Here is a 72,089-nt window from a genome sequence, read left to right on the forward strand (position 1 = left end):
GTGACACGGCTATTACCTTTAACGCCAGAGATGAACCTAAATTCCGAACAACCCGAGCACCAGCCGCATTGGTCCTCAGTCCAATAGTGAACGGCTTTCGTCTTACCAAGGTACTCATGGACGACGGCAGCGGATTGAACCTCATTTATGAGGAAACCCTTCAAAAAATGGAAATAGACTGGAACCGCATTGAGCGAAGCAGCACAACCTTTAGAGGAATAATCCCCAGTCGGGAAGCGCGCTCCACAGGAAAAATCACACTAGATGTGGTGTTTGGCACGCCGGATAATTACAGGTCCGAAGGGGTCACGTTCCATGTGGCTCCGTTCAGCAGCAGTTATCACACTCTGCTAGGGCGGGAAGCGTTTACAATCTTCCAAGCAATACCCCATTACGGGTACATGAAGCTCAAGATGCCCGGGCCTAACGGGATCATCACTCTCGCTAGTGATCCAGACATAGCACTCCGCACCGAAAACAAGACAGCCGCAATGGCCCTCGAGGCACTATCCGAAGCCCTAGCGGCTGAGGAACTGACTGCGCTGCGCTCTACGATGAATAGGGACGATGTGGTACTCGACAAAAGATCCAAGTCCACCTCCTTTAAACCGGCAGACGAAATAGTCAAATTCCAAGTCCATCCAACGGACCCCAATAAAACAGCTTCCATCGGGGCACAGTTAAACCCTGATGTAGACCCCGCACTGCGAGAGTTCCTACGAGAGAACTGGGACATTTTCGCCTGGCACCCTTCAGACATGCCAGGAATCCCACGCAGGCTGGCCGAGCACAGCTTAAATATCCAAACAGGATTCAAACCTGTCAAACAGGCTCTTCGGCATTTTTCTGAACCTAAGAGACAGGCCATGGGAGAGGAGCTAGCAAAGCTATTGGAGGCCGGATTCATCAGAGATATAAAACATCCGGACTGGCTAGCAAACCTGGTGATGGTACCAAAGAAGGACAAATCCTGGCGTCTGTGTGTTGATTTTAAAGACCTTAACAAGGCTTGCCCAAAGGATCCCTTCCCCCTCCCCCGCATCTATCAAATTATCGATGCTACCGCAGGACACGATTCATTGTGTTTCCTCGACGCATATTCCGGCTACCATCAAATCAAGATGGCAGAACCAGACCAAGCCGCAACGACATTTATCACACCATACGGCCCATTCTGCTTCAACACGATGCCCTTCGGGCTCAAAAACGCCAGCGCAACATATCAGCGCATGATTCAGACATGTCTGGCAAACCAGATCGGCAAAACAGTGGAGGCATATGTAGATGATGTGGTCGTCAAAACAAGACATGTCGAATCTCTAGTAAGCGACTTGAGGCTCACATTTGATAACCTCCGAACATACGACATCAAGCTCAACCCGGAAAAATGCGTTTTCGGCGTTCCAGCCGGAAAGCTCTTGGGCTTCATTGTATCCCGTAGAGGAATTGAAGCAAATCCAGCCAAGATCCGAGCTCTGTCGCAACTGGATATCCCAAAGGACCTCAAACAAATACAAAATTTAACCGGATGCGTGGCGGCTCTAAGCCGCTTTATATCCCGCTTGGGAGAAAAGGCCCTACCCCACTACCGCCTACTTCGGCGCACCGAACACTTCGAATGGACGGATGCAGCCACGGCCGGACTCGACGAAATAAAAGCCATATTGGCAATAAACCCAGTCCTGGCCGCGGCAAACATTGGCGAACCAATGCTATTATACATTGCAGCAACACATCAGGTTGTAAGCGCAGTGCTCGTCATCAAACGAGAAGCGGACGGACACAAATTCCCCCTTCAAAAGCCGGTCTATTATGTGTCCACTGTCCTCACTCCCTGCAAATCACGGTACCCGCATTATCAAAAGATTGCGTACGCGGTATTCATGGCATCCCGGAAGCTACGACACTACTTTCAAGAGTGTTCAATAACAGTAGCCTCGGAAGTACCACTTAACGATATTATAAACAACCGTGACGCAACGGGCTGGATTGCAAAATGGGCCATTGAGCTCCTCCCATTCGGCATAACTTATAAGCCACGGCGAGCCATCAAGTCGCAAGTCTTGGCCGACTTCGTCGCAGAATGGACGGAGGCCGAACTCCCTAAAGAGTACGGCACATATTCAAATTGGATCATGCATTTCGACGGCTCCAAGATGTTGGCCGGACTGGGGGCTGGCATCGTTTTGACGTCCCCCACAGGAGACACATTTCAATACGTACTCCAGATTATGTACACGGACTCCAAAAATGCAGCCGAATATGAGGGCCTTTTACATGGTCTCCGGATGGCAGTATCCATGGGCATTCAACGCCTAGAGGTGGCAGGGACTCGAACCTCGTAATATCCCAAATAAATGGAGACTTCGATGCCAAGGATCCAAAAATGGTAGCTTACCGCAACGCCGTCCTAAAAATGTTAGCTTAGTTCGAAGGGCTTGAATTCCACCATGTAGCCCGGGAAAATAATCAGGCGGCAGATGTCCTGGCACGCAACGGCGCAAAACGCGATGTAGTCCCCCCCGCCCCCCAACATCTTCTTGGAAAGGCTGTTCAAGCCATCCGTAGTATGGGAAGGGGAGCCAAACAATAACAGCCCGGACCCAACCGCACTGCCCGACACCGAACATTCCGACACAATCGGAGGCTCTGCCAATGAAATAACACCTTCAGCCCACGTAATAATGGCCGTTATCGCCCCGTGGACGGAACCATTCCTCGCCTACCTTACTAGGCAGGAACTCCCCGAGGACCAAAATGAGGCACGCTGCATAGTGCGGCGATCCAAAGCTTACAAAGTCCACGAGGGAGAGCTTTATAAGAAAAGCACTACCGGAGTCCTTCAAAGGTGCATCTCCGAAGAGGAAGGGCGGAACCTCCTGGCTGAAATTCATGCCGGACTCGGCGGTCATCACGTGGCAGCTCGGTCCCTTGTAAGCAAGGCCTTCCGTACAGGCTTTTATTGGCCGACGGCCCGGGCAGACGCCCAGGACTTAGTCCAACGATGCACCGGTTGCCAGCTCTTTGCAAACCAAAGCCATATGCCACCCACCGCCCTCCAAACTATCCCCATCACTTGGCCCTTCGCGGTCTGGGGCTTGACATGGTTGGACCCCTTAAAGGCGGAACCCACAAGCAAAAATACTTACTGGTCATGGTGGATAAGTTCACCAAATGGATAGAAGCCAAGCCTGTTAAGACGGCCGAATCCGGACCGGTGATAGACTTTATATCCGGGGTTGTACACCGTTACGGCGTCCCCCACAGCATCATCACGGATAACGGCACAAACTTTACGGCCGACGAGGTAAAACTCTGGTGCAAAAACATGGGCATCAAGCTCGATTATGCTTCTGTCTATCACCCACAAACTAACAGCCAGGTCGAATGTGCAAATGGTCTTATCATGAGCGGCATCAAACCCAGATTAGAGCGGTCCCTCAAGGAATCTAACACGCACTGGGTAGAGGAGCTCGACTCCATACTCTGGGGGCTGCGGACCACGCCGAATCGCACCACCGGATACACACCATTCTTTATGGTGTACGGCGCAGAGGCAGTTTTGCCTTGCGACATAATTCATGACTCACCTCGAGTGCGCATGTACGAAGAAAGAGAAGCCGAGCTCGATCGGCAGGACAACTTGTACGCATTGGAGGAGGAGCATGACGTGGCAAAAGCCCGTTCCGCATTCTATCAACAGCAGGCTCGAAGATACCAAAGCAGAGAAGTACGGGCCAAAAATTATAACGTTGGCGAATTAGTTCTACGACTACCGGACAAGAAAAAGGACAAACTCAAGCCCAAGTGGGAAGATCCCTTCATAATTGACCAAGTCCTGACTGGTGAAGCGTACCGCCTGCGGGATGCATCGGATAACCGACTCGAGCCGAACCCATGGAACGCAGCCCGTCTCCGAAGATTCTATGCCTAGCGCCGGACTCTGCGTTCGTCTCCTTCCTCTGTCCATTTTTTATATACTTTCTGTCTTACATTCCTCTTCTTATCTCTATCTCTCTTATAGCCTTTAAAGGCTCATAAAGTGACGCGCTATCTACGCTCATTAAACCTGGGGGCTTCTTTAAACAGAAGCTTATTTATACGGGCTTCATGCCCAACACATGTGTCACACTTCCGCATGTACCTTTTATTCACCATTATATGCATCGATATGACTTAAGTTTTGGCCAAGCTGGGTTGCCTGGCTCCTGTGCTTACCCCTACATTCCCGATTGTTCGACTAGGTGGTAAAGGGAGCACCTCTGCGATTGTTACTGCCAGGTCAACCGGACGTGTACCTCAGGCTGGGTGAAGACGAAAGCTAGCGTTCTTAAGGGAATATTCGGTCGGTGAACTAAAGATGATCTTTTTTATTTTATTTATCTATATGCCCCAGATGTTTTTCCTGCGTTTCTTTTCGCAGCATGGACATGCACTTTAGGGCATGCCTCCCAGGGAAAGGAACCCCTCACGGAACTATTCTCCCTGGAAGATGTTTCTTACTAACCATGTAATATAACATAACTAGTCGGGCACTTGTCTGTTCACGCACTAATGACCCCTACGCCTGGACTCCATGCATTCCCCCGTTCTTATATAACCGCATGGGAATTCGGACACACTCCGGACCGTCAGGTCCTGAGGCTGAAGCGAAAAGGTCGGCCATGACAAACGATCTACAATCCAGCTAGAAGGCATTATAAATGTCAATTACATTACATAGTCATTTTGACTGATTGTATTCCTCTTCGATACCATCTAACAGGCTGTCTAATTTACAGTCCTGCTGGGAATACTTTGCGGCCAATTCTACTTGGCCGTACACTAAGCTTACAGGGATCTCCTTCCCATCGGGCCCCACAGGACCGACCTCGGCCATGTGGTTGGGGTCAGCCTTTGTGTACCGTGTCTTCACCATGGCCCAGGCCTCCCTAGCGCCTTGACGGCATGCCGATATCTTCCACAATCGGAAGCGCTGCCATGCTCCCCTTAGCTTCTCCGCAAGCTCTCCAAGACCTTCAGGCATGGAGATGGATGGCCACAGGGCCTGGACGACGCCTTGCATCGCATGCCGAACTCGATCGAGCAGTTGCGAGAGCTCGGGAAGAAGATCACCCGTAGAACCGGGCATCTCCTCTGCAGGATGACCTGTTAGCACACCTACAGACATTGCTCTGTTAGTCGACTTCCCTGCCGAACTTTCTTTCAAAGGTTCGTTCAAGCACTAACTAAAAATGACGCGCCGAAGCCGCTGATTCTCCTTAACGGAGTCTGACAGCTGGGCACGAACATCTTTCAGCTCGACGCCCAGCTTGGTGTTGGCATCTTGGAGATCGTTCTTCTCCCGCCTCACCTTTGTCAGGACCTTCTCACCAGCCCTTAGCCGGCGTAGGAGGTGTTGCCTTTACGGATTCAATCCGGCGCCATCTGCAATTTAATTTGTCAGATTCGCACCCATGCCGTGCTTCGCAAAATACTTATCTTTCGAAGTGTACGTATATTACCAGAGGGGGTCTCCTTGGGCTCCCTGCCACGGCTAGTGCGGCCTCAACTTGGGCTTTGCACTCTTCCAGCTCCTTGGACAGTAGGGAATTCTTTTTTGTAAGAACCTGCATAAAAAATGATCCTTAAATCAGTTTTTCTAACTGTTTCAAGTCTCGGGGGCTACTGGTATATATATATAATTACCAAAATTTTCTTACCCGTATGTCTTTTACATATTGCTCCGTGGCTCTAGCTAGACCATTTTGAGCGGCACAGAGGTACGCATCTCCCGACTTGAAGGCATCTAACGCCTCTTGGGAGAAACAAGCGTCGCGAAGAATTGTCCGGTGACGCCTGTGGTTCATGGCACTCTCCACCTCAGAGTTGGTTGCAGACAACCTGTCCACATCCTCCATCTGAGGAGCGTCCGGTGCGTGCCTTGTGTTCGGCTCCGCTTCCGGACCAGGCTTTGGAGCCTGGCTGGTGGAGGCGCGATTGGCAGTCTCTCCGAATATAGTTCGGTGAGGTCTCTTTGTCCTGAAAAGAGCACAAGTGTTAATATACCTCGAAGGTATAACACCTGGGATAAGGGGGCGCTCCATACCTTTGCGCTGGCGCCTCGGACCGGACTGCACCTCTTTTCTGCCCACGGGGCCCTGCGGCCCCTCGTTGGCTTGTCGCCGCAAGTTCGGCCTCCCGTTTCTGGAAGGCCGGGATTAGCCCTGGGTAATCAGCTGTAATGGCCACCAAGGCGTTGTCCTTGCTCAATTGATGGAACACTCCATCAATCAGCTCCACAGATAAGTCCGGATCCTCTTGAGAGGCCAGGTCGAGGCACCGTCCTGGGTCGTCGGGTTGTGGAGGAGGGCTGTTTATTTCTTTAACAGCCTGGCGCAGTTCCTGCGTTGAAATCACTAGATTGAATATTTAACAATAGGGATATGAATCGGATGGGCAAGATGTGACCACTCACCCAGCTTGGAGGATTGTACATGGAAAATCCACCCTTTGGGTCGACGCGGAGAAAATCCTCCTCTTCTCCCTTGTACAAAGCGGACAAGGTCTTCATTAGAGCCGTAGCCGAATCCGGCCCCTTACGGCCATAGCGGGTGGTGTCGTCCTCCCCGTTGAAGTCCCACATGGGGTGGCCTCTATACTGTAGCGGCTGCACCCCTCGCATGATGCATGAGGCCATGACCCCGATCATGGTCAGTCCGGAATGAGCTAACAATCTTATCCGGCCCATCAGGTAAATAATGTCCCTGTCACTTTCCCTTTGAGGGCTCCATGGACGCCAGCTTAGGCGCTTCTTTAAGGGAGCACTGTCGAATTCAGGGAGGCTGATCCGGACAGGATCCGGCAGCGGGACGTCTTCTATATCAAACCATTCCGAGGGCCAGTCTTCGGACGCCTTCTTTGGGGTTCCGGACAGATATCCGGTCCCGGTGATGCGCCACACTTCGGCTCCGCCCACTTGATACATTGACCCCTTCTTAGAACGGGGCACGAGGCAGAATAGCTCTTTCCACAGCCCAAAATGAGCCTCAACACCCAAGAACAGCTCGCAGAGGGCTACGAAGCCCGCGATATGCAATACGGAGGCAGGCGTGAGATTATGTAGTTGGAGGCCGTAGAACTCCAGCAGTCCCCGGAGAAATGGATGGACTGGAAATCCGAGCCCCCTTATTAAATAAGGGACAAGGCACACCCTCTCTCCTTTGGAGGGATTAGGTGCACTCTCCGCTTGCTCTCCGCCGTTATAGACGGCAAGACCGGCTCGAACCGGGATCATATAGGCCGGGGGGAGAAATCCCTTGGTCTGGAGCGTCACTAGCTCGCTATGCGGGACGAAGCATCTCTCCCAATATCCAGGCTGAGGGCTAGAAGGGCGAAAGGAGGAGTTGCGATGGCTGGCCATGGTGGAATGGACCTTTGTCGAATGCGCTCTGATGAACACTCGCGAAGAGGGGAAGATGTGGTTTGGATCTAAATCCTCGTCCCCTTAAATAGGGCATCTCATTTACGCGGCTAGGGGAGTGAATGTAAAAACACTCAGACTTTTCATATTCTTTTGACACGTGGAAAGCGACCATTATTGGGCATAGAATCCAAGGAGTGCAACATCTACAAGAAACCGGACTTTATTCAACAGGTACACGGAATTTGGGGGAGAACCCGCCTTGCAATGCCGAAGACAATCTGCGCACCGGACTCATCATCATTGAAGCCTGGTTCGGGGGCTACTGAGGGAGTCCTGGATAAGGGGGTGTTCGGATAGCCGGACTATACCTTCAGCCGGACTCCTGGACTATGAAGATACAAGATTGAAGACTCTGTCCCGTGTCTGGAAGGGACTTTCCTTCGCGTGGAAGGCAAGCTTGGCGATACGGATATGTAGATCTCCTACCATTGTAACCGACTTTGTGTAACCCTAACCCTCTCCGGTGTCTATATAAACCAGAGGGTTTTAGTCCGTAGGACAACATACAGAACAACAATCATACCATAGGCTAGCTTCTAGGGTTTAGCCTCTCCGATCTCGTGGTAGATCTACTCTTGTACTACCCATATCATCAATATTAATCAAGCAGGACGTAGGGTTTTACCTCCATCGAGAGGGCCCGAACCTGGGTAAAACTTCGTGTCCCTTGCCTCCTGTTACCATCCAGTCTAGACGCATAGTTCGGGACCCCCTACCCGAGATCCTCCGGTTTTGACACCGACAGAGACCATCCACTTGCCTCCCACTCCGGACATGGATGGAGAAGCTTGAGGTGGGGAGTGGCGGACTTGGGCGCTGGAGCTCGAATGCGCGAAAATGGATATGCAAAGGAGGAAGAAGGCGTAGGTGAAAAGGTGGATCCTTATCCCCTTATATGGGTGGACGCAACTACGTGTCCCCACCAGCCTGGTAAAACTCGCTTATCTCCAAGCGCCGTAATCAATGGCGCGGTTGGGTTACCCATGCCCGTATTGATGAGAATCCCGGGATAAGGGGACACGATCTCTGCTTTAACAAGACGTGACAAGGAAACCACCTCGCATGACACGCTGAGGTGGGATAATAAAACGATTCGAATAAAGGCTTGGCCGTGGTGCGTCACACTTCGGAATACGTCAGCAGATTAGATTTGTGTAAATATTATTCTCTCTATGGAAATATGTGGAAACTTATTTTGTAGAGCCGGACACTATCTTTGTGTTCAAAATCTTCTATGAAGTACTTGGAGGAGGAACCCCCCTTGCAATGCCGAAGACAATCTACGCGCCGGACTCGTCGTCATTGAAGGCTGGTTCAGGGGCTACTGAGGGAGTCCTGGATTAGGGGGTGTCCGGATGGCCGGACTATACCTTCAGCCGGACTCCTGGACTATGAAGATACAAGATTTAAGACTTCGTCCCGTGTCTGGAAGGGACTTTCCTTGGCGTGGAAGGCAAGCTTGTTGATACGGATATGTAGATCTCCTACCATTGTAACCGACTTTGTGTAACCCTAACCCTCTCCGGTGTCTATATAAACCGGAGGGTTTTTAGTCCGTAGGACAACATACAGAACAACAATCATACCATAGGCTAGCTTCTAGGGTTTAGCCTCTCCGATCTCGTGGTAGATCTACTCTTGTACTACCCATATCATCAATATTAATCAAGCAGGACGTAGGGTTTTACCTCCATCAAGAGGGCCCGAACCTGGGTAAAACTTCGTGTCCCTTGCCTCCTGTTACCATCCGGCCTAGACGCATTGTTCGGGACCCCCTACCCGAGATCCGCCGGTTTTGACACCGATAGTGGGCAAAGCACCGACACAAGTAAAGAAATCTTGAATAAATCCCTTCCCAATAATATTACCGCTACCAATACAAAACTTTTTAGTGTGCAAAATAATAGGATTTTCAAGAGGATCATCAATAGCATCAAAGTTTTCCATATTATTATCCTTATCAATGATAACCTCCCCAGTTTCAGACATGATGGCAACAAATTGCAAAAAGAACGAGCACATAGAAGGCAGGAAGGAAAAAGAGGCGAACGGAAAAGAGGGCAAATGGCAAATAATGTAATGCGAAGGGTAAGAGTTGTGATGGGTACTTGGTATGTCTTGACTTGGCGTAGATCTCCCCAGCAACGGCGCCAGACATGGCTCGTTGACAGGAGATAAATTTTTGACTTGACTTGGTGTGAGCCTCCCCGACAACGGCGCCAGAAATCCTTCTTGCTACCTCTTGAGCACTGCATTGGTTTTCCCTTGAAGAGGAAAGGGTGATGCAGCAAAGCAGCGTAAGTATTTCCCTCGGTTTTTGAGAACCAAGGTATCAATCCAGTAGGAGACCACGCGCGAGTCACCTCGTACCTACACAAACAAATAAGAACCTTGCAACCAACACGATAAAGGGGTTGTCAATCCCTTCACGGGCACTACAAGAGTGAGATCTGATAGAGATAATAATAATAATAATAAGATAAATATTTTTGGTATTTTTATGATATAGATTGAAAGTAAAGATTGCAAAATAAAATAGATTGGAAACTTGTATGATGGAGAATAGACCCCGGGGGCCATAGGTTTCACTAGTGGCTTCTCTCAAGATAGCATAAGTATTACGGTGGGTGAACAAATTACCGTCGAGCAATTGATTGAAAAGAGAATAATTATGAGAATATCTAGGTATGATCATGTATATAGGCATCACGTCCATGACAAGTAGACCGACTCCTGCCTGCATCTACTACTATTACTCCACACGTCGACCGCTATCCAGCATGCATCTAGAGTATTAAGTTCATAAGAACATAGTAACCTTTAAGCAAGATGACATGATGTAGAGGGATAAACTCATGCAATATGATATAAACCCCATCTTTTTATCCTCGATGGAAACAATACAATATGTGTCGTTTCCCTTTCTGTCACTGGGATTGAGCATCGCAAGATTGAACCCAAAGCTAAGCAGTTCTCCTATTGCAAGAAAGATCAATCTAGTAGGCCAAACCAAACTGATAATTCGAAGAGACTTGCAAAGATAACCAATCATACATAAAAGAACTCAGAGAAGATTCAAATATTGTTCATAGATAATCTTGATCATAAACCCACAATTCATCGGATCTCGACAAACATACCGCTAAACGAGTTACATCGAATATATCTTCAAGAGAATCGAGGAGAACTTTGTATTGAGATCCAAAGATAGAGAAGAAGCCATCTAGCTAATAACTATGGACCCGAAGGTTTGAGGTAAACTACTCACACATCACCGGAGAGGCCATGGAGTTGATGTAGAGGCCCTCCGTGATCAATGCCCCCTCTGGCGGAGCTCCGGAAAAGACCCCAAGATGGGATCTCTTGGGTACAGAAGGTTGCGGCGGTGGAAATAGGGTTTCGTGGTGCTCCCGGATGTTTTCGGGGTACGTAGGTATATATAAGAGGAAGAAGTAGGTCGGTGGAGCAATGAGGGGACCACGATTGGGGAGGGCGCGCCCAGGGGGGTAGGCGCGCCCCCTGCCTCGTGGCCTCCTTGGTTGTTTCTTGACGTCCATTCCAAGTCCTCTGGATCACGTTTGTTCCAAAAATCACGTTACCGAAGGTTTCATTCCGTTTGGACTCCGTTTGATATTCCTTTTCTGCGAAACACTGAAATAGGCAAAAAAACATCAATTTGCACTGGGCCTAGGGTTAATAGGTTAGTCTCAAAACTAATTTAAAAATGTAAAATAAAGCCCATTAACATCCAAAACAGATAATATAATAGCATGGAACAATCAAAAATTATAGATACGTTGGAGACGTATCAAGCCCCGTCCGGGTTGAGGCCCGTCCAGGTTGAGCCCATCCGGCTGGAATCTAGCCAAGTCAACTAAGACGTCCCGTCGGACTTGCGCAGACGTGACGGCCATACTCTACAGTGGAGCACTGTTCCTGCATCATGTGACACTTCACTGCGCTCCAATAATGGTGCACTGTAGACCACATCATCATATGACATCTCAATAGTGTAGTGGGTGTGTGGGCCACCCCTTGTCCTTGGGCACTAATATATAAAGTGACCCAGGGGAGGCCTCACACACCCAGCCTCATTTCACCACGCTCACACATCCATCCATCCATGCACACACACTTGTGCTCACACACACACACATGAAGCTAGTAGCCCATGGCTCTCTTCTCAGATAGAGCTCTAGGAGCAACTCTGTATTGCTACGTATACACTGCATATATCATCAGACATGCAGGAGTAGGGGTATTATTTCTCCGGAGAGCCCCGAACCTGGGTAAATCACCACGTGCTGTTTTCCCAATCCCGTCCCTTGATCTCTAGAGCAGTCTTACCCTCACCTCAAGCCACCCCGTGGCATATGTCGTCTAACAAACCCGCACGCGAGATAAGCACGGCAGTTGGCGCCCACCGTGGCAAGCTACCGTGGAACCGTAGTCCGATCGAGACTCTTTTCATCATCATCACCACAACGTCGCGCCATCTCTCCGGTCGTGCTCGGGAGCTCGGCATCGACACGCCCCCGAGGCGACCGCGCAGGACGGCACATCCTCATCGTCGGCCTCGACACCATCTGCCTCGCTCTCTTCTTCGCGAACGCTCCGCATCACGCGCTTCACCAACTCCCCGCGAGCTTTCGCGGCCTCGCGCCCTGTCGTTCAAGCGGCTGCAGCGCCGCTCGACCTCGCCATCAGGCTCACGGGGCGCTCGTCCTCACACTCTCAGATTCAGCGGTGTGCGCTCCTCTGTCATACAAAGCATATACACTAGCCAGATACGCCCGAATAATGGCCATATATGCCTTGTACAAGCCTCGTACAAGGCCCGAATATTCCACGTATAATGCTCAGATATTGGCCACACAATGCTCGTACAAAAAACCAGCCACGCTCCCGTACGCCGGGTGCTCCGTCCGCGGCCGTGCGCTGCTCCACCGCGCCGCTTCGCCCGGGCGGCTACACCGCCTCCGCGCGCCACTCCGGCTTCGCTCCGGCCCACCCTCCTCCAACGTCCACGTTCTCCAACCACCAGCTTCTCCAACATCTAGACGCGTCCACGCATATGTGGCTCCCATGCGGCCGTGCACGCAGGAGCCCGAGCCCAGCTGCCGACCACCCCGAGCCTCTCCTCGCCGTCTTGCCTGCTAAAGCCCAAGCTACACCGCGCCGCACCCAAGGGCCTCCCCTGCAGTGCTCCCCCTCTGCGCACCGCCTCGTCCTCGACTCTAGTGGCGGCGGGTCGGCCCTGTCCGCTGGCCGACTCGCCGCCCCGCCCGCGTCAACCCGGCCTCCGGCGCGCCGTCTCCTCCTGCCTGCCGCCCGCGCCACCTCGCGCGCCTTCGGGCCAATCCGGCTCGCCGTCCCGCCTCGGCCCTCTCTCGCACGTCGGCTGCACCCTGCGAAGGCCGGCTCCGCCCCAGCCCAGCAACTCGGCCGCTTGCCGGCTCTGCGGCCCCTTCCCACGCTGCCTCCGGCTCCTACTGCCCCCGGCCGGCCCCGCAACTCGACTCTGCCTCGCCTTTCCACCGTCGGGTCCCCCGCGGCCTCCCCCAACGCAACCCGACCTGCCGTCTCTGCTCCAGCCCGCGGCCGACTTCCCCGCGCCGGTCGAAGGCCGGCCTCACCTCCTTCGACCTCCGGGCCGGGTCGCCACTCCGGCCAGCTCCCGCTCCGCACTTCGCCTCACGCCACCTGCACCGGCTGCCAGCTCCCGCCAGGTCCGCGCGCCCTCGCCCGAACTGCGTTGGGCCGGCGCCGCTAAGCCGCGCCGGCCTCCCGCGCCAGGTTCGGCCTCCGCACACACTAGCTTGCCGCCCTAGCCGGCTGCCGGGTCCGCCTCCTCCCACGCCAACCGTGGCTTCGCCTCCGGCCGGGCCCGGCTCCCCGATCGGCCCCTGCTGCTCCTTGTTGGAGTCCCCTGACCGCTTGGGCAGAAACAAAAGAGAAAGCAAGAAAATAAAGTGGTCGGGTCCAGTCCAAAAAAATTACCACCGGACAGAAAAAGACCACGAGCTACGCCCGCTTGGCCCGCTGGCCTGCCCGCCTACTTTGACACCAGGCCGGTTGAAGAGCCCGCCCGACTGGTCGTCCGCCTCGATGCCTGCTCGGTCCTGGGCCCCCCTTCGGGCACCCGGAGGCTCGAAGGTTACCCCCAGTGGGTCTGCCGGCGCGTTTCATGAGTGCCAAGCCACGCCGGCTGTCTTCAGCAACCTCTGCCTTGTCTGCACGAAAATCAATGTGAGCTCTCACCTGTATAATTTCGCACCATGCACGGATAACCTCGAGCGACGCTCGGGGGCCACCTCCGCCTTTATTACAGTTGCATCACTGTTTGCCCTGGTACCGGCTAGTCTCGGCCCAGAGGCTAGCCACTTGGCCCGATACGTTTGTTCCCGCAGAGGCTTAGTAGCGTATACGGTACCGAAGGTCCACCTCTCAGCCACAGACCGCAGCGCGGTTGTCCGGCAAGCGAGAGCAAAAACTGGAGGTCACCCCACGCGAAAAACGTCCAGGAGAGACGACTTGGGCAACCCAGCCATTTCCTTTATGAGTATCTACTCGGACGAATCTGCTCCTGTAGTCCCGAGTACTGTGCACTCCACTCCGCGACCACTCTTCGTAACAGCAACAGACTAGCTCCGGACTGTCTAGCTAATAAGAGGCAAATCAAAGGGCGGATGGGACATGAAAAAGACTGAAGGGGCATCGGACGAAACCGAGTCGGCACCCTCTGCATACAACTTACAATGCTAAAAGCAAACATTTGATATATCTGTGCAGACTAACCTTGTGTTTTGCACGATCATCTCTGTGGGGAACCCCCTCCTCGCCCGGAGGCTCGAAGGCTACATGCGAGTTGCAGGCCTGTGATAACCCACAAGTATAGGGGATCGCAACAGTTTTCGATAAGTAAGAGTGTCGAACCCAACGAGGAGCTAAATGCAGAACAAATATTCCCTCAAGTTCTATCGACCATCGATACAACTCTACGCACGCTTGACGTTCGCTTTACCTAGAACAAGTATGAAACTAGAAGTACTTTGTAGGTGTTGTTGGATAGGTTTGCAAGGTAAAAAAGATTACATAAATAAAAAGTATGGGTTGTTTAGATAAGGCCACAACTTAGTTAGTTTTAGTAAGGAGCTTTTTGTTAAGAGAAAGTTATTTGTCCTTAGGCAATCGATAACAAGACCGGTAATCATTATTGCAATTTTATTTGAGGGAGAGGCATAAGCTAACATACTTTCTCTACTTGGATCATATGCACTTATGATTGGAACTCTAGCAAGCATCCGCAACTACTAAAGATCATTAAGGTAAAACCCAACCATAGCATTAAAGTATCAAGTCCTCTTTATCCCATACGCAACAACCCCCTTACTCGGGTTTGTGTTTCAGTCACTCACGCAACCCACTATAAGCGAATCATGAACGTATTGCAACACCCTACAGCGGGGATCCCTCACGCTTGCGCGACACGGAGAGCACCATAGGACAGCACCAATAATAAAACATGCAACTCAAAGCAATCTTGATCATCAAATAGCCCGTAGGACAAAACGGATCTACTCAAACATCATAGAATAGCCATACATCATTGGGAAATAATATATAGCGTTGAGCACCATGTTTAAGTAGACATTACAGTGGGTAAGAGAGAGGTTACACTGCTGCATAGAGGGGGAAGAGTTGGTGATGATGGCGGTGAAGTTGTTGGTGAAGATTGCGGTGATGATGATGGCCACGACAGCGTTCCGGCGCCACCGGAGGAGATGGGGAGAGGGGCCCCTTCTTCCTCTTCTTCCTTGACCTCCTCCCTAGATGGGAGAAGGGTTTCCCCTCTGGTCCTAGGCCTCCATGGCATGGGAGGGGCGAGTGCCCCTCCGAGATTGGATCTGTCTCTCTGTCTCTCTCTATTTCTGCGTTCCCAGATTCTACCCTTTCACCATTTCTTATATTCCCAGAGATCCGTAATTCCGATTGGGCTGAAATTTTAACACGATCTCTATCCGGATATTAGCTTTCTTGCGGCGAAAGAAGGGCATCAATCGCCTTACGGGGTAGCCACGAGGGTCAGGGGCGCGCCCCTGCCTCGTGGCCCCCTCGGGCATCGTCTCACGTGGATTTTTCTTCCCAAAAATCATATATATTCCAAAAGAAAAATCTCCGTCAGTTTTTATACCGTTTGATATGGATATTCTGCGAAACAAATAACATGCAACAAACAGGAACTGGCACTGGGCACTGGATCAATATGTTAGTCCCAAAAATAGTATAAAAAGTTGCCAAAAGTATATGAAAATTGTAGAATATTGGCATGGAACAATCATAAATTATAGATACGACGGAGACGTATCAGCATCCCCAAGCTTAATTCCTGCTTGTCCTCGAGTAGGTAAATGATAAAAAAGATAATTTTTGATGTGGAATGCTACCTAGCATAATCTTGATCATGTAATCTAATTATGGCATGACTATTAAGACACAAGTGATTCAAAGCAATAGTCTATCATTTGACATAAAAACAATAATACTTCAAGCCCACTAATAAAGCAATGATGATTTTACGCGTGGAAAATCCCCATTGGTCGGGGCTGTTAACGGGTTATCGGATCCAAAACCTGACCCGATAGCTTAACGACATTCCGTTACGGTGGATGCCACGTGTCGGTCACCCTTGACGAAAGCACTTCTGTGACGCGTGATTTATCGTCATGGAAGTGGACACTTCCGTGATGATAATTTTGGTAATGTCATGGAACACTTCTACAACAGCACAGGTATGACTATCTTGATTCTGTCATAAATTTGTCATGGATGTACATGCATGACAGAAAACGTGACCTACTGTGACAAACACGTATCATCACGGTAGTGTATTTTTTTGTAGTGTACATAACGGTTCACCCTACGTGCATGCTATGAGAATCACAAACCTCAACACAAGAATTTCTACTAATCCACAACTACCCACTAGCATGACTCTAATATCACCATCTCTATATCGCAAAACTATTGCAAGGAATCAAACATATCATATTCAGTGATCTACAAGTTTTATGTAGGATTTTATGACTAACCATGTGAATGACCAATTCCTGTCATTTCTCTAAATAGATATAAGTGAAGCAAGAGAGTTTAATTCTTTCTACAAAATATATGCCCACGCTCTAACAAATATAAGTGAAGCAAAAGAGCATTCTACAAATGACGGTTTTCTATGTGAAGAGAAACAGGCAATCCAAACTTCAAATGATATGAGTGAAGCACATAAAGCATTCTATAAAGCCATACTCAAAAGATATAAGTGAAGTGCATAGAGAATTCTATAAATAAACCAAGGACTATCTCATACCAGCATGGTGCATAAAAGAAAAATGAAAACTAAATGCAAAAGACGCTCCAAGATTGCACATATCACATGAACGAAACGAATCCGAAAACATACCAATACTTGTTGAAGAAAGAGGGGATGCCTTCCGGGGCATCCCCAAGCTTAGACGCTTGCTCCTTGAATATTTACTTGGGGTGCCTCGGGCATCCCCAAGCTTGGGCTCTTGCCTCTCTTCCTTCTTCTCACATCGAGACCTTCTCGATCATCGAACACTTCATCCACACAAAACTTCAACAGAAAACTCGGTAAGATCCGTTAGTGTAATAAAGCAAATCACTACTCTAAGTACTGTTGAAAACCATTTCATATTTTGTTTTTGCATTGTGTTTACTGTAGTATAACTTTTTCGTGGCTTAATCCACTAATATAATTTGATAGTTTCATCAAAACAAGCAAACGATGCATCAAAAACAGAATCTGTCTAAAACAGAACAGTCTGTTATAATCTGAACATTCACCATACTTTTGATACTTGAAAAATTCTGCCAAAATTAGGAAAACTAAACCATTTGTATAGAAATACAGTGAAAAAAGAATCAGAACCATTTGACATTCCAGCTAAAAATGTAAAATCACGCACTATAGCCAAAGTTTCTGCCCTGCACCATACAAACCAACAAGCAAAGTAAACATCCTAAAGGCAAACCTTGGCACATTATTTTTATAATACAATGGAATTGTACAAGGGGAAAATTATTTTTTTTGAAAAGTTTCTGTAATCAAGATTCACAAAGTTGCCGTGAGCACGAACAAAGTTCAAGCAGCTCTCCCACTTCAACAATGCTTGTCTTTCTCACTTTCACTTTCCGTTTTGAAAAAGTTTTGGGCTCCCCTCTTTATTTTTGTTGTTTTTAAACTATATGAAAGCACTCAACAGAAATAAAGACTCCCTAAAACTTCCGGGTTGTCTCCCTGGCAGGGCTTTCTTTAAAGCCATTAAGCTAGGCATATAGTGCTCAAGTAGTGAATCCACCCGGATCCCAAGGTATATCAAAGCCAATTTTAATTAACAATGATTTATAATTTAGTAGTGAGAACAAAGTAACATATATCATGCAACAACGAAGTCTAAATATCTTCCTATGCATCGGCATGTCATAATAGAACAATTCATGCACACAAAGTAAAGGCCAGTGCATAGTATAAATAGTTTCTTGCAATTTTATCGTGTGGGAAACATAGAGAGGTGGAGATATAGTTCCTCTCTCATAATAATTTCAAGTAGGAGCAACAAGCACATGCATATTATATCTATCAAAATCATCATGTGTAACGGTAAAAGGCAACCCATCAATATAATCCTTAATAAGTGCAAACTTCTCCGATATAGTGTAGTCGGGAGAATTCAAAAAGATAATAGGACTATCATGCGTGGGTGCAATAGCAACAATTTCATGTTTAACATAAGGAACTATAGCAAGTTCATCTCCATAAGCATAATTCATATTGGCATCTCGGCCACAAGCATAGCAAGTATCATCAAAAAGGGATATTTCAAGAGAATCAACGGGATCATAACAATCATCATAGCAATCATCCTTCGGTAAGCACGAAGGGAAATTAAACAATGTATGAGTTGAAGAGTTACTCTCATTAGAAGGTGGGCACGAGTAGCTTATCCACTCTTCATCCTTTTGTTCTTCGCTCTCCTCCTCATCTTTTTCATCCAATGAGCTCACAGTTTCATCAATTTCTTTTTCCATAGACTCCTGCAAAATATTAGTATCTTCTTGGATAGCAGGGTAGTCCTCGATATATGGTTCAACATAGGCATTAGAAGCATAATTATCATAGCAATATTTAAGTATGGCAAAAAATTTCAGATTTGTAAAGAGTAGCATCATACATTTCAATCAAAGAAGCAATTTCATAAGCACCCTTAAAAGCAACAAATTCTTCAATTTGTTGAACATCATAGTAACTATAAACACCCTTAGCATACGAAGATACGATTCCATTATCACTAAACTCCTATTGATAGGGAAGGTGTTTCTTAGGGTTTTTCAGAACAACAAGTAATATCATATATTTCACATAAATTCCAAGCATAGCATTGCAAACGATGAATTTGACCCAGTAAAATTTTCCCTTTTTCAGATATTCGGGGTCGCACATAACAAACATGCTCATCTAAGGATTTGCCCTCAACTAAGCTAGTTGGGGTTTCAGCACGAACACATAGGGATCGAAGATGATCCAAGTAATAAGCTTCAGCAGTGTGATAGATTTTCAGTGGTTCTTCAACCATTGGTTTAGTAGGTACAACTAATTTTTTTGGTATTTTGCGTTTCCTACCCATAACTAAAGATAGAAAACAACTAAGAACAGCAAATAAAAATTACTTAGTGATAAAGCAAACAAGCACACACGAGAATATTTACCCCACGCTATTGCTCCCCGGCAACGGCGCCAGAAAAAGGGCTTGATAACACACAAGTATAGGGGATCGCAATAGTTTTCGATAAGTAAGAGTGTCGAACCCAACGAGGAGCTAAAGGCAGAACAAATATTCCCTCAAGTTCTATCGACCACAGATATAACTCTACGCACGCTTGACGTTCGCTTTACCTAGAACAAGTATGAAACTAAAAGTACTTTGTAGGTGTTGTTGGATAGGTTTGCAAGGTAATAAAGATTACGTAAATAAAAAGTAGGGGCTTTTTAGATAAGGCCACAACTTAGTTAGTTTTAGTAAAGAGCTTTTTGTTAAGAGAAAGTTATTTGTCCCTAGGCAATCGATAACTAGACCGGTAATCATTATTGCAATTTTATTTGAGGGAGAGGCATAAGCTAACATACTTTCTCTACTTGGATCATATGCACTTATGATTGGAACTCTAGCAAGCATCCGCAACTACTAAAGATCATTAAGGTAAAACCCAACCATAGCATTAAAGTATCAAGTCCTCTTTATCCCATACGCAACAACCCCCTTACTCGGGTTTGTGTTTCAGTCACTCACGCAACCCACTATAAGCGAATCATGAACGTAATGCAACACCCTACAGCGCGGATCCCTCACGCTTGCGCGACACGGAGAGCACCATAGGACAGCACCAATAATAAAACATGCAACTCAAAGCAATCTTGATCATCAAATAGCCCGTAGGACAAAACGGATCTACTCAAACATCATAGGATAGCCATACATCATTGGGAAATAATATATAGCGTTGAGCACCATGTTTAAGTAGAGATTACAGCGGGTAAGAGAGAGGTTACACTGCTGCATAGAGGGGGGAGAGTTGGTGATGATGGTGGTGAAGTTGTTGGTGAAGATTACGGTGATGATGATGGCCACAGCAGCGTTCCGGCGCCACCGGAGGAGAGGGGGAGAGGGGCCCCCTTCTTCCTCTTCTTCCTTGACCTCCTCCCTAGATGGTAGAAGGGTTTCCCCTCTGGTCCTTGGCCTCCATGGCATGGGAGGGGCGAGAGCCCCTCCAAGATTGGATCGGTTTCCCTGTCTCTCTCTGTTTCTGCGTTCCCAGATTCTACCCTTTAACCGTTTCTTATATTCCCGGAGATCCATAATTCCGATTTGGCTGAAATTTTAACACGATTTCTATCCGGATATTAGCTTTCTTGCGGCGAAAAAAGGGCACCAACCGCCTTACGAAATGGCCAAGAGGGTCAAGGGCACGCCCCCCTGCCTCGTGGCCCCCTCGGGCATCGTCTCGCGTGGATTTTTCTTCCCAAAAATCATATATATTCCAAAAAAATTCTCCATCGGTTTTTATCCCGTTTGGACACCGTTTGATATGGATATTCTGCGAAGCAAAAAACATGCAACAAACAGGAACTATCACTGGGCACTGGATCAATATGTTAGTCCCAAAAATAGTATAAAAAGTTGCCAAAAGTATATGAAAGTTGTAGAATATTGGCATGGAACAATCAAAAATTATAGATACGAGGGAGACATATCAGCCTGACGCCCGGCCGCAACCGGCGTTTCCGCCACCACCGTCGGCTTCATCATCAACAGCAAGACCCTCCGTCCAACTTTTCTAAGTTGCGCGGAGGCTCGGAGGCTACACCCAGTGGGTGCGCTCGCGCGCTCCCACTCAGCCGGCGGACTCTGCGTCCGCGTCCGGCAGGGCCCCGCGCCCTCCAGCCGACGGACTCTGTGTCCGCGCCCGGCACCCTCGACATCGCCATTGGCTTCATCATCAACAACAAGACCCTCCGCCCAACATTTCTATGTTGCGCGGAGGCTACTCCTAGTGGGTGCGCTCGCGCACCCCCACTTGGCCGGCGGACTCCGCGTCCGCGTCCGGCAGGGCCCCGCGCCCTCCAGCCGGTGGACCTTGTGTCCACGCCCGGCAACCTCGACATCGCCGTCGGCTTCATCATGAAAAGCAAGACCCTCAGCGCAACTTTTCCAAAGTTGCCCGGAGGCTCGGAGGCTACACCCAGTGGGTGTGCTCACGCGCCCCCACTCAGCCGGCAGACTCCATGTCCGCGCCCGGCACCCTCGACGTCACCGTCGGATTCTTCATCAAAAGCAAGACCCTCCGCCCAACTTTTCCAAGTTGCGCGGAGGCTCTTAGGCTACACCCAGTGGGTGCGCTCGCGCGACCCCACTCAACCGGCGGACTCCGCATCCGCGTCCGGCAAGGTCCCGCGCCCTCCAGCCGGCGGACTCCATGTCCACGCCCGGCACCCTCGACGTCACGTCGGCTTCTTCAACAACAGCGAAGACCCTCCACCAAACTTTTCCAAGTTGCACGGAGGCTCGGAGGCTACACCAAGTGGGTGCACTCGCGGCCCCCACCCAGTCGGCGGACTCCACGTCCGTGTTCGACAGGGCTCCGCGCCCTCCAGCCGGCGGACTACGTGTCCGCGCCCGGCACCCTCGACGTCACCGTCGGCTTCTACATCGACACCCGCTAAAACCCTCCGCGCAACTTTTCCAAGTTGCCCGGAGGCTCAGAGGCTACTGATGGGGGGATGACCCCCGGATATGCCCAAGACGGCGAAACAATGCTTCAAAACATTTCCAGGGGAGTGCCCCCTGGCTGGCTGAATCTGGCCGGGTTGACTCTAGCCGGGTTGACTTTGGCCAGGTTGAGCTTGTCCGGGTTGACCTGTCCGGGTTGAATTTAGCCGGGTTGGCCCTGGCCGGATTGACCATGGCCGGGTTGACCTGTCCAGGTTGACCGTGGCCGGGTTGACCTGTTTGGGTTGACCCTGGCCGGGTTGAGCTGTCCGGGTTGACCCTGTCCGGGTTCTGCCTGTCCGAGTTGAGCCCCGTCCGGGTTGAGGCCCGTCTGGGTTGAGCCCATCCGGCTGGAATCTAGCCAAGTCAACTAAGACATCCCGTCGAACCTGCGCAGACGTGACGGCCATACTCCACAGTGGAGCACTGTTCCTGCATCATGTGACACTTCAATGCGCTCCAATAGTGGTGCACTGTAGCCCACATCATCATATGACATCTCAATAGTGTAGTGGGTGTGTGGGCCACCCATTGTCCCTGGGCACTAGTATATAAAGTGAACCAGGGGAGGCCTCACACACCCAGCCTCATTTCACCATGCTCACACATCCATCCATCCATGCACATACTCCACAGGGTAAATCACCGCGTGCTGTTTGCCCAATCCCGTCCTTAGATCTCCAGAGCAGTCTTGCCCTCACCTCAAGCCACCCCGTGGCATCTGTCGTCTCATGAACCCGCCCGCGAGATAACCACGACACTACCTATTATGGAATTTTCATAGCCATTCCGAGATATATTGTCATGCAACTTTCTACCGTTCTGTTTATTATGCACGCTCCATCATTGTCATATTGCCTTGCATGATCATTTAGTTGACATCGTATTTGTGGCAAATCCACCTTCATAATTCTTCCATACATGTCACTCTTGATTCATTGCATATCCCGGTACACCGCCGGAGGCATTCATATAGAGTCATATTTTGTTCTAACTATCGAGTTCTAATTCTTAAGTTGTAAAGTAAATAAAAGTTTGATGATTTTCATTATTAAAGCATTGTCCCATGTGAGGAAAGTTCTTCGAAAAAAAGAGAAAGTCCATAAAAAGGCCCAAAAATGAGAGAAAAAGAGAGAAGGGGCAATGTTACTATCCTTTTTCCACACATGTCCTTCAAAGTAGCACCATGATCTTCATGATAGAGAGTCTCTTATGTTGTCACTTCCATATACTAGTGGGAATTTTTCATTATAGAAGTTTGTTTGTATATTCCAACAATGGGCTTCCTCAAATTCCCTAGGTCTTCATGAGCAAGCAAGTTGGATGCACACCCACTTAGTTTCTTTTATTGAGCTTTCATATATTTATAGCACTAGTGCATCCGTTGCATGGCAATCCCTACTCCTTGCATTGCCATCAATTGATGGGCATATCCATAGCCTGTTGATTAGCCACTTCAACGTGAGACTTTCTCCCTTTTGTCTTCTCACACAACCTCCATCATCATATTCTATTCTACCCATAGTAATATATCCATGGCTCGCGCTCATATTTTGCGTGAAAGTTGAAAGAGTTTGAAAAGGCTAAAGTATGAAACAACTGCTTGGCTTGTCATCGGGGTTGTGCATGATGGGAGCATTTTGTGTGACGAAAATGAAGCATGGCCAAACTATATGATTTTGTAGGGATAAGCTTTCTTTGGCTATGTTATTTTGATAAGACATGATTGCTTGGTTAGCATTGCTTGAAGTATTATTATTTTTATGTCAATATTAAACTTCTATCTAGAATCTTTCTGATCTAAACATTCATGCCGCAATAAAGAGAAATACATTGAAAATTATGTTAGGTAGCATTCGTTTTTATCATTACCTACTCGAGGACGAGCAGAAATTAAGCTTGAGGATGCTTGATACGTCTCCAATGTATCTATAAATTTTGATTGTTCCATGCTATCATGCTATCTGTTTTGGATGTTTATGGGCTTTATTATGCACTTTTATATTATTTTTGGGACTATACTATTAACCGAAGGCCCAGTGCAAATTGCTGTTTTTTGCCTATTTCAGTGTTTCACAGAAAAGGAATATCAAACGGAATCCAAACGGCATGAAACATTCGCGAGGATATTTTTTGGAACAAACATGATCTAGGAGACTTGGAGTGGACGTCAAGGAAGTAGCGAGGCGGCCACGAGGTAGGGCGGCGCGCCCAGGGGGGCCAGGTGCGCCCCCACCCTCGTGGGTCCCTCGTAGCTCCACCGACCTACTTCTTTCACCTATATATACTCTTATACCCTGAAAACATCCAGGGGAGCCACGAAACCACTTTTCCACCGCCGCAACCTTCTGTACCCGTGAGATCCCATCTGGGGACCTTTTTCGGTGATCTGCCGGTGGGGGATTCGATCATGAAGGGCTTCTACATCAACAGCATAGCCTCTTCGACGATGTGTGAGTAGTTTACCACAGACCTTCGGGTCCATAGTTATTAGCTACATGGCTTCTTCTCTCACTTTGGATCTCAATACAAAGGTCTCCTCGATGTTCTTGGAGATCTATTCGATGTAATTCTTTTTGCGGTGTGTTTGCCGAGATCCGATGAATTGTGGGTTTATGATTAAGATTATCTATGAACAATATTTGATTCTTCTTTGAATTCTTATATGCATGATTTGATATCTTTGCAAGTCTCTTCGAATTATTAGTTTCATTTGGCCTACTAGATTGATCTTTCTTGCAATGGGAGAAGTGCTTAGCTTTGGGTTCAATCTTGCAGTGTCCTTTCCCGGTGACAGTAGGGGCAGCAAGGCACGTATTGTATTGTTGCCATCGAGGATAAAAAGATGGGGTTTATATCATATTTCTTGAGTTTATCCCTCTACATTAGGTCATCTTGCCTAATGCGTTACTCTGTTCTTTTGAACTTAATACTCTAGATGCATGCTGGATAGCAGTCGATGTGTGGAGTAATAGTAGTAGATACAGGATTGTTTCGGTCTACTTGACACGGACGTGATGCCTATGTTCATGATCAGCCTAGATATCATCATAACTGTGCGCTTTTCTATCAATTGCTGGTAGTAATTTGTTCACCCACCGTAATATATGCTATCTTGAGAGAAGCCACTAGTGAAACCTATGGCCCCCGGGTCTACTTTACATCATATAAGTTTCCGATCTACAATTCTAGTTTACTATTTGTTTTGCAATCTTTACTTTTCAATCCATACAACAAAAATACCAAAAATATTTATCTTATTATCTCTATCAGATCTCACTTTCGTATGTGACCGTGAAGGGATTGACAACCCCTTTATCGCGTTGGTTGCGAGGTTCTTGTTTGTTTGTGCAGGTACTAGGTGACTTGCGTGTAGTCTCCTACTGGATTGATACCTTGGTTCTCAAAAACTGAGGGAAATACTTACGCTACTTTGCTGCATCACCCTTTCCTCTTTAAGGGAAAACCAACGCATGCTCAAGAGGTAGCAGAGTGGCGGCCCATGTGGCGTCGCGTGGTTCAGTGACATAGAACCACTCCTGTTTTCATCCCTTCATGGTCTCCACGAAGGCCCCCTAGGGCCAAGTGACGTTGGGGAGCTTGCTCACCATGACACCATGGCGCCGCCGCACTCCGCGTGTTGACCATCCACCACTTTCGGCTTCACATTGAAGACCTTGAGACATAATCCGAAGTGGGAGGGTGCGGAGGAACACCTCACACACGACGATGAATGCCGAGATGTGGAGGAAGGAATTTGGGGCTAGATTGTGAAAGTCTAGCCCATAATAGAACATGAGCCAGCGGACAAAAGGGTATGGAGGAAACCCTAATCCGCAGAGAAAGTGGGGGATAAGTACTACCCTCTCATTGGATTCCGGAGTGGGGATGATCTGCTTTTTGGCAGGAAGCCCGTGCACGATTTCCGCGGCCAGGTACCCCGCTTCCCGGAGTTCCTTGATGTTCTCTGCTGTGACGGAGGAGGCCATCCACTTACCCTGAGCGCCAGATCACGGACATGGCTAGAGTGTTTGCTGGGGACAGAAAGAATTGGACTCGGGCGCTGGTGCTCGAGGGCGGATGGGCTGAGGAGGAAGAAGGCGTGGGGTAAAAAGATGGGTCCTTGTCTTCTTATAAAGGCAGTGAATATCAAACGTCCTCCCACGAGTCTTAAAGCTCGCCTATTCCCAAGGGGTCATGCAAATGACATGGTTGGATTACCCAAACCCGTATTGATGAGAATCCCGTAATAAGGGGACACGATATCTGTTTTAACAAGACATGCCAATGAGGACCGCACCTCAAAATGCAAAGCAGGAGGCTGAAAAACGGTCTGAAATAAAAATAAGGTGATACGTCTCCATCGTATCTACTTTTACAAACACTTTTGACCTTGTTTTGGACTCTAACTTGCATGATTTGAATGGAACTAACCCGGACTGTCGCTGTTTTCAGCAGAATTGCCATGGTGTTATTTTTGTGCAGAAATAGAAGTTCCAGGAATGACGTGAAACTTCACGGAGAATATTTTTGGAATATATAAAAATACAGGCGAAAGAATCAGGGCCAGGGGGGCCACACCCTGTCCACGAGGTTGGGGGGCGCGCCCCCTGCCTCGTGGGCCCATGGAGCTCCACCGACCTCAACTCCAACTCTATATATTCATGTTCGGGGAGAAAAAAATCAGAGAGAAGGATTCATCGTGTTTTACGATACGGAGCCACCGCCAAGCCCTAATCTCTTTTGGGAGGGCTGATCTGGAGTTTGTTCGGGGCTCCGGAGAGGTGAATCCGTCGCCATCGTCATCATCAACCTTCCTCCATCACCAATTTCATGATGCTCACCGCCGTGCATGAGTAATTCCATCGTAGGATTGCTGGACGGTGATGGGTTGGATGAGATTTATCATGTAATCGAGTTAGTTTTTTTAGGGTTTGATCACTAGTATCCATTATGTTCTGAGATTGATGTAGCTATGACTTTGCTATGCTTAATGCTTGTCACTAGGGCCCGAGTGACATGATTTCAGATCTGAACCTATTATGTTTTCATGAATATATGTGAGTTCTTGATTGAGGGAGTCCTGGATTAGGGGGTGTCCGGATAGCCGGACTATAACCTTTGGCCGGACTCTCGGACTATGAAGATACAAGATTGAAGACTTCGTCCCATGTCTGGATGGGACTTTCCTTGGCGTGGAAGGCAAGCTTGGCAATACGGATGTGTAGATCTCCTCCCATTGTAACCGACTCTGTGTAACCCTAACCCTCTTCGATGTCTATATAAACTGGAGGGTTTTAGTCCATAGGACGAACAACAATCATACCATAGGCTAGCTTCTAGGGTTTAGCCTCTCTGATCTCGTGGTAGATCTACTCTTGTACTACCCATATCATCAATATTAATCAAGCAGGACATAGGGTTTTACCTTCATCAAGAGGGCCCGAACCTGGGTAAAACATTGTGTCCCCTGCCTCCTGTTACCATCCGGCCTAGACGGACAGTTCGGGACCCCCTACCCGAGATCCGCCGGTTTTGACACCGACATTGGTGCTTTCATTGAGAGTTCCTCTGTGTCTCCACCTTTAGGCCCGATGGCTCCTCCGATCATCAACAACGATGCGGTCCAGGGTGAGACCTTTCTCCCCAGACAGATCTTCGTGTTCGGCGGCTTTGCACTGCAGGCTAATTCACTTGGCCATCTGGAGCAGATTGAAAGCTACGCCCCTGGCCGTCAGGTCAGATTTGGAAGTTTGAACTACACGGCTGACATCCGCGGAGACTTGATCTTCGACGGATGGGCATGACTTAGCTCTATCGCTGAACAGTGCCCTAGAGGCCACGCCCGCAACAGCTCCGACCCTTAGCTCGGAGCCAACTGCGCCGATCGAGGGCGGGTGGCCAGACACCGCCTCGGGGGCTGCAGTCTCAACGGCGATCGAGCCAAACACTAGCTTTATCCTCTGCGAAGCCCGTGACTCCAAGGTGTCGGACTCTTTTCCGGACTCCGAACCTTCCGCGCCCCTGCCAATCGAATCCGATTGGGCGACAATCATGGAATTCACCGCCGCGGATATCTTTCTGCACTCGCCCTTCGGCGACATCCTGAATTCACCAAGGTCTCTCTCTTTGTTAGGAGAGCCCTAGCCGGACTATGGCCAACAGGATTGGGATGCAGACGACGAAGAAATTCGACACCCACCCACCACCCACTTCGTAGCCACTGTCGATGATTTAACCGACATGCTCGACTTCGACTCCGAAGACATCGACGGTATGGACGACGATGTAGGAGACGAACATGAACCAGCGCCTATAGGGCACTGGAAAGCCACCTCGTCATATGAAATATATATGGTGGATACACCCAAAGAAGGCAATGGCGACGGAACAACAGGGGATGACCCCTCCAAGAAGCAACCCAAGCACCGGCGTCAGCGGCGCCGCTCTAAGTCCCGCCAAAGCAAAAAACGGTGATGCCGGCATGGGAGATAATAACACCCCGGACAGTGCCGAAGACAATTCCCTCCAGCAAGATTCAGTGCAGGAGGATGGAGAAGCCAGCCCCCCTGAGAGAGCGGCAGACAGAGAAGAAGAGGATGATAATTACATGCCTCCCTCCAAAGACGAGGCAAGCCTCGGTGACGACGAATTTGTCATGCCTGAGGATCCCGTCGAACAAGAGCACTTTAAGCACAGGCTTATGGCCACGACGAGTAGCCTTAAGAAAAAACAGCAATAGCTTAGAGCTGATCAAGACTTGCTAGCCGACAGATGGACGGAAGTCCTTGCGGCCGAGGAATACGAACTCGAACGCCCCTCCAAGAGCTACCCAAAGCGCAGGTTGCTACCCCGTTTAGAGGAGGAAGCATTTAAACCTACATCACCAGCGCATGATGCGGCTGACCAGCCACCTCACGGCCGCGACAGAGAGTCCTCCCGGCCCTCCACTCAAGCCGCACCCCGGCATCGCTCAAAAAATACCAAGGCACGGGGAAATGCGCTAGACCTGCGAGATATGTTGGAAGACAGGGCAAGGCAAACAAGATCGATCTACGGATCGCGCGGGCGCCCCACGACACGAGACGATAATCGTCACGCCGGATACAGTAAATCCGGCCGGGCCGAACACAACAGACAAAGCTCATTTGAGCTACGTCGTGATATAGCGCAGTATAGAGGCGCCGCACACCCCCTATGCTTCACAGATGAAGTAATGGATCATCAAATCCCAAAGGGTTTCAAACCCGTAAACATTGAATCATACGATGGCACAACAGATCCTGCGGTATGGATCGAGGACTATCTCCTTCATATCCACATGGCCCGTGGCGATGATCTACACGCCATCAAATACCTCCCACTCAAGCTTAAAGGACCAGCTCGGCATTGGCTTAACAGCCTACCAGCAGAATCAATTGGTTGTTGGGAGGACCTGGAAGCCGCATTCCTCGACAATTTCCAGGGCACTTATGTTCGACCACCAGACGCCGATGACCTGAGCCACATAATTCAGCAGCCAGAAGAATCTGCCAGACAATTTTGGACATGGTTCCTAACCAAGACAAATCAAATCGTCGACTGTCCGGACGCAGAGGCCCTAGCAGCCTTCAAGCATAACATCCATGATGAGTGGCTTGCCCGGCACCTTGGACAGGAAAAGCCAAAATCTATGGCAGCCCTCACGACACTCATGACCCGCTTTTGCGCGGGAGAAGACAGCTGGCTAGCTCGTAGCAATAACATGACCAAGAGCCCTGGTAATTCGGATACCAAGGACAGCAATGGCAGGTCGCGTCGCAAAAAGCACAAGCGCCGCATTAACAGCGACAACGCTGAAGATACGGTAGTTAATGCTGGATAAAGAGGCTCTAAGCCCGGTCAGCGGAAAAAGCCATTTAAGAGGAACACTCCGGGCCCGTCCAGTTTGGACCGTATACTCGATCGCTCGTGCCAGATACATGGCACCCCCGAAAAACCAGCCAATCACACCAACAGGGATTGTTGGGTGTTCAAGCAGGCCGGCAAGTTAAATGCCGAAAACAGAGACAAGGGGTTGCACAACGACGAGGATGAAGAGCCCCGGCCGCCAAACAATAGTGGACAGAAGGGCTTCCCCCCACAAGTGCGGACGGTGAACATGATATACGCAACCCATATCCCCAAAAGGGAGCGGAAGCATGAACTCAGGGACGTATACGCATTGGAGCCAGTCGCCCCAAAGTTCAACCCATGGTCCTCCTGCCCGATCACTTTTGATCGAAGGGACCACCCCACTAGCATCCGCCATGGCGGATTCGCCGCATTGGTTCTAGACCCAATCATTGACGGATTTCACCTCACTAGAGTCCTTATGGACGGCGGCAGCAGCCTGAACCTGCTTTATCAGGATACAGTGCGGAAAATGGGCATAGATCCCTCAAGGATTAAACCCACAAAAATGACCTTTAAAGGCGTCATACCAGGTGTAGAGGCCAACTGTACAGGCTCAGTTACACTTGAAGTGGTCTTCGGATCTCCGGATAATTTCCGAAGTGAGGAGTTAATCTTCGACATAGTCCCGTTCCGCAGTGGCTATCACGCACTGCTTGGACGAACCACATTTGCAAAGTTCAATGCGGTGCCGCACTATGCATATCTCAAGCTCAAGATGCCAGGCCCTCAAGGAGTTATTACGGTCAATGGAAACACCGAACGCTCTATCCGAACGGAGGAGCACACGGCGGCCCTCGCAGCGGAAGTACAAAGCAGCCTCTCAAGGCAATTCTCCAGTCCGGCTGTTAAACGTCCGGACACCGTCAAGCGCGCCCGGAGTAACCTACAACAAGACCGCCTGGCATGTTCCGAGCAAGCATAGCAATACGGCCCCAACCCCAGCCCTCGCGAAACTGCGAAATCAGTACTACGCGTACATAACTACGCTCTGAAAATACCATGGGCACAGGGGGAGGGGCACGACCACGGCACGCCCAAAATGCGGCTCAACCGCACTAGGGGATTCAGATTTTGTCATTATTTCCTACTTTCAGGACTCCACTCTTCGGAAGGCCTGTCCGGCAGTACAACCGCCGAACACACGATGCAACAACTAAGGAGGCAAAAAGCTACGTCGAATTCCCAGGTGGTCTCTATAACGAGCAAAATACCTGTCTTACATACCGTCTCGCAGCTCGCCCCTAGAGGGAGACATGTCAAATAGTCCCATCTCTTGCTTATCGCACTATTTGTATCGTTCTGCTTTCATAGCAGCCTTTTAAAATAAACAATGCTTAGCTTCAGCTTATTACTGCATTCTCTATTCATTTCTTTTTCAATACATATGTTCAGTTATGACATTTAGCACCTGTACACTTTGGTACGGTCCATACGCCAGGGGCTCAAGCACCCCATAATACGGCGTGAGAAGTCCGAACACTTTCACAAAGTGCGGCGCTCCGAACTTATAGCATTATATGCATCAGCTCCGAATCATGTCTTTGGTCAATAGTTGGGTTTGCCTGGCTCCCATGTTTTGGTACCTTACGTTCCGCTATATCAGCTAAGGTAGCGCTGGGAGAACTACTAAGATTGTGCCCCGGTTGAGCTGGGCTAAGCACCTCAGTAGAGAAAGCTAAAACTGACTGTCATGATAGGGCGAGAGTTGGTCGCTGTTCGGGAGGTTTCGAGTCCCTAAAGACTTATGCCGCTTAGAGCGAGGAGTCGGCTTTGTCCGGCCTAGGTGTGTATAGCGCCCCGAACTCGGTCTTCCGAACACTAGGGGCTTTGCCAAAATTTAAAATTATAGAATTCTCCGGCTAAGTGAGAGTGATAACGCATTATAGTCCGATTGCCTTGTTCGTTGTGCTGAGCAACTCCCTCGAAGGACCCAAGAATGGGAAAAGGAGTGCTCAGGTTTATCCCGAACACCCCAGCACTCGTGGCATGGGGGCAGAAGCCGACGACTCGCCATCTCTCAGACTCGATAAACGGCCGCATAGAAGGTAATATTTTAAATTAAAACAAGCGTTGCATAGCGCATATGAACAAGTTTTCAACGCACAAGATAAAACGAACAAGTTCACTCAAATATTACATCTTTGGTACATTCGTCCGCCACAAGGCGGGCGCCCTTCAGGATGCCCTCATAATACATCTCGGGGTGGCGATGCTCCTTGCCCTGCGGTGGCCCGTCCTTCACAAGCTTCTCTGCATCCATCTTGCCCCAGTGCACTTTAGCACGGGCAAGCGCCCTACGGGCACCTTCAATGCAGACGGAGCGCTTGACGACTTCAAGCCATGGACAGGCATCCACCAGCCGCCTCACCAGCCCGAAGTAGCTCCCAGGCAGGGCCTCTCCAGGCCACAGCCGAACTATAAGGCCCTTCATGGCCTGTTCGGCCACCTTAGGGAGCTCGACCAGTTGCTTCAGCTAGTCGCTCAAGGGCACCGAGTGTCCGGCCTCAGCATATTGAGACCAGGACACCTTCTCCTTCGAGCTTCCCTCCTCGGCCCGGTAGAAGGCAGTGGCATCTAACACGCTACGGAGCAAATCTGCGAATGCTCCTGGAGAGCTCCAGATTCGGGTAAGTAACAAGTAATTCACTTTCACGTGCTTGCTTTGCATAAAGAATGCCTTACCCGCCGCTATCTTCTTCATCGCCTCAACTTCCTGGAGGGCTTTCTAGGCTTTGGCCTTGGTAGACTTGGCGCTTTCAAGGGCCGCCGCGAGCTCGGACTCTCGCGTCTTTGAGTCAAGCTCCAAACTCTCATATTTTTTCATGAGAGCCTGGAGCTCTTGCTGCACCTCGCCAACCCGTGCCTCATGTTTCTCCCGCTCAGTGCGCTCCGTGGCCGCCTTCTTTTCGGCCTCGGAAAGCGCTTGCTTAAGGGTCGCCACCTCAGTCGTGGCCCCTAGGACACCAATAGCGATCCTGTCATTTTTTGCAACTGCATCTTTTTAAATATACTCCACAAGGTATTACTTACCTTATTTTTCCTCGAGCTCCTTTTTAGCAAAGCCGAGCTCTTGCTCGGACCGCTCGAGGCTCTGCTTCAGCGCATCCACCTCCGTAGTCAGTGCGGCAGAGGCTAGCAGCGAAGCCTGCATACGCATATTGACTTAATTATGTTAGACTCCTACAAATGTTGTTAGATCCTCTATTCGGCTTTTCTTTCCGAATGCCAAACAGAGCATCAGGGGCTACTGTCTATGCGGTAATATTTTCACATATTTTTCACATACTTCAAAGCCTGTTAGCAGGCTGGCACAGGCTTCAGTGAGCCCGCTTTTGGCGGACTGAACCTTCTGGTTCACCGCATTCATAATAGTGCGGTGCTCCTCGTCGATGGAGGCGCTGTTAAGCACCTCCAGCAAATTATCCGGTGCCTCCGGTTGGACGGAGGTCACCGGCATCGTAGGCTTGCCCTTCTTACTAGGGGGCCGCCTGCCGGACTCCGGAACCATTGAAGGTTCCGGTGCGGTGTCTGGCCCAGGGCCGGACTTGGAGCCCTTCGGGTTTTTCCCCTTTGCGCCTGGAGTCCGGGAGGTCGCCTTGCGGCGCCTCCAGGACCACCTCCTCCTGGCTTGGAACCTCTTGGGACAGCACCTCGGCGTCGTCTATAGGGCGGGGAGAGGTAGCGGTCGGAAGTGAAAAACTATTCACATCCGACAAATCCAGGGAGCCGCTCGACGACACGTCGAGCCGGGCTTTGGGCAGACTGCATAATTATATTCGGCGTTAGGAGAAGCTGTGCAATAAAGGAACACCATGAGTCACTCAGGTATCCGAATACTTACGATTTTGCCAGGGGCTTGGCCCTGAGCGGCCACTCCTCTTCGACGTCGTCGGCGTTGATGCAGTAGTCCGTAGGGAGGGTCCTCCCTTTCTTGGACCCTCCGGCCTCCCCAGTTGGGGCGGCCTTCCTTTTCTTTTCTCCCCTGCTGGGGAAGAAACCTCTCTTTCCTCCTCCTCGTCTTCGTGGGAGGAGTGCGCCTCGGAGTCATCGGACGATGAGCCCGACTCCACCGGGCGCCGGGAACTCTTCCGGGTTCCCGTGGCCTTCTTCTTGGCCTTCTTCTCCGGCACCATGTAAGGTGCCGGAACCAGCAGCTCCGCCAAGCGGGTGTCCACTGGGTCTTCAGGCAAATGAGCCAGACAATTGATCTGTTCGGCCGTCCTCTGCCAGTCCTGTCAAAGGCATGGGGGCTTAGATCCCGCATAGAGTCAAACTATGAAAGACAAATATCCTGTAAGAGGTAAAAACAGCTTACCACATTGGCTTGACGCTGCGTGCTAAATCCGCGATCCTCGGTAGCGGATGCGGGAGCCTCGGCGCCCTTGAATAGCACCTTCCAGGCATCTTCGTGTGTTGTGTCGAAGAGCCTGCTTAGAGTTCGGTGCTGGGCCGGGTTGAACTCCCACAAGCTGAAATCCCGTTGTTAGCACGGGAGGATCTGGTGGATGAGCATGACCTGGACTATGTTAACAAGTTTGAGCTTCTTGCTCACCAAGTTTTGGACGCATGTTTGGAGTCCGGTCAGCTCTCCTTTTTTACCCCACGGCAGGCCCTTCTCTTTCCAGGAGGTGAGCCGCATAGGGATTCCGGATCAGAACTCAGGGGCTGCGACCCATTCAGGGTCACGCATCTCGGTGATGTAGAACCACCCCGATTGCCACCCCTTTATGGTCTCCACGAAGGAGCCCTCGAGCGATAGGACGTTAGGCATCTTGCCCACCATGGCACCTCCACACTCCGCCTGGCGGCCGCCCACTACCTTCGGCTTGACATTGAAGGTCTTCATCCATAGGACGAAGTGGGGCTGGATGTAGAGGAAGGCCTCGCACACGATGATGAACATCGAGATGTTGAGGATGAAGTTCGAGGCCAGATCGTTGAAGTCCAGGCCGTAGTAGAACATGAGTCCCCGGACAAATGGGTGGAGAGGGAAGCCTAGTCCGCGGAGGAAATGGGTGAGGAACACCACCCTCTCATGGGGCTTGGGGGTGGGGATGAGCTGCCCCTCGTCTGGGAGCCGGTGCGCGATGTCGTTAGACAAGTATCCGGCTTTTCTCAGCTTCTTGATGTGTCCCTCCGTAATGGAGGAGACCATCCACTTGCCTCCCGCTCCGGACATGGCTGGAGAAGGTTGAGGTGGGGAATGCGGACTTGGGTGCTAGAGCTTGAGTGCGCGAAAATGGATGAGCAAAGGAGGAAGAAGGCGTGGATGGAAAGGCGGATCCTTATCCCCTTATATGGGCGGACGAAACTATGCGTCCCCACCAGCCTGGTAAAAGTCGCTTATCTCCCAAGCGCCGTAATCAATGGTGCGGTTGGGTTACCCACGCCTGTATTGATGAGAATTCCGGGATAAGGGCACACGATCTCTGCTTCGACAAGACGTGCCAAGAAAACCGCCTCACAAAACACGCTGAGATGGGACAGTAAAAACGGTTCAAATAAAGGCTTGGCTGTGGCGTGATGGCACGCTACGGAATACGTTAGCGGATTAGATTTGTGTAAATATTATTCTCTCTACGACAGTATGAGGAACTTATTTTGCAGAGTCGGACACTATCCTTGTGTTCAAAATCTTCTAAGAAGTATTCGGAGGAGGAACCCGCCTTGCAATGCCGAAGACAATCTGCGCGCCGGACTCGTCGTCATTGAAGCCTGGTTCAGGGGCTACTGAGGGAGTCCTAGATTAGGGGGTGTCCGGATAGCCAGATTATAACCTTTGGCCGGACTCTCGGACTATGAAGATACAAGATTGAAGACTTCGTCCCGTGTCCGGATGGGACTTTCCTTGGCGTGGAAGGCAAGCTTGGCAATACGGATATGTAGATCTCCTCCCATTGTAACCGACTCTGTGTAACCCTAGCCCTCTCCGGTGTCTATATAAACCAGAGGGTTTTAGTCCATAGGACGAACAACAATCATACCATAAGCTAGCTTCTAGGGTTTAGCCTCTCTGATCTCGTGGTAGATCTACTCTTGTACTACCCATATCATCAATATTAATCAAGCAGGACGTAGGGTTTTACCTTCATCAAGAGGGCCCGAACCTGGGTAAAACATTGTGTCCCCTGCCTCCTGTTACCATCCGGCCTAGACGCACAGTTCGGGACCCCCTACCCGAGATCTGACGGTTTGGACACCGACATTCACTACTAGGGAAAAGCCTATACACAGAATTTTACCAGTAGCGCTGTACAAAATCAAGCGCTGCTGCTACTTAGTAGCAGCGTGCGTAAATAAATCGCGCTACTGCTATGACTTTAGCAGTAGCGCGTACTAGCGAAAAGCGTTGTTGCTACGTTTGAACTGGGCGCACATGGCTAGCCCAACCTAGCAGTAGCGCGTATAATGGCCCAGCGCTACTGCTAATCTCCTTAGCTGCAGCGTGTATTCTAGAACGCGTTGTAGCTAACGTAGCAGTAGCGCCCTTTTTGGAACGCGCTGCTGGTACTTCTGACTTAACCACGCGGTTCATCCTTCCCCACGGCCACTTCATCCCCCAAATCAACTCCACTCTCGCCGCCGCTGTCGCCCCTCGGCCGCCGCGCACTCTCCCCACGCCGCCCCTGACCCTAGATTCAACGCCGGCCCCGCCCCCGACCTCAACGCCGCCCCGGAGCCCCGACCACGACCTCGACGCCGCCTGCCCCTCCCTCGTCGCAGGCACCCGAGGTGAGCACGCCTGCTCCTCCCTCTCCCCTACCTCTGCCTAGGGTTTCTACCTCCATCAAATTAGTTAGGGTTTCTACCACTTTCCACCCCTATAGGTTCATCAAATTAGATGGTAATTAGGGCAGTAGTTCTTAGGTACTAATTAGTTAGTAAGAACTAGGTACTAATTAGGTACTAGAATATTTTTATTTATAGTAAGTTTATTTTTAGTAAGAACTAGTTGAATTAATAGAACTAGTTAGTAAGAACTTGTTGCTATTTTTTTAGTTAAAGCAATTTTCCCACATCGATGTGGACGATGCCTATCCCGCATCCTCGTCGTCCAGTCGGCGGAGGACGACACCTGCTTGACCAGATGGGCCATGTCCGGGACTGGGCTCCGCCGGGGTGGTACTGGGAGGCGCTACCTACCGGCGCGCAGCTTGGTGAGGAGCCAGCCTGTCGTTGACCCGAACCTTCTTTGGTGGCGGTCGCGTGGGCCAGTGACAGTCCAGAGGTTCGAGGACTCTGCGGAGGTGGTGCGTCACCGTGTCAGTGAGGAGGATGCGCACGTCCGTCGCTACTTGTTTGCGTTGGAGCACAGGTTCTCCAATACCTGGCAGGTTCTCCAGGGATCTCACTGGAGCTATGATCCCGTGATGGTTCCTTCTCTGTGGGTGTCCACCGCCCGCGCCGATACCCGTCGTGTGCTAGGGTTTTAGTTGTACTAGTGATGTTATATGTATGACACTATTCGGGATGTATTAGTGATAATATTCGACGATGTACGGACGCATGAGATTATTTACTTTTTCTTATTGAATGCATGCTAATTTGAGTCTTATAAGATATTTTGAAATGTATATCTTGTGTTGCTCAATATCCAAGTGGCCGGTCATGTTTGCAGGTTACACCTCCGAGTGGCCTATGTTTTGCCTAAGTGTTGATTCATTTCCGTTCCGGCAAATTTCAGGCGCTCGATATATCCTATTTTAGCAAAGGTCATGCCGGATTTTTCCGTGAATTTTGGCATGACTTTTGCCAGAATATGTAGGAAATATCGAGTGCCCCGGATTTGTGTGTTGAGTATCCTGGTAGTTGTCTTTTATCGATTTTCAATTAATGTTTTAACTATGAACATAGGAAATGTCTGACGACAAAAAGGATTTCGGTATTTGCAAATACTGCGAAGACGAGCGCGGCCTGTGCGACGGAATCTTCCTAGATGATGATAGGCGCTTCAGCATCAAGCTGGATGAGAACTTCAAAGTGGATACAGTAAGTCACAATGACAAGTCTTTTTTCGTAATTAAGCATGACATCTGCTTCATTTGCTTCAACTTATATTTTTTTACTATTCTACTAGCGTATCCCCTGCCATGCAAGAGTTTTTGTATTGGATAAGATAGGTTTCAGTCATACTATGGAGGTAAAGAAAGTTTATTTGAAGATTGAGCATGGTTATATTTTCCATGCAAAATTATACAATTCAGACGACTACACCTATTTTGGATGCAAAACATGGCGAGCACTATGCAAGACTTATGCATTTGAGCCTGATATGGTTATCACCTTCGATATTCGTCCGGAAGATGATATTGAAGGTAATACCGACATCCGGGTCGATGTGTAGACGCCTCCAGTTACACCAAAATGTAAGTTTCTCAACCATATTTATGTCTTTGATATTGTTTATTCAAAAATAGTTGACAACTAATTTGTATTGTCAGCTTATTTCGGTGCAAGCAAACATGTCCAGCGCTTGGTAGACAGGACCTACTACTGTCCCGGGGCTGAACTAAACTGCGAGGAGCTAAGTCATTATGTTTCATGGCTTGAGGATCTTGATACCATCAAGACAAATTTTCTTCCTGGACTTAGAAATCTTAGTACTGAAAACGTGCGACCAATAGTGTTTGTCATGAACTACGGTCACATCTATTTAGGAAGGATGGTAAGATTTTTACTATTTGTCCTCAGTGCATCTTTTCCATACATTATTTGTGAAGCTAAACTTCATTGCTAAGTATGTGACCATACGATGTTCTTCAACAGGGACTCCCGATGAATGTTGTGCCTTATGGGATCGAGACTAAAGGTACCATGAGTATTATTATCTTACGGCCAAGATATCCTACATGTTACTTTAGTGCATTCGAGATCAGCGATGAATGCTTAGTAGTGCAAGACTGGACCAGATATGTGATGGGGGAGCGCAGACAAGTACTAGGGGGCAGCAAACAGATGTGCTACCCAAAATTAGGAGACAGGTTCATCTGCATGCTCCAACTTGATCAAGGAGGAGAGCTACACATGTTTTATGTTGTTTTACCTAAGAGAGAGCAGCAGGAGTGATTAGCTAGAAATGAGTTTGAGGATGATGATGTGCTACACTATTACTATGATGATAAAATAGCTAGTGTTGGTGGTAATGTCTGATGATTATTATTAGCTAGTGTTAGTGGTGATTAAATAAATATTGTTGGTGCTAATGATTATGATGCTGATTAAATAGCTTGTGCTGGCGGATTAGATTCAAGTGGAGGCAACATGTGGTGCACATCGAAAGTACTACTAGTCCAAACTAGATCAAGTTTGGATTAGTAGTATACTTTTGACATGCACCACATATTGCCTCCACTTGAACCTAATCCACCTTCATTTGACACACTGCTATGGACATAATGATGTAAACCTCATAACTGGTATTGTACCAATATTTGTACGATGGCGCATAAATACACTAAAAATAAAAAAATAAAAAAATAAAAAAACAATACTAGTAGCGATGGAAAGAAAACACGCTGCCAGTAGTTACATTAGCAGCAGTGTGGGAGTGAACAAGCACTGCAGCTATTTCTCCTAGCAGTACTGCGTGCGGCACGCGTTACTGCTAAGCAATAGTTGTAGCGCCTTATTAGTAGCGCGCCTACCCGCGCTACTAGTGAGCACAAAACCAGCACTACTGCTAGGGTTTTCCCTAGTGGTGATTGATCATATCTTGCAAGTCTATAGTCACCTACTATGTGTTATGATCCGGTAACTCCGAAGTGACAATGGTCGGGACCACTCCCAGTGATGACAATAGTTTGAGGAGTTCATGTATTCACTAAGTGTTAATGATTTGTTCCGGTACTCTATTAAAAGGAGGCCTTAATATCCCTTAGTTTCCAATAGGACCCCGCTGCCACGGGAGGGTAGGACAAAAGATGTCATGCAAGTTCTTTTCCATAAGCACGTATGACTATATTCGGAATACATGCCTACATTACATTGATGAACTGGAGCTAGTTCTGTGTCACCCTATGTTATAACTGTTGCATGAGGAATCACATCCGACATAATTATCCATCACTGATCCAATGCCTACGAGCTTTTCACATATTGATCTTTGCTTAGTTAATTTTCCGTTGCCACAGTTACAATCACTACAAAACCAATACTGTTACTTTTGCCACCGTTACTATTACTTCCATATTACTTTTCTACTAAATACTTTGCTGCAGATATTAAGTCTTTCAGGTGCGGTTGAATTGACAACTGAATTGTTAATACTTGAGAATATTCTTTGGCTCCCCTTGTGTCGAATCAATAAATTAGGGTTGAATACTCTACCCTCGAAAACGGTTGCGATCCCCTATACTTGTGGGTTATCAAGACTATTTTCTGGCGCCATTTCCGGGGAGCATAGCTCTATTCTTTGAGTCACCTGGGACTTATATCTGTTGATCACTATGAAGAACTTGAAAGATGAAAGAACCAAGATTTTTCCCTCAACTACGAGGAGTGGTATATCTCGGAATATGGGCGCTCCCACCCACTCCCCGGTGATCGCCACCACCTCCGGTGATCTCCTCCCCTAGCCACAAAAATTCCTCTCCTCTCCACTAGATCTCTCTAGCTTCCTGAGATCTACGTCCTAATACCCATCTCCATGGGTTCTGTTGGTGGATCCACCCTTGGCTTGGACTTCTCCAAATGGTCTGGTTTTGCGGATAAGGTGTTTCAATCTACGGTTTTTACGGTGCACCCCATGGATGACACGGGATTCTTCACCATGGTAATCTCTTTTGGCCGGCATGATTTTCGTTTGAATGAGGATTCAGTGGCAGCAGCAATTGAGGCGGCCATCGGGGGTTCTGCCATTGAGTTTATGGTTTTTCTGATCAAGGATAAGGTTTTTGGCTTTCAAGTTTCTTGCAAGGCTGTGGCCATGACCATTCTCAAGCTTCATTCTTTCTCTTGTGATCATTTTAAATGTTTCTTTCATCTTTGGGGTAATGGGGGCCCGAATTGGGGCCGTGAGTTTAAGCTTTGGAAGTTGGAATGTGATGCTGAATGGATAATTGTTAGTCCTTCCAAACATCGAGCTGCCCTCGGCATGTTGGCCAAGCATTCCAAACCCCCAAAGTCCTCGGTAAGATCATCTCATGCCCAAGCCAAGAAACTTTCATTCTCACAGTTCCAGAATTATCCTGTTTGCCGTGGTTATCGTTATCCAGGCACACAGAATTGCATTCAAACTATTGAAGATGCGGGGTATACGCTTTCGGCACATGAGAGGGTGGTCATCCATCCCCTGCCGCCGGCTGAACTCTGGTGGACGTCAACCACCCCTCCATATCTTTTGGCACGGTTAGGGATCTTCCTCCTGCTGCGGCTCGGACGCCATCTATCTCGGGCGGGAATTCTGGCTCTTTGATTGTGGACGTATCATCCCATGCTGGGCCGTCGTCTGCACATGCCACGGATCAAGTTGGGCCGGTGTTATCTTCTGGGCCTTCTATTATTCCTTCCTCTCAGCAAGCGACATTTGATTTTGATAATTTGGTTTCGGATATGATGGACGAAATTTTAACGTGTTAGAAATGCTTGCAAAAAGGCCATTTTATTCCTTCCCCTCAGCTCCTATCGAGAATATATCTCTGACACAGCTTTTACCAAACTTGGACTCCTCTTGCACTTCTGCATTAACTCTTTCACCCTGTTCCATCAGTCCTGGTCCCAAAACACCTTCGACTGCGCCGCCTGAAACCCCCCCCCCCCTCCGCCGGTGTCTTCGCCGTCTGCTTCATGCTCGGGTTGTGCCTCTCCGATGGCCAACTTCCACATTGATCCTATGCTCTATGTGCTGGCGGGGCATCACATTGTCAATGGCGGTGAGGCTCGTTTGCCTCGGACCTTTGTGACGCCACATACCCCAATTGTGCGTCGCCATGAGGAGTTCATGTTGGCTGAGGTAATGCCCATCCCTCCTCCTGATCAGATTGGTGCCGCTAGGGAGGAAGTTGTCCAGTGGCTGCAAGCTCATGGGGTTTTGGTGCGGTCTGGTCAACCTTGGATTAGATCGGTGGGTCTTTTTGAGCTCCGGGATGCTGCAGTCAGATTTTCACTTCTTCAGATGCCGCCCCAACCTCTGGGTAATGATCGTTTTGTTCGATTTATGAAACATGATGAAGGTGAATCTTTTAGAGGTGTTCAGGGTTTGTGTCAGGGTTTGTTAATGTTTTGGGGGATTCTGCTTGATCTTCGCAATGAGAATGGATTTCGGGCAGTGGTCAACACCTTCGGGAAATTTCATCATTGGGTCAGTGAAGATCCATACCTTGTGCGCTCTTTAGTTTTTGCTTCCTTTCCAGAAGATGTTCTAGTGCCCAGAGATGTGGTGTTCATGGAGTATGCAGCCTGGGGTGGTGCCAGGGTGTCTTGGATGGCGCCTATGTATATTCTGGGAGCCAACTTTGCTGAACAGATGCCCCAAGATGAAGACTGGATGCCCATCAATGGCAATCCTCATCCTCTGCCTGGTGTGCCCTTTCCGGAGTTGCCACCCTTCATTCTGCCTCCATTCCTTGCTTTGGGGTGGAATGATGTGCCGCCACCATCGCCTGCGCATAATGAGGTACACGAGGACAATTGGGGCAACTGGGATGAGCCTGCTGTGGAACCAGCTGTTGAGGATCAGGAATCCATGGTGTTGAATGCCTCTGCTCAATAAAGTTTTGTCCAGCCAAGCTCAGATGTGCAGCCTCAGGTGCCCCCTGCACCTATTCTAATTGATGGAGCTAAACCTAAAAACGAAAATGAATTGATGGAGATTGCCCCGGACTTGGAAGATGCTAGAAATTGGGCACTTGTGGTTTATCAGCCTCCAGTCATTGATGTCCAAGCTCTTGATCAACCTGCGATTAAGGTCCCTTTTCGTCCCCCTCTGCCCCGTGAAATGATATGGAGGCGATCTTTTGAGAATTTGCTAAATGCACCAGTGGTGTTTGAGGTGCCAAAACCTTTGCTTCCTAAACCTTTGTCGCCTGTCACTTTGCCAAAGAGAAGATGGGGCTTTGCTTTTCAGCTTGATGATCTTCCTCTGCTGACGTGGAAAGAGCCTGAACCTGTTCGACCAGTGGCTAGAGCTTTATTTGTAGATGACGCTGACAGGGCTACGCCTGATGTGGTCCCTTCTCCGCCTGCGCGTGCAAGAACAAGGAGGCCCCGCAAAACTCTGGCGCCAACACCGCTAGTTGAAACATCTGTTCGAAGATGTACCAGAAGTTCGGCCCAGCGTGATGGGTTTAAGCCCACTTTCCATGAGCTGGTTTTGCAGCCCAAGAAGAAGAAGCCCAAGGCCAAGCCCATTTCTCGTGAGATGCCTAAGGACCCTGCATATGAAGATGTCCCTCCTCCTACTCCCGTCAGTCATCTACAAGCTATTGGCAAGGAGCTGGAAATTGATGCAGCTCTGCTCACTGAGGATGCACTTATGGTGGACCCTATTGTTGTTGCCAACCAAGCCTCCAATGATTAGTGTGCTCCTCAAGTGTTGGGTTTTGCAAGCCCATAAATTTGCTTCCTGCATGTCTTTATTTTCTGAACTTTGGTTATGTAATAATGTGGGTTCAGACCTTAATGTGGCTTTTGGACATATGGCATTGTGTGTCATGTGGTTTGGAGACTCATTTATGATCTTTATTTATGAATTCTCAATGTAGAAGCTGGAATGTCCTGTGCTGGAATGTCAGGGTTTTAAACTCTGAAACTAGGCAAAGAGCTGTCAGACAAAAGATTGATGAAAGTCAGTGTGCAATAGCTTGTTTGCAAGAAACTAAATGTGCTTCTTTTGATTCCAGAACAATTAAAAGCTTTTGCCCTAAGAGATTTGACAACTTTGCTTTCTCTCCCTCTTTGGGGGCCTCCGGTGGAATCCTAGTTGTTTGGAACTCCTCTGTTTTTGAGGGGAACTTATTGGAAATCCAAAAATTTGCAGTGGTGATTAAATTTGTTTCTAGGCAAAATAATGAGAGGTGGACTCTTGTTGTTGTTTATGGTCCTTGTCAGGGGGAAGCTAGGGACAATTTTGTTAATTGGCTGTACCACCTAAATATTCCTGTGGATGAAAATTGGCTGCTTCTGGGGGACTTTAACTTCCTGCGTTCTTTGGATAACAGAAACTTGCCTGGTGGAGACTTGAATGACATGTTCATCTTTAATGAGATTATAGGGCACTTAGGTCTTTTGGAGTTGCCCATCAAAGGAAGATCCTACACTTGGTCTGTCGGAGTAATTCACCACGGGTACCCCGAGGACGGCAAGACGATATTTCAAGACATCGGGGCTAGCAAAGCCCCTCAGTCCGATTGACCGGCCGCTCCTACCGGCTTCTCGTCCGACTGCTCTGCCCGGCTAACTGCCGGCTGCCGACTGCGCCAACTAGCCGGCTGCCGACTACGCCAACCAGCCGGCTGCCAACTGCAGCCCGACCCGACACCGACGAGACGGATGTACCCGAGCACTATTCACGCGTCATCTCAGTCATCATGTATAGTGTCACTTGTCCCCTGGCACTATTTATGAAGTGACCCAGGGGACAAGGATGACACCCACCATGCCTTTGCCCATGCCACTAGTTAGCTAGCTACCATACCTACATGGCTTACATACTAAGCTATCTCACACTATAAAAGGAGGCCTCATCCATCCATCCAGTAGGATGGACACTCTCACGCACACACCGACGGCCAAGTGCCATTCGGCCACTAGAGCTTGCATGCTCATTCGGCCACCCGCATATATACGAGGCCAGATGCCTATGGCACTGACCTCAGACACAGCTCTAGGAGCAACTCTGTACCAGATATACCAGATACACTCAGACATGCAGCGGTAGGAGTATTATCTCTCCGGAGAGCTCCGAAGCTGGGTAAACCACCGCGTGCTACTCGCATACCCGCTCCCGGGCCTATCAGCAGCAGTCTTACCCACACACTAAGCCCTTGTGGCATCTGTCGACTCGCAAGCCACCCGTGAGAAATACCACGACAGTTGGCGCCCACCGTGGGGCGGTACTATGCTACCGCGCTGCTGCTGGTTTCGCAGTCCGGGCGGGACCATCTTCATCATCTCCGCCGCGGCGTCGCACCATCTCTCTGGTAGCGCTCGGGGGCTCAACTTCGACCCGCCCCAGAGCGGCCGCGCAGGACAGCGCGTCCTCGCCGTCGGCCTCGCCGCCTTCGTCATCACCACCGTTGCGACGCCGGTTGTCCGTCCGCACGCGGGGCCTCGCTTCGTCGGCCGCGTCCGTTCGCGCGCCGCTCGCGTCTGCCCCTCTCTGCACTGCGCCTTGCTCCGGCCAGAACGCGCTTCCGCTCCTCCAAATATCATCTAGACAAGCTAGCTAGATGCAAGTCAAGACAATGGTCAAACCATTGGCTATACACTACACATGCACTACCCAGACTACCCCATACATCCATGCACTATCCATTCGCTAGCTAGATACAAGTTGGATACTGCCCGTATATTGGTCGGATACTGGCCATGCACCAGTCAGACAGTGGCCGGACAATGGCCTGGCTTGGCCCAACGCCCAGCCCCGTGCTGCTGCCGCGGGAAGCGCTCCATCGCGCGCGGCCGTCGTCGCGCTCCCCGCGCTAGCGCTGCTCATACCACCGCGCGTGCTCGCTGCTCCGGCTCTCCCGCACCTGCCTGCTGCTTCGCTCGCCTCCACACCAGCGCCGGCCCTGCTCCTCCGCCCCCGCGCTACTCTGCCGAGCTCTGGAGCCGATGGCCGGGTCGCGCGACTTGCGCCGGCTCCGCCTCGGGCTCGCGTCGTCGTCTTGGTGCCGGCGTCCTCCACCCCCCGCGCCGTCCGGCCTTCCGCCGCTGCGCTGCCTCGCGACGCCCGGCCAACTCCTCCAGCCACCGCCTCGACTCGGTCGCGCCCGACTCGTCCGCCGCCACACACCTGGCCTCCTCTCCGTCTCGCGCCGCGCCAGCAGACGCCACGGCCGCCTGTTCTGCCTCGTGCCGTGCCGGCTGCAGCCTGGCCTCCTCTCCGCTTCGCTCCATGCCGGCTATGCCGCCCCTCCTCAGCATCGCCCGGGCTGCTGCCGGCCGCGTCCGCCTCGCCTCCGCCGGCGTCCACCCGCGCCCCGAGCTCGGCCTCCCGTCGCCGGCACCGCTTGGCCCCGCTTCCGGCCTCTTCGCGCCGGCTCCTCCCGGCCGGGTCCTCTGCACCGGCTCCGGCTTCCCGCAACCCGGCCGGCCGGCTCCTGCGCGACGACTTCCCCCGCGCGCGCCTCTCCTTCGCTGCGTCTGTGGCCCTCGTTTGCTCCGCGCCTGACCGCTCCTCCACCGCATGTCGCCGGCTGTTGCGCGCACGCCGGCGGCACCCGGCCGCCCCGCTCCGGGCCGCCTTCGTCTCTTCGCGCTACGACCCAGCGCCCGGCCTCACGCGCCAATGCGCCGGCTCCCCTACCGCGCCTCTGGCCGGCTGCGTCGCGTGCCTCCGCTGCCGGCTCTCGCGTCAAGCGCCACGGCCGACTGCGTCGCGCGCGCCCCCGCCGGGTCCCGCTCGAACCGCCTGCTATGGCCGGCACCTGGAGAAAAAGAACTGAGGCCGGGTGGAGAGAAGCCGGCTGCCCCAACTAGCAGAAAAGAAGAAAAAGGACGTTGCAAGACGCCTCGCCGCCTGGCCGGTCGAGCTTGACCGGCCGGGACCCCCCTTCGAGCACCCGGGGGCTCGAAGGCTGCACCCAGTGGGTGCGCCGACACACTCCGCGAGCATCGAGCCGCGCCGGCTGTCTTCGACGACCGTGACTACACAAAAATCAATGTGAGCTCTTCACCCGCATACTTTTGCACTACGCAAGCACGGATAACCCCGAGCGATGCTCGGGGGCTGTCTCCACATTTTATTACAGTAACATCACTGTTCGCCCCGGCGCCAGCCAGAGTTGGCCTGGGGGCTGGCCGCTTGGCCTGAGACGTTAGTTCCCGCAGACGGCTTAGTAGCGTGCGTGGTACCAAAGGCCCACTCTTAGTCACAGACCGCAGAGCGGCTGTTCGGCTAGCAAGAGTGAACGCTGGAGGCCACCCACGCGAAAAACGTCCGGGAAGAAAAACACCTCGGGCGACCCGACCGTTTCCTTTATGAGTATCTACTCGGTTGAATCTGCTCCCAGACTCTGAGTACTGTACACTCCACTTTGCGGCCCACTCTCAGCCACAGACCGCAGAGCGGATGTCCGGCGAGCGAGAGCACAAGCCAAAAAGCGGAGGGAACACGAAAAAGATAAAGGGGGCTCAGACGAAACCGAGTCGGCACCCTCCGCATAAAACTTGCAATGCTAAAAGCAAACATTTGATATATCTGCATGGACTAACTTTGTCTTTTTTCTTGATAATTTCCATGAACACTCGCCAAAAATCCTCCGCCCAACTTTGCCAAGTTGCCCGGAGGCTTGGGGGCTACTGTCGGAGTAATTGACCACGGGTACCCCGAGGACGGCAAGACGATATTTCAAGACATCGGGGCTAGCAAAGCCCCTCAATCCGATTGACCAGCCGCTCATGCAGGCTTCTCGTCCGACTGCTCTGCCCGGCTGACTGCCGGCTGCCGACTGCGCCAACTAGCCGGCTGCCGACTACGCCAACCAGCCGGCTGCCGACTGCAGCCCGACCCGACACCGACGAGACAGATGTACCCGAGCACTATTCACGCGTCATCTCAGTCATCATGTATAGTGTCACTTGTCCCCTGGCACTATTTATGAAGTGACCCAGGGGACAAGGATGACACCCACCATGCCTTTGCCCATGCCACTAGTTAGCTAGCTACCATACCTACATGGCTTACATACTAAGCTATCTCACACTATAAAAGGAGGCCTCATCCATCCATCCAGGAGGATGGACACTCTCACGCACACACCCACGGCCAAGTGCCATTCGGCCACTAGAGCTTGCATGCTCATCCGGCCACCCGCATATATACGAGGCCAGATGCCTATGGCACTGACCTCAGACACAGCTCTAGGAGCAACTCTATACCAGATATACCAAATACACTCAGACATGCAGCAGTAGGAGTATTATCTCTCCGGAGAGCTCCGAAGCTGGGTAAACCACCGCGTGCTACTCGCATACCCGCTCCCGGGCCTATCAGCAGCAATCTTACCCACACACTAAGCCCTTGTGGCATCTGTCGACTCGCAAGCCCCCCGTGAGAAATACCATGACATGGTCCAATATGCAAGATAATCCACTCCTTGAGCAGCTAGACTGGTTTTTCACCTCTGTTGATTGGATATCTGACTATCCCATGACTGAGGTGCTGCCTCTTGCAAAAACTGCATCTGACCATGTGCCTTGTGTGGTTACAATCAAAACTTCTATTCCCAAGTCTAATATTTTTAGGTTTGAGAATTATTGGTTGGAGCTAGAGGGTTTTATGGATTATGTTGACTCCTCATGGCAAAAACAATCCAAAAAGGGACACATTACTGCTAGAATAGCTAACAAATTTAAATCCCTGAGAATGTGTCTCAAGAGATTGCAGAAGAACATCTCCAAACTGAAAATTCTTGTCTGTAAATGTAATAAGGTTATTCTGCTATTGGATGAGCTTGAGGAGTTCAGACCACTATATAGACATGAATCTAATTTTAGGAAAGTGGTCAAAAATCATGTGGAGAAATTGCTCCACCTTCAATGTCTTTATTGGAAGAAAAGATGTACTATCAGATATATAAAATTGGGAGGTGAAAACACCAAGTTCTTTCATGCTATGGCTATTGAGAGGTATAGAAGGAACTCTATTGCCAGCTTAAAATTACCTGATGGCTCTGTGGTGACCGATCACTCTCAAATGGAGGGCATTATATGGAATTGTTTTGAAAACAGAATGGGTTCTTCCAGGGGAATCCACATGGGTTTTGATCTTTCCTCTCTAATTGTTCCAGTGGAGGGTTTAGATGTTCTCACTAAGCCTTTTGAGAAGGAGGAAATGGACAAGATTGTCAAGCATATGCCAGTTGATAAAGCTCCAGGCCCAGATGGTTTTAATGGTCTCTTTTTCAAAAGGTGCTGGCACATTATTTCTCAAGATTTTTATGAACTGGCCCAGGCTTTCATTGATGGTACTGCTCATCTGGAGAATATCAATGATTCATATATCACTCTGGTGCCTAAAAAGCCTTCACCTAAAGAGGTGGGGGATTTCAGACCTATTTCTTTAACAGGAATGGGTCTTAAGTTCCTCTCCAAGATGGCAGCCAATAGGTTTCAAGAGGTGATAATGCAGTGTGTTCACAAGAACCAGTATGGGTTCATAAAAAGCAGAACTATTCAGGACTGTATTGGGTGGACTTTTGAGTATTTGCACCAGTGTCACCAGTCCAAGAGGCAAATTGTTATTCTTAAATTGGATTTTGAGAAGGCTTTTGATTCTATTGAGCATGAGGCAATTGTACAAATATTGAGGTATAAGGGCTTCAATGAAAAGTGGATTCTTTGGATGAAGCAGCTTTTGTCCACAGGTACCTCATCTGTTCTGCTTAATGGAGTTCCTGGTAGGAAATTCATATGTAAAAAGGGTGCAGACAGGGTGATCCAGTCTCTCCCCTCCTTTTTGTCCTAGCTGCTGACCTCCTGCAGACTGTAATTAATGACATGTTCAGAAGGGGCATTCTTCATCTCCCTATACCTTGCCATGACTAGGATTATCCTGTGATTCAGTATGCTGATGATACTTTGATTATCTTGCCTGCTGACAAGGGCCAACTGTTAGCTCTGAAAGACATGCTCAAGGTTTTCTCTATGTCTACTGGCCTTGATGTGAATTATCATAAATCTTTTATTATTCCCATCAATGTGGACACTGCTGTCATGATAGAATTAGCTGCTGCTTTTGGATGCCAGATTGGGAAAATGCCATTTACTTACCTTGGGTTGCCAGTAGGTACTACTAGGCCCAAAATGGTGGATTTCATGCCTCTGGTGGACTGCATGGAGAGGAGAATGACAGCTAGCTCCTCATTTTTAAATCAGGGGAAAGATTGCAGTTTCTGAACTCTGCCTTGTCTTCTATGCCCATCTTCTTCCTTTGCAGTTTGGCTGTTCCTGCTGGAATTTTAAAGCAATTGGAGAGAATTCAGAGACAATGCCTCTGGAGGAAGAATAGGGGTGAGCCTGCCCCTTCTCTTACCGCTTGGGACCTTATTTGCAGACCAAAAAGCAAGGGAGGCCTTGGTATTCTTAATCTGGGTGTATAGAATGTGGCTCTTCTGCTCAAACATGCAAATAACTTCCTTAATAAAAAGGATCTCCCATGGGTGTCATTAATTTGGGACTCCTACTATCATGGCAGAGTACCTCAAGGAACTTCTAATTGTGGCTCTTTCTGGTGGAAGGATATATGCAAGGTCATGCAAAACTTTAGGGAGTGTGCTTGGGTTCAGATCAATGAAGGAGACACTGCCCTCATGTGGGCAGACAAATGGCAGCTTCATGATCAGGTCTCTACTCTCCAATTCAGATTCCCTTGGCTCTTTTCTTATGTTAAGGACCCCTGGATCACTGTTAAAGAGTTTTTGGACTCTCAAGACATGTTTCAGCACTTCCACCTTCCTTTGTCCAGTCAGGCTTTTGATGACCTGGTCACTCTTCAATCATTGTTGGAGGGCCATAATAGAGTAACTGGGTCCAAGGATATTTGGTTTTGGAGTGGCACTGCCAAGGGTTATTCACCAAAGTTGTTTTACTCCCGCACTTTTGTGTCTCAGTCCTTCAACCCTTTGACAGCTTGGATCTGGAAGTCCTCATGTACAATGAAAATAAAAGTTTTTGCTTGGATGCTTATTATGGATAGGTTGAATACCAAGGACATGGTGGAAAGGAGGCATTGGCATTTGGAGGATGGAGTAAATTGTGTTCTTTTCCCTTTGCAGACTAGGGAAACAAGAGATCATCTGTTCTTTAATTGCAATTTTAGTGTCAGAGTTTGGAACTACTTGCAAATTGATTGGTCATCTGGTGACTCTATGGTTGAGTTGGTTATCAATGCTAACAGGAGCTTCAGGAAACCCTTCTTCACTGAAGTGGTCTTTATAGCATGCTGGAATATCTGGATTCTCAGGAATGCTAAGGTCTTCAGGCATGAGAGAGCTGGATTCAATAAATGGAGAAGAGCATTCATCCATGATATTGCTTTAATGCAATATAGGGTCAAGCCTGCTTATAAGGATGATCTCCTTAGATGGATCTCATTTCTGCCACCTTGAGGCTTGTAATTTTAACTTCTCACTTACCTAGAATAGCTTGATTACCTCTTGTAATCCCCCTTTGTACTTGTACTTGCTCTCCCTTTTAATAAAGTTTTGATATGCTGTGGGGGTTTTCCCCTTAGTTCCCAGTCAAAAAAACTACGAGGAGTGGTAAGGAACTGCCATCTAGCTCTCCACTTGATTCACCTTCTGTTATGAGTAAACTTGCGACACCTACTCCTGCTATTCATTCTGATATGTCGCATGTTATTGATGATGCCACTTTTGCTTTGCATGATACTTATGATGAAACCACTTCTATGCTTGATAATACTATGCCCCTAGGTGAATTTCTTGATGAACAACTTGCTAGAGTTAGAGAGAATGAAATTATTGAAACTGATAATATTGATGAAAGTGATGATGAAGATTCTCCCCCTAGATATGAATTGCCTGTTGTGCCTGAGGGTTATGTTATGGATGAAGAAACTGCTAGAGACTTTTTAGCTTGCAATGGTAGATATGATCTTGAGAAATTATTAGCTAAGATTAAAGAAAAATCTTTGAATGCTAGAATGAAATATGACCCTGCTTTTGCTACTTCACCTATCTGTATTTCCGATAAGGATTATGATTTCTCTGTAGATCCTGAGATAATTACTATGGTTGAATCTGATCCTTTCTATGGCTATGAATCTGAAACTTTTGTGGCACATCTTACTAAATTAAATGATATAGCCACCCTATTCACTAATGATGAGAAAACTCGCTACTATTATATCCTTAAGTTATTTCCGTTCTCATTAAAGGGTGATGCTAAAACATGGTTTAATTCTCTTGATCCTGGTTGTGTGCATAGTCCCCAGGATATGATTTATTACTTCTCTGCTAAATATTTCCCCACTCATAAGAAACAAGCTGCCTTAAGGGAAATATATAATTTTGTGCAAATTGAAGAAGAGAGTCTCCCACAAGCTTGGGGAGGCTTCTCCGATTACTTAATGCTTTGCCTGATCATCCTCTCAAGAAAAATGAAATACTTGATATCTTTTATAATGGCTAACCGATGCTTCCAGAGACCACCTGGATAGTTGTGCCGGTTGTGTTTTCAGGGAAAGAACTGTTGATCAAGCTGATTTGCTATTGAATAATATGTTTAGTAATGATAATGATTGGACACTTCTTGAACCAACTCCTAAGCCAACTCTGAAGAAAAGGGGTATTCTATTTCTCAGTCCTGAAGATATGCAAGAGGCAAAGAAATCTATGAAAGAAAAAGGTATTAAAGCTGAAGATGTTAAGAATTTACCACCTATTGAAGAAATACATGGTCTTGATAACCCGACACAGGTAGTAAAGGTAAATTCTCTCTATAGATTTGATGAAGGTGATATTCCTCGTAACAAGTCTGCTAGCCAATGCTTAGATGAGTTTGATAGTTTTATTGTTAAGCAAGAAAACTTCAATGATTATGTTGGTAGACAATTGAAACATAATGCTTATATGATTGAACACTTGAGTGATTATATGTCTAGAGTTAAAGGTGAACTTAAACTTATTAGTAAACATGCTTCTATGGTTACCACTCAAGTAGAACAAGTACTTAAAGCTCAGAATGATTTGCTCAATGAATTAGATAAAAAGAAAATTGATAATGTTGTTAGAGTTGTGACTAGAGGGGGTAAAATGACTCAGGAACCTTTGTATCCTGAGGGCCACCCTAAGAGAATTGAGGAGGACTCTCAGAGAACTAATGTTGATGCACCTAGTTCTTCTAAGAAGAAGAAAAAGAAAAATGATAGGACTTTGCATGCTTCTAGTGAACCTGTTGTTGACATACCTGAGAATCCCAATGATATTTCTATTTCTGATGCTGAAACAGAATCTGGTAATGAACATGGACCTAGTGATAATGTTAATGATGATGTTCATGTTGCTGCTCAACCTAGCAATGACAATGATGTAGAGATTGAACCTGATGTTGATCTTGATAACCCACAATCAAAGAATCAACGTTATGATAAGAGAGACTTCGTTGCTAGGAAGCACGGTAAAGAAGGAGAACCATGGGTTCAGAAACCCATGCCTTTTCCTCCTAAACCATCCAAGAAAAAGGATGATGAGGATTTTGAGCGCTTTGCTAAAATGATTAGACCTATCTTTTTGCGTATGCGTTTGACTGATATGCTTAAAATGAATCCTTATGCTAAGTACATGAAAGATATTTTTACAAATAAAAGAAAGATACCGGAAGCTGAAATTTACACTATGCTTGCTAATTAAACTTTTAAAGGTGGAATACCAAAGAAACTTGGAAATCCAGGAGTACCAACTATAGCATGCTCCATTAAAAGAAACTATGTTAAAACTGCTTTATGTGCTCTTGGAGCCGGTGTTAGTGTTATGCCTCTCTCTTTATATCGTAGACTTGATTTGAATAAGTTGACACCTACTGAAATATCTTTGTAAATGCCTGATAAATCAACTGCTATACATGTCGATACTTGTGAGGATGTGGCTGTTGTGGTTGCAAACGTTACTATTTTAACGGACTTTGTTATTCTTGATATTCCTGAGGATGATAGTATGTCTATTATTCTTGGTAGAACCTTTTTGAATACTGCAGGGGCTGTTATTGATTGCAACAAAGGCAATGTCACTTTTCATGTTAATGGTAATGAGCATACGATACACTTTCGGAGGAAACAACCTCAAGTCCACAGTATCAATTCTATTGGAAAAACTTCAACGATTACTATTGTCGGTTTTGAATTTCCTCTTCCTACTGTCAAGAAGAAATATGATATTCTTATTGTTGGGGATGTGCATATCCCCGTTGAGGTAACCTAGTGCTATTCGAAAATTCTCCGGTTTCATGTTATTCGAAAAGAGTTTGTTAACAAGACTTGACCAACCTTGTTAGTGGATTCCTTTTGATGAGCATGAGATGGATGAAGTTAAAAACACAACTCTCTGTACCCTCTTTTTACTTTCTGTTATTTAGATTAAATAAAGCAAAATAGTATTTTTATGTCTGTTTTCTGAATTATCCTTGCAATAAAAAATACCCTAAATAAAAGTTCTCCAAATGTCCTGAAAATTTAATATGATTTTTCCGAGAATATTTAAGAATTATTGGCACTGAGAACACACCAGAGGGACCCACCATGTGCCCACGAGGGTGGAGGGCACGCCCACCCCCTGGGCGCGCCCCCTGCCTCGTGGACCCCACGTGGATCCCCTCCACTTATCCCTACACCCACACACTTCGTCTTCCTCCAGAAAAAATCCTCCACCAGCTCAAACCCGAGTTCTAGCTCATCTTGCTGCCATTTTCGATCTCCTTGCTCAAAGCTCCATTCACAAAACTGCTTTGGGGGATTGTTCTTCCGTATGTGACTCCTCCAATGATCCAATTAGTTTTTGTTATAATGCTTTATTTATTGCAAAATTTTGCTGCTTAGGTGACCCTGTTCTTGAACTTGCATGTCAAATTTATGTGGTCAAAGGTAGCTCTAATGCATGATATGGCCTCTATGCACTTGTGGGAGTAGTTGCTATCAATCTTGTTGAATTTGGTTCACCTTCATTTTGAGTTACTAAAAATTTCAGAAATTTTTCAGAGAAAATGATGAAGAGATTGTTGAGGGACTCTTCGAGCAGAAGTTTGAAGGATAAGCAAAGTGAAGAGAATAAGAAGCCCAAATATAATCTCCCTGGCATTGTGGAGGTTCGGCCGTGCAAATGGACTTATGATGAGTTCTTGAGAGCAGCCGGGATTTATGATGACTTTTATTATTTGGCTGAGAATGCAGGCCTCGTCGACTTCCTCCGCGACCAGCGCGAACAGTATCTTCTCCTCAACAATATTTTCGTGCAAATTTTTTACTTTCATGCTAAGAAATCACCACCTTCAGTGGAATTTCATTTATATGATGAGGTTAAGGAGATGTCACTATATGATTTTTGCCGGGTCTGTAAGATACCCTTTGAGGGCAGCATAGAGGAACCACATTGTAACGATGTGGAGGGATTTATTGATATGATTGTTGTAGGGGAAACGAGGAAAGTTTTCGATGCAAGAATTACTAGTATACATTTTCCTATTCTGCGTTACTTTACAATATTTGCTAGTGGATGCTTGATTGGTTGTGGGAACAGTGGAAACCTTAGTGCCCCTGATATTGTTATTTTGCGCCATGCCTTGTTTTGTGATGCTATTTTCAGTTTAGACGCTATTGTTGCCAAATGGTTAAATCTGAACCAAACGAAGGGTCCCATCTTTGGAGGCATCTTTGCTTCGCGCCTTGCTGCACACTTTAACATACCTATTAGGCATTATGAGAAAGAAGAAAAGTTTTTGCCTCCCATTTTTCTAGATTATAATAGTATGGTAGCACATGATTTTATTGTTAAAGATAAAAAGAAGATGCTTAAATATAGATTGATATTTGATAAAAACTATTGTGAGATTATTACCTTACCTACGCCCTCTTTGTCTCACATATTTTCACGCACGTACCTCATCTTGCCGAAGGCCGTTTATGCATACTGGAGCCTGACAGCAGCTCCAGAGCCTGAGCCGAAACCACCACTTGACCCTTATCGACAGTCTGTTTATCAGTGGAATCCGGAGGAGATCGCCAACCAGTGGCACCCAGAGGACGCTCCTCCGTACACCGGAGAGGGCGGCTTTGAGCCATGGCCATAGACCAACTTAGGCCAAAAGCCTAAGCTTGGGGGAGTACGTATTTCTCACCGACATTGCATTCATGTTCACACACTCATTCTAGTTGTCGGTGCTCATACTTTTTCATTGTAATATCCATGCTAGTTTATTTTCTTTTCTAGCTTTCTTCTTGTGTGTTTGAAAAACCTTAATAAAAACCAAAAAAATAGTTGTAGCTTTTAGCTAGTTTACTTTCCATGCCTGTAGTAGTAATAATTAAAAGAAAATCCAAAAAGATTTCTCGTTCTTCTTTTGCTTGTTGAGAGTTTTCCCATGTAAATAGTTTTGTTTCTTTTCTTTGGGGGCGAGAGGAGAAGACCATGATGAAAATGTTGAGTGGCTCTCATATGCATTATTATTGATCTAACAAAGAGCCCATATTACCTTGTCTTCTCCCATGTATTGAATTCTTGCAGATTCCAGCTTAGTACAATGCACGTGCACTATTATTATTATCCACACTATTCGGTTGTGTAAGTGAAAGGCAATAATGACGATATATGATGGACTGATTGAGATGAGAAAAGCTGGTATGAACTTGACCTATCTTGTTTTTGTAAATATGATTAGTTCATTGTTCCTGATTCAGCCTATTATGAATGAAACATGTTTGCAATGAAAATTAGAGATTATAGTTGCTCATGCCATGCTTAATTAGCTAGGAGTTTATAATGGTCTACCTTGTGTGCCAACATGCTATTAAAATGGCTATGATGTGGTATGATAGGGTGGTATACTCCTTTGAACGATTCGAGTGGCTTGACTTGGCACATGTTCACACACGTAGTTGAAACAAAATCAAAATAGCATCCACGATATTTATGTTCATGGTGAATTATATCCTACTCATGCTTGCACTCAGTGTTGATTAATTTTAATGCATGTTTATGATTGTTGTCGCTCTCTAGCTGGTCGCTTCCCAGTCTCTTTCTAGCCTTCACTTGTACTAAGCAGGAATATTGCTTGTGCATCCACTTCCATAAACCCTAAAAGTTATTCCATATGAGTCCACCATACCTTCCTATATGCGGTATCTACCTGCCGTTCCAAGTAAATTTGTATGTGCCAAACTCTAAACCTTCAAATGAAATTCTGTTTTGTATGCTCGAATAGCTCATGTATCAACTACGGTTGTCTATATCTTCCATGCTAGGCGGGTTATTCTCAAGAAGTGGACTCCGCTCCTCACTCGTGATAAAATGGCTGGTAACCGGGATGCCCAGTCCCATGCTCAAATCAAATCAAAATAATTGCAAACAAAACTCCCCCAGGATTTTTGTTAGTTGTAGGCACCCGTTGTTTCGGACAAGCAATGGATTGATGTTTGTTGGTGGTAGGGGGAGTATAAACTTTACCATTCTTCTTGGGAACTGCCTATAATGTGTGTAGCATGGAAGATATCGAGATTTATTGGTTGTTATGTTGACAATGAAAGTATACAGCTCAAAATATTATTCATCTCTATTTCAAAATCGAGCTCTGGCACCTCTACAAATCCCTGCTTCCCTCTGCGAAGGGCCTATTTATTTACTTCTATGTTGAGTCATCATCCTCTTATTAAAAAGCACTAGTTGGAGAGCACCACTGTCATTTGCATGTATTTTTATTAGTTTACATTGAGTATGATTGTGGCTGGATCTTTTACCATGAATTACAATGTTTAGTCAGTCCTTGATCTTCAGAGGTGCTCTGCATTTATGTTTTGCGGTCTCAGAAAGGGCTAGCGAGATACCATCTTGTTATATCATATTATGATTGTTTTGAGAAAGGGTTGTCATCCGAGATTTATTATTATTGCTCGCTAGTTGATTATGCCATTGATATGAGTAACATGAGACCTAAGTTTTATTGTGAATATGGTTAGTTCATAATCTTTGCTGAAAACTTGAATGCTGGCTTTACATATTTACAATAACAAGATCAAACAGAGTTTGTAAAAGTTTTTCTTTATCACTTTCAGTTTGTCAACTGAATTGCTTGAGGACAAGCAAAGGTTTAAGCTTGGGGGAGTTGATACATCTCCATCGTATCTACTTTTCCAAACACTTCTGATCTTGTTTTGGACTCTAACTTGCATGATTTGAATGGAACTAACCCGGACTGACGTTGTTTTTAGCAGAATTGTCATGGTGTTATTTTTATGCAGAAATAGAAGTTCTTGGAATGACCTGAAACTTCACGAAGAATATTTTTCAAATATATAAAAAATACTGGCGAAAGAATCAAGGCCAAGGGGCCCACACCCTGTCCACGAGGGTGGGGGCGCGCCCCTGCCTCGTGGCCCCCCTGGAGCTCCACCAACCTCAACTCCAACTCTATATATTCACGTTCGGGGAGAAAAAATCAGAGAGAAGGATTCGTTGCGTTTTACGATACGGACCCGCCGCCAAGCCCTAATCTCTCTCGGGAGGGCTGATCTGGAGTCTGTTCGGGGCTCCGGATTGGGGAATCCATCGCTATCGTCATCATCAACCTTCCTCCATCACCAATTTCATGATGCTCACCGCTATGCGTGAGTAATTCCGTCGTAGGCTTGTTGGACGGTGATGGGTTGGATGAGATTTATCATGTAATCGAGTTAGTTTTGTTAGGGTTTGATCCCTAGTATCCATTATGTTCTGAGATTGATGTTGCTATGACTTTGCTATGCTTAATGCTTGTCACTAGGGCCCGAGTGCCACAATTTCGGATCTGAACCTATTATGTTTTCATGAATATATGTGAGTTCTTGATCCTATCTTGCAAGTCTATAGTCACCTACTATGTGTTCTGATCCGGTAACCCCGAAGTAACAATAATCGGGACCACTCCCGGTGATGACTATAGTTTGAGGAGTTCATGTATTCACTAAGTGTTGATGCTTTGTTCCGGTACTCTATTAAAAGGAGGCCTTAATATCCCTTAGTTTCCAATAGGACCCCGTTGCCACGGGAGGGTAGGACAAAAGATGTCATGCAAGTTCTTTTCCATATGCACATATGACTATATTCGGAATACATGCCTACAATACATTGATGAACTGGAGCTAGTTCTGTGTAACCCTATGTTATAACTGGTGCATGAGGAATCGCATCCGACATAATTATCCATCACTGATCCAATGCCTACGAGCTTTTCACATATTGATCTTTGCTTAGTTACTTTTCCGTTGCCACTGTTACAATCACTACAAAACCAATACTGTTACTTTTGCCACCGTTACTGTTACTCCCATATCACTTTGCTACTAAATACTTTGCTGCAGATATTAAGTCTTTCAGGTGCGGTTGAATTGACAACTCAAATATTAATACTTGAGAATATTCTTTGGCTCCCCTTGTGTCGAATCAATAAATTAGGGTTGAATACTCTACCCTCGAAAATTGTTGTGATCCCCTATACTTGTGGGTTATCATAAGGCCAAAACACAACGTCTCGCAGAAAAAGCTGTCAGTAGACATGGCTTATTTTGTTTAAATATTTTGCCCTTGTGGTTCAAGGTTGTGACGGTTATACAGAGCCGAGCATAGTTCTTTTCACCAACTGCTTTGGAGTATTCGGAGGAGGAACCTACATTGCAATGCCGAAGACAATCTGCGCGCCGGACACATCGTCATTGAAGCCTGCTTCAGGGAATACTGAGGGAGTCCTGGATTAGGGGGTCCTCGAGCGTACGGGCTATGTGATATGGGCCGGACTGATGGGCCAAGAACATACAGGATCGAAGGTCTTCCCCTGTGTCCGGATGCATGGGACTCTCCTTTATGTGGATCGCAAGCTTGGCGTTCGGATGTGGAGATTCCTTTCTCTGTAAACCAACTCTGTACAACCCTAGGCCCCTCTGGTGTCTATATAAACCGGAGGCAATCATAATCATACATGCTAGACATCTAGGGTTTAGCCATTCGATCTTGAGGTAGATCAACTCTTGTAACCCCTATACTCATCAAAGTCAATCAAGCAAGAAGTAGGGTATTACCTCCATCAAGAGGGCCCGGACCTGGGTAAACATTGTGTCCCCTGTCTCCTGTTACTTTCGATCCTCAGACGCACAATTCAGGACCCCCTACCCGAGATCGGCCGGTTTTGACACCGACACTATGCACTTACAAGACATCAACAATGCCTGTGAGGTGTGGTGAAAGTTGCATTGCTCTGTATAAATAGCCAGAGACCAGTGTCAGAATCGTCGCCAACAGCTGACGGACATCGTCGAGGCGTGGGAGTCATCGCTGGTTCAATGATGCTAATTGGGAACCCACACATACACTGACAATCGATGATGCATGCACGCATCTCTGTTTCACATTCTCGTTGATCAACGAGGGGAGGTGGCCGAATAATTGTTGTACAGACACCAATGACCAACCACTAACTTGTTGGTCAGTGATGAATACATATCACAGACTAGTTAAGCGAACCAAGGTGGAAGAAGACCACATCACTGACCGACCAAATTTAGATCGGTTAGTGCTGACTACCATGAGATGCTTATCACTACGTGTCCTGCATGGCCCGTCTATGATGACCATCATAGCTGATGTGTGGTCAAAGGCCGGTCAGTGATGAGGGGTTTGTAGTGTTCGAATTTGTAGTAGTATGTCATCACCGGCCATTGCAACACCGTTTGGCCATCATCACATCGCTTTTTGAGGCCTTATAGCATTGCCGCTAGCCGCCGTTGTTGCGATCGTCCCCATTGCAGTTGTCGCCATTTCTGCATCGCCATTAGTCATCCCATCGCAACATTGGTGTTGGGCAATGAGGAGGGTTGTAGCAGCGATGATCGTTGTCGCGAGGTCGCCTTTGATTTATTGTGATGAGGCGGGTGGCAGCAGCGATAAGGTGGGTGGTAGCAGTGATGGGCGAGGCTGCATGGTCGCATCCAACCTGCATTAGGGCGGTGTTGGTCCACTTCCACCTGCAATATCTCCCCATTGTTTGGAACATATCCCATGTTGTAGCTCCTCCCGATGACCCCCACATCGTCATCTTTGCAACATCTACACGCACCTTGAACCATAGCCCTGCAGCATAGGGGCCACCTGTAACACCCTCGATGCGACTATATCTCCCACGTGTCGAGGCACGACTTAGAGGCATAATCGCATTGAAGGCATATGTCGCAAGTTAGGCAATCTTCACAACATCCCATGTAATATAAATAATAAAGGGGAGATAACAATAGTTGGCTTACACTCGCCACGTCAATCAAGTACATAAATAACATTACATCATCCAAACACTCATGGCCCGACTACGGCGCGAAAATGAAAGAGAACCCAACATGCGACATGGTCCCAATCACCCCCAACTGGGCACCACTACTGATCATCGGGAAAGGAAACATAGTAACGTTGAGAGTCTTCGTCGAACTCCCACTTGAGCTCATACGCGTCACCTGGAGCGGAATCATCAGGCCTTGCATCTGGTGTAATAGTAATCTGTGAGCCATAGGGACTCAGCAATCTCGCACCCTCGCGATCAAGACTATTTAAGCTTATAGGTAAGGCAAGGTAAAATATGAGTGGAGCTGCAGCAAGCGACTAGCAAGTATGGTGGCTAACTTATTCGCAAAGGAGAGCGAGAAGAGGAGGCAAAGCACGAGCGAGAAACTAGCGAGCAACCTGCGCAAACATTACTCCAACTCCGTGTCCACTTTCCGGACTCCGCCGAGAAGAGGCCATCACGGTAACACACTCAGTTGATTCATTTTAATTAAGTTAAGGTTCAAGTTATCTACAACCAGACATTAACAAATTCCCATCTGCCCATAACCGCGGGCACGGCTTTCGAAAGTTCAATCCCTGCAGGGAAGTCCCAACTTAGCCCATGACAAGCTCTCACGGTCAACGAAGGAATAGACCTCCTCCCAAGACATTCCGATCAGACTCGGTATCTCGGTAACTCAAGACACTTCGACAGGTTAAAACAAGACCAGCAACACCGCCCGAATGTGCCGACAAATCCCGATAGGAGCTGCACATATCTCTTTCTCAGGGCACACTCAGATGAGCGCTCCATACAACTAAAACCAAACCTCGAGTTTCCCCGAGGGGGCGCTGCACGGGACTCTAGTTTGGACCAACACTCAGAGGAGCACTGGCCCGGGGGGGTTTAAAATAAGATGACCCGCGGGCTCCGGAAACCCGAGGGAAAAGAGGCTAGGTGGCAAAGGGTAAGACCAATGTTGGGCATTGCTGGAAAAGCTTTAATCAAGGCGAAATATCAAGGGGTTCCCATTATAACCCAACCGCGTAAGGAACGCAAAATCCGGGAACGTAACACCGATATGACGGAAACTAGGGCGGCAAGAGTGGAACAGAACACTAGGCGAGAGGCCGAGCCTTCCACCCTTTACCTAGTATAATGATATCCCAACAAGTAAATAAATGTTCCAACAAGGAACGGCCTCCAATCTTCACCTGCAACTAGCAACGCTATAAGAGGGGCTGAGCAAAGCGGTAACATGGCCAATCAACGGTTTGCTAGGACATGGTGGGTTAGAGGTTTGACATGGCAATTTGGGAGGCTTGCAAGCAAGTGGTAGGCATCGTAGCAATGGCATAGCAAAAGAGCGAGCAAACTAGCATAGCAAAGATAGTAGTGATTTCGAGGGTATGATCATCTTGCCTGCACAGTTGTCAGAGTTGACTGGATCCTCGAAAGCAAACTCAACAGGCTCCTCGTTAGCGAACTCGTCTCCCGGCTCTACCCAAACAAGACAAACAAGCAACAAGGATACAATCAACCATGTGCAAACTCAAACAACACAATGCAAAGATGATATGCTATGCGGGATGCGATGCGGGATGCAAAATGCAAGATATGACAGGAAAAGCATGAACCTGGCCTCAACTTGGAAATCCAAGTGTGCCACTGGAAAGATGGGATGAAATCGCTTGAAAACGATATAAAGAACGCCGGAATCGGAGTTACGGTTTGGAAATGGCAAGCGATTCAAAAATGACATCAGTCTGCGATTTACAGCAAGTAGGCCTCTAAATGCAACGAAATGAACATGCTACAGCACCCAACATGACAACAAAATACATGGCAGGGATGCACACAAGATGCTTAACAAAAGTCTAGCACTGAGCTACGGCCAATTCATCCATTAACAGGTTCAAACAAGCATGGCAAAAATGCAAATGACAAACAGATCTCAGACTTAGTGAAATTAACACTTGTCTGGAATTTCAGATCATATAGCCCTCTTCGGAGCAACAAAGAAAGACATGGCATGGAGCTACTCAACAAGCTTAACAAAAGTCCCTTAGTGACCTTGAGCCAAAAGGGATCACGAAATATACTAACAAGCACACGAACATAACAAAAACATAATCAGTTTTCAGACTTTGTGAAAAACTGGGACATGCTGAAACATAACTCACGAAGGCATGTTTACGAGCTCGATGCACTCATCACGGTGCAAGTCATGGCAAGACAAGCATACATCCCTTAAGAAGGCACAAAAGGCGAGCTATACATGGCAAGAACAATGGCATAGCATGCACGGGTCAACTACAATAACATCGGCAAAATCGCAAACAAGTTGACGATCTGCCCAGATTCACAAAGTAGCAAAAGTAGAGCTCGATTGACTCAAGCTTGGGTGCTCCATAATTGCAAACAAATACATCGATGGATAGAGCACTACAAGATTAACAAAACTCCCTTACTGATCATCCTCAAAAGAGGCACGGATCACTAGTAAACAACAAGAACATATGGCATCATGAGATAAATAGCTCCAGGACTTAGTGAAATCACTAAGTCCCTGAAAACAGAATTAGCAAGTGCACCACTTTGCAAGCTTGCACAAGTCACCACACACATCCTAAAAGTACATGGGTTGCACCTCTGGAGAGATGAAAAACCCTTAACAAAACATATGTAGAACTCACGGGCATAGCATGCACACAATAATCATGTCAAAAATGACAAAAGTACTAAACGGAGTAGCAGATCTGACAATTAACTCAAGTAGCCCTCTTCTAACAGCATTTCGGGCATCAAGACAAGCTCAAATGAAAATGATGTAGTGTAATGAAATGATGTACTCTCTGAGATGAACATTTTGATATGCTATATGCATGAATCGGAGCTATGGATGCAAAGTTACGGAGCTGCGAACATGAGCACATGGATTAGGGTTCCGGGCAAAAAGTCAACCCGAGACAAATCCGGATCTGAGATCTGCACGCTTTACTAGGATCGCCGGGGTTCTTGCCGGAGTTCGTCGCCGGACTTGGCGAGGGGAGGCACGCCGGCCGGACTCGGCGAGAAGACGAGGAGGACGGCGGAGGGCGGCGGCGGCGGAGCACGGCGCGGCGGAGGCAGCGGCGCGCGGCGGCGCGGCGGCCGGCGAGGCAGCGCGGCGGGCGAGGCGGCGCGGCGATGGTGCGGCGGCGGAGCGGCGGAGGCGGCGGCGTGCGCCGGCTGGGCGGGGCCGGGCGGCGCCTCGGGCGCGAGGAGGCGGTGCGAGGGAGCGGGCTCCGGCGGGCCGCGCGGCGCGGGGGCGAGGGGCTGCCACTTGGCGCCCGGTGGCTGGCTGCGGCGACTATGTCCGGCGCCGGCGGACACGTCCGGCGCGCGGATGACGAAAGGGCTAGGGTTAGGGTGCAAATGACCCGGGATTTCGTGGAGGGATCTATTTATAGGCATAGAGGGAGCTAGGAGAGTCCGAATGAGGTGCGGTTTTTGGCCACGCGATCGTGATCGAACGCTCTAGATGATGGAGCAGAGTTTGGTGGGTTTTGGGCCAAATTGGAGGGGTGTTGGGCTGCAACACACATGAGGCCTTTTCGATCCTTCGGTTAACCGTTGGAGTATCAAATGAAGTCCAAATGATACGAAACTTGACAGGTGGTCTACCGGTAGTAAACCAAGGCCACTTGGCAAGTCTCGGTCCAATCCGGAAATGTTTAATCCCCACACATGAAAGAAAGCTAGAAATGACCACCGGAGGAGAACGAAGCGCCGGAATGCAAAACGGACAACGGGGAAAATGCTCGAATGCGTGAGATGAACACGTATGCAAATGCAATGCACATGATGACATGATATGAGATGCATGACAACGACAACAACACACGGAGACAAAAACCCGAACCCGAGAAAATAAATATAACTTAACGCCGGAAACGGCAAGAGTTGGAGTACAAATTGGGAAAGTTACATCCAGGGTGTTACAACACTCCACCACTACGAAAGGATCTCGTCCCGAGATCTAGGACTGAAAGAACATCGGGTACTCAGAACGGAGGTGATCCTCGCGTTCCCAGGTAGCTTCACGGTCGGAATGGTGTGACCACTTGACTTTGATAAATTTTATTGACTTGTTGCGAGTCTTGCGTTCAGTCTCTTCAAGAATAGCAACTGGGTGCTCACGATAAGAGAGATCTTCTTGGAGCTCAATGTCCTCGAAGTTGACGGTGCGGTCAGGAGTCTTGAAGAACTTTCGAAGCTGAGAGACATGGAACACGTCATGAACATTTGCAAAGTTTGAAGGAAGCTCGAGTTGATAGGCGAGGTCGCCTCTCTTGCTGACAATCTTGAAAGGTCCCACGTATCTAGGGGCAAGCTTCCCTTTGATACCGAAGCGACGAGTACCTTTCATAGGAGAGACGCGGAGGTAAACATGATCTCCGATCTCGAAAGCCAAATCACGGTGCTTACTATCATAGTAGCTCTTCTGGCGGGATTGGGCTGCTTTGAGGTTATCACGAATGACTTTGCACATTTCTTCTGCTTCTGTGATTAAGTCATTACCCAAAAGCTGACGTTCACCGGTTTCAGACCAGTTGAGAGGGGTACGGCACTTCCTGCCATACAGAATTTCAAATGGGGCCTTGCCCGAACTTGCTTGAAAACTGTTGTTGTAGGAGAATTCAGCATAAGGAAGACAATCCTCCCACTTCATGCCGAAGGAGATCACACAAGCCCTGAGCATATCTTCAAGAATCTGGTTGACACGCTCAACTTGACCGCTTGTTTGAGGATGGAAAGCTGTGCTGAAGCAGATGTTAGTGCCCATGGCCTTCTGAAAAGAATCTCAAAACTTCGAGGTAAAGATGCTGCCACGATCTGAAGAGATCACTTGAGGAATACCTTGCAGAGAGACAATACGAGAGGTATAGAGTTCCGCCAATTGAGCTGCAGTGATCGACTTTTTGATAGGCAGAAAATGAGCCACTTTGGTGAGTTTATCGATGACAACGAATATAGCATCATTGCCATGCTTGGACTTTGGAAACCCAGTCATGAAGTCCATTTCAATGTGGTCAAACCTCCATTCTGGAATGGCAAGAGGTTGGAGGAGACCTGCTGGCCTTTGGTGTTCTGCCTTCACTCTTCTGCAGACATCACATTCATTCATGAATTGAGCAATCTCGCGCTTCATTCGAGTCCACCAATAAGCCTGCTTAAGGTCCTGATACATCTTCGTGCTCCTAGGGTGGATGGAGAGGAGAGAATTGTGAGCCTCGTTCATGATCACTTTACGAAGTTCACCTTTGGGCATAATAATTCGATCCTCGAAGAAGAGAGTGTCCTTGTCATCAAGGCGGTAGCACTTGTACTTGGAATGGCTCTTGGCAATCCCAATCTTCACCTTTTTCACCATAGCATCAAGAAGCTGGGCTTGGCGAATCTGGTCTTCTAAGGTAGGAGAGACTTGAAGGTTGGCAAGGAAACCTTGCGGAACAACTTGCAGATTAAGTTTGCGGAAAGCTTCACAAAGCTCGGGTTGATAAGGCTTGAGAATCAGACTGTTGCAGTAAGCCTTCCTGCTCAATGCGTCAGCAATCACATTGGCCTTGCCTGGAGTATACTCAATACTCGGATTATACTCTTGAATCATTTCGACCCATCGAGTTTGCCTGAGGTTGAGATTAGGCTGAGTGAAGATGTACTTGAGACTCTTGTGATCAGTGAAAATGTCCACTTTTCTTCCCAATAGAAGATGTCTCCAAGTCAAAAGAGCATGCACAACTGCCGCCAACTCGAGATCATGAGTGGGGTAGTTCTTCTCATTAGGCTTCAACTGGCGAGAAGTATAAGCAACAACTTTCTTCTCTTGCATCAATACTGCGCCAAGACCTTGGAGAGAGGCATCACAAAAGACCTCGTACGGCTTGGATTCATCAGGTGGAGTCAGAACTGGAGCAGTGATCAATTTCTCTTTCAAAGTGTTGAAAGCAATATCACACTCCGGAAACCAAACGTACTTGACGTGCTTCTGAAGAAGATTAGAGAGAGGCTTCGCGATCTTAGAAAAGTTTTCAACGAATCTTCGGCAATAGCTTGCGAGACCGAGAAAACTGCGGAGTTGCTTCACGTTCTGAGGAGGTTCCCAATTCACAATTGCAGACACCTTCTCAGGATTCACGGCAATGCCCTTGGCAGAGATGATATAACCAAGATAAAGAACCTCGTCAAGCCAAAATTCACACTTGGAGAACTTGGCGTAGAACTGGTGTTCCCTCAGCTTGTCGAGAACCAAACGCAAGTGCTTGGCATGATCTTCCTTGTTCTTCGAGAAAACCAGAATGTCGTCGAGATAGACCAAAACGAAGTCATTGGTGTAGGCGTTGAAGATGAAGTTCATCATGCGAGAGAATGTCGGAGGAGCGTTGGCGAGGCCAAAAGACATGACAGTGTATTCATATGAACCAAAGCTTGTTCTGAATGCTGTCTTGGGAATATCTTCTTCACGAATGCGAATCTGATGATAGCCCATACGGAGATCAAGCTTGGAGAATACTTGAGCACCTTTGAGTTGTTCGAACAGCTCATTGATGTTGGGAAGTGGATATTTGTTCTTGATGGTCTTCTTGTTCACTGGACGGTAATCAACACAAAGTCGGTCCGTTCCATCCTTCTTCTTCACAAAAAGAACACCACAACCCCACGGAGAAGAACTAGGCCGGATGAGACCCATTTTCTCTTGAATATCGAGTTGCTTCTTCAGCTCCTTCAACTCTTCAGGTCCGAGCTTGTAAGGATGCTTGCACACAGGTTCTGTGCCAGGCTCAAGATCAATAACGAATTCAACTGGCCGGTGCGGAGGCATTCCTGGAAGCTCTTCTGGAAAGATGTCTTGATATTCGCAGACGACTGGAATTTGAGAGATGGCATCCAATTCACCCTTCTCATTGAGAGAAAACAGACGGATTGTATTATCCTGAGCGGCAAAGGCAATAACATCCTCAGACGAATGAGTCAATTGAATCTGCCTGGCAGCACAATCAAGATGTGCCTTGTGCTTAGAAAGCCAATCCATTCCGAGAATGAGATCAATATCCGAGTTACCAAGAACAATTGGGGAAGAAAGGAACTTGTAGTCACCCAATGTGATAGTAACCTCAGGGACGCAGGTGTTAGCTGTCATCTGCTTGCCCGGTGACACAATTTGCAAGGAACTTTGCAGATACTGATAATCACACTCATACTTTGATGCAAAAGGTTTGGAAATGAAGCAATGCGATGCACCAGTGTCAAAAAGAACTCTTGCAGGAATATTATTAACAGGAAGGTTACCCATGATCACATCTAACGAGTCCTCTGCCTGAGCTGCATTCATCAAATTGACCTTGGCGAACTTGGGGTTATGCTTGACCACAGCTGTACTTGCCGATCTCACAGGAGGAGGAGGAGGAAGACGCCTCTGGTTGAGACACTTGTTGGCATAGTGACCCTTCTGTTGGCACTTGTTGCACGTGACCTCTGAAAGCGGACGGTGATACGGAGCACTCGATCTTGGAGCTTGAGACGAAGTCTTGTTCTGAAAGCCAGGGTTGGGTGGGTGGGAAGAACCACTGCCACCTTTACTCTTCTGCTGATACGGCTGATGAAACGGAGGAGGAGGAAGCCAAAACTTCTGCTGCTTGGCCACTTGAGTAGAGGAAGAAGGAGTAACATCTCTGACTCGCTTCTTGGAAGCATCACACCTCAACTGAGCAGCCTCTTGCTTCAGTGCCATGTTGTAGAACTCATCGTACCTCAAGGGCTCAAAGAGAACAAGAGCGAGCTGAATATCTTCTCTGAGACCACCCCTGAACTGGTATATCATGCTCTTCTCATCAGGGACGTCCTGCTTGGCAAAGCGGGCGAGCTTCTGGAACAACTTGTTGTAGTCATAGACAGACAAAGAGCCTTGCTTCAGATTGCGAAATTTGTCACGCTTGCTTTCAACCACGCTCTGCAGAATATGATGAGCTCGGAAATCTCGACGGAAATCATCCCAAGTGATAACACGTCCACCTCTGGAATCCTTGTACTGCTGGAACCATTCTGCAGCTTGATCTTTGAGTTGGAAGGAAGCGAACTTAACAAAGTCCTCAGGCCTGACGTTACTGCACTCGAAATGCTTACACAGATCCACAAGCCAATCGTCAGCATCGGTTGCCTCAACACAATTGCTGAAAGTCTTTGGCCCATTAGCAAGGAACTGGTTGGGTGTAGCAAAGTGACTCTGATTGCTGCCTTGATTCCCTTGGTTGCCTTGATTGCGCTCTTGAAGAATTTGCATGATCAGCTGTGTGTTTGCATTGGTTGCAGCCATCACAGCTTTCCATGCCTCCGGAGGAGGTGGAGGTGGTGGCGGATCAGGATTCGGAGTTGTGCGCGTTGGAGGAGCCATCCTGAAGAGGTTGACCACCATTAGCACATTCATAGATAAAATATTGAAGCTGAATCCAACGGAATGAAAATTGCAACATATAGTCTTCACATCCGAACAAAATGAACGAATGCATTCCTCTTAAAATGGTCACATGTCCATAAATTGAGAAGCCACGTAGAATTAAGGTAGAGAAATAAATCAACAAGGTACGGATCAAGAACGAATAATCGGTAAGAAATCCCAATCTCAAACCAATATCCGTGGAAGAAGAACTAGAGCTACTAGAATTCCCACCTATGGAACTCCCGAACCTTTCCGGTTATGCAATCAGGTGTTGGGGATACAGGGGAAGCATAATATCTCACCCAAACTAGCAAATCCTACATCCAGCTGTATCCATCCTTCAACACATAACCAAGAAACCTTCGGAAACCATCTACCTCAACCTTCGAAAAGCATCCGTTATACAAGTTATGGCGATACTCCCGAACTCCCGCCCCAGTACTGGGTGGCGTCGAGGTTATCTCACCAACGAACTGCATAAAAGAGATTTTTTATGTCGGCGTACTAAACTCAGGTATTCCAGAACTGCAATGATAAAATTATGATGACAACACCTCAGAGCTCAACTCCCCAGGACACTTCCACTAAACCCCTGACAGGAGGCACCAAGACAATGTTCTCATCATAAAACCATCGGAACGACTCCAAGATACCCGCGTGATCCTAAAAAAAATTAGTGAAATTTGAGAAGAGAAGAGTCAAAACTCTATGTCAGGATGCCTTACCAGAGCGATGAGGAGACTGGGAAGTAAAAAGAATTCCTAAACTCTCCGATATATAATTCCTAAAGACTCAAAACATTTTTCTAGACACAACTCGGCTGCTAAAAACGATCAAGCAATGGGGCTCCTAAGGTCGGGGAAGGCTCTGATTACCAACATGTAACACCCTCGATGCGACTATATCTCTCACGTGTCGAGGCACGACTTAGAGGCATAATCGCATTGAAGGCATATGTCGCAAGTTAGGCAATCTTCACAACATCCCATGTAATATAAATAATAAAGGGGAGATAACAATAGTTGGCTTACACTCGCCACGTCAATCAAGTACATAAATAACATTACATCATCCAAACACTCATGGCCCGACTACGGCGCCAAAATGAAAGAGAACCCAACATGCGACACGGTCCCAATCACCCCCAACTGGGCACCACTACTGATCATCGGGAAAGGAAACATAGTAACGTTGAGAGTCTTCGTCGAACTCCCACTTGAGCTCATACGCGTCACCTGGAGCGGAATCATCAGGCCCTGCATCTGGTGTAATAGTAATCTGTGAGCCACAGGGACTCAGCAATCTCGCACCCTCGCGATCAAGACTATTTAAGCTTATAGGTAAGGTAAGGTAAAATATGAGTGGAGCTGCAGCAAGCGACTAGCAAGTATGGTGGCTAACTTATTCGCAAAGGAGAGCGAGAAGAGGAGGCAAAGCGCGAGCGAGAAACTAGCGAGCAACCTGCGCAAACATTACTCCAACACCGTGTCCACTTCCCGGACTCCGCCGAGAAGAGGCCATCACGGTAACACACTCAGTTGATTCATTTTAATTAAGTTAAGGTTCAAGTTATCTACAACCGGACATTAACAAATTCCCATCTGCCCATAACCGCGGGCACGGCTTTCGAAAGTTCAATCCCTGCAGGGGAGTCCCAACTTAGCCCATGACAAGCTCTCACGGTCAACAAAGGAATAGACCTCCTCCCAAGACATTCCGATCAGACTCGGTATCTCGGTAACTCAAGACACTTCGACAGGTTAAAACAAGACCAGCAACACCGCCCGAATGTGCCGACAAATCCCGATAGGAGCTGCACATATCTCTTTCTCAGGGCACACTCAGATGAGCGCTCCATACAACTAAAAGCAAACCTCGAGTTTCCCCGAGGGGGGCTGCACAGGACTCTAGTTTGGACCAACACTCAGAGGAGCACTGGCCCGGGGGGGTTTAAAATAAGATGACCCGCGGGCTCCGGAAACCCGAGGGAAAAGAGGCTAGGTGGCAAAGGGTAAGACCAATGTTGGGCATTGCTGGAAAAGCTTTAATCAAGGCGAAATATCAAGGGGTTCCCATTATAACCCAACCACGTATGGAACGCAAAATCCGGGAACATAACACCGATATGACGGAAACTAGGGCGGCAAGAGTGGAACAAAACACTAGGCGAGAGGCCGAGTCTTCCACCCTTTACCAAGTATATAGATGCATTAAGATAACAAGGCAATATAATGATATCCCAACAAGTAAATAAATGTTCCAACAAGGAACGGCCTCCAATCTTCACCTGCAACTAGCAACGCTATAAGAGGGGCTGAGCAAAGCGGTAACATGGCCAATCAACGGTTTGCTAGGACATGGTGGGTTAGAGGTTTGACATGGCAATTTGGGAGGCTTGCAAGCAAGTGGTAGGCATCGTAGCAATGGCATAGCAAAAGAGCGAGCAGACTAGCATAGCAAAGATAGTAGTGATTTCGAGGGTATGATCATCTTGCCTGCACAGTTGTCAGAGTTGACTGGATCCTCGAAAGCAAACTCAACGGGCTCCTCGTTAGCGAACTCGTCTCCCGGCTCTACCCAAACAAGACAAACAAGCAACAAGGATACAATCAACCACGGTGCAAACTCAAACAACACAATGCAAAGATGATATGCTATGCGGGATGCGATGCGGGATGCAAAATGCAAGATATGA

This window comes from Triticum urartu, chromosome 2 (assembly GCF_003073215.2).
Source record: "Triticum urartu cultivar G1812 chromosome 2, Tu2.1, whole genome shotgun sequence".
NCBI classification, from domain to species: Eukaryota; Viridiplantae; Streptophyta; class Magnoliopsida; order Poales; family Poaceae; genus Triticum; species Triticum urartu.